At 36.3% G+C, this 72,089-nt stretch overlaps 1 protein-coding gene across 1 annotated transcript; it reads right to left on the bottom strand.

Moving 5' to 3' along the window:
• Positions 1-13,376: 13,376 nt before the first annotated feature.
• On the bottom strand, positions 13,377-67,119 carry LOC131876760 (uncharacterized). Its single transcript, XM_059222236.1, has 4 exons — positions 66,396-67,119; positions 65,876-66,088; positions 40,655-40,875; positions 13,377-13,385 (listed from the first exon to the last, which is right to left on the bottom strand). The coding sequence occupies exons 1-4, from the start codon at positions 67,117-67,119 to the stop codon at positions 13,377-13,379; spliced, it is 1,167 nt and encodes a 388-aa protein (XP_059078219.1).
• Positions 67,120-72,089: the final 4,970 nt, after the last annotated feature.

Below are 72,089 nucleotides of genomic sequence, written 5' to 3'. Positions count from 1 at the left end.
ACAAGGATGAAGCTGGAAACCACACTCAATTGACACTTTGACAACCTTTGTCATTGATGCCAAAGGGGGAGTAGTGGTAATGAGAAAAATAATCAGCAATTGACTCATCAGCTCAGGGGGAGCACATATTTTTTTGGTACACAATTTTTGGTAAGACAATTCTGGCAGATTCTTTTTGGATGACACTTTTTGGATTTTTCTCATGAGTGTTGCCATCAATGCCAAATGGGGAGATTGTTGGCAAATGCACACTCCAATGAGATATTGTAGGTGATTGAAGGTTTTGTCATTGATGGCAACCTTGCAATCATATGATACTGACAAGACAATTTACCAGCACCAGCAATGACAGACTTTACACCGGCACATAGAACACTGGCAGTAAAAGGAAGTATACCAGCACCCAGGCCGACAGGAATTTTGTTTATAATATATTTTGTAATTAATTATAAAATCATTGTAAGTCGACTTGGCAAGTTGAAAAATGACTCATATATGTATGAGATCATTATAGAACATTTTGTAAGTAAGAAGATAGGCGAAATAAGGCAGACCTAATATGCGAATTATAGGTTAAGGGTTTATGTATGAAGCAGAGCTAAAGCCGGTACTAGATCTGGCATAGTAGATGCTATTTTGAAGCAGTACAAGACATTGGATTTGCATTATCCATTTTGTAAGTCATTGAGACTTCCCATTTTGTAATTGAGCAGTGAACTCTAGGCACTTGACCTTCCTGCATGTGCAAGCCCCTATTGTAAGAGTAATATTCACTTTTTGGCCAGTAAGTGAATATTGTGGGTCACAAATCCCATCGAGGTTTTTCCCACACCGGGTTTCCTCGTTAAACAACTGTGTTATGGTGTGCTTTTCATGTGGTTGTTGTTATCTTTGTTTATTGCATTACTTTTTGTTTACCGGTATATAGTATTGATATGCTTTACATGTTTTAAGTTAAGAAAATTATATAACCGGTTCGATACTGATTCACCCCCCCCCCCTTCTCAATATCTTTGGGAATCCTAACAAGGGCATTATATTTCATTTTCTTTTGAAGAAATTTGGCTGAATCTACAGGTGCACTAAAACTAGATTGTGACGTAGAAGCCATGATCAAATGATAAGTAAGAATTTCGGAAAATACCTTCACAAACTAGAATTTAGGTTTTCCAATGTCGCGCACAAAATACCACTTCGATTGCAAGTTCACTGCTTAGAGTTCTTCACTGATTTCTTGAAGATGGTTGCAAGATTTCACACAAGATTTTGTCAACTGCTAGACAAATCACTCTGGTTGCTCTTCTCTTGAAAAATTCTTCTTTTGAAAATAGATAAGTGAAAATGACGATGAAACCCCTTTTAAACAAACTCTCACCTACCATAATAAATGCATCACCGTTAGGGCACAAACCCTAATTTTGCCTTTTACCACTTCAAGTCTTATACCGACTGACAGGTAACATATACTGGTTAAGGTCTTCACCAATATAAACTAGGGGTTTGAAATATTTCACCGATATGTTCCCCCTAAGCTTTTCTGAAGCTCAGTTTGTTGATTTAGAGACTTCTACACTAGGTGCAGAAACTGGTTCATCCTGTGACACTTCTTCTGATTTCTTTTTCCAAGTTTTATTTATTTCCGTTTGAACGGTTTCAACATCAATCTTCCCTTTTGGAGTGATCGGTATATCATCCGATAGGTTCTTTCTCAGTCTGCAAGTTCTGGCAATGTTTCCCGTTTTGTTGCAATGATAGCATACCATTCCATGTGTTCTCCATGGTTTGTTATTCATACTTCCATTCTTTCTTCTGCATGTTGTAGCAGTGTGACCGCTACCACAACAGATCAAACACGTTGCTCTCCAACTAGTAGTCGCTTGATAACCACCTGACCAATGGTCATAGGTATTGTACCGGTTGGGATTCTGGTTCACATGAAGTTCTAGAATAACTCCTTGAGTCCTTGGAGGATATCTCCTAGTGTTGTGCAAAACTAACCTGCATTCAAATGCTCTGTGCCCAAACTTGTTGCATGCATAATAGTTTTCATTGAATCTATTAGATCTAGGCATATTGTTTTGAAAATAAGGAAAATTGTTATAAGCCTTGCTTCTACATACATTGGCAATATGTCCTTCTTTGAGACAATTAAAGAAAACATGTTTAAATTTTTGCTTACCTTTATCCTTGGATGTCAGTTGCTTCTTTGATGCTTCAGCTTTTGTTCCAGAGGTCTCACCTTCCTCATATCTAGAGAAACCAAGTCCAGTGGTATTCATTACTAGTTTTGTCGATTCTAGCTTTTGCTCTAGCTTAGTAGTACTCTGATTAAATTTGGCAAGTATCTCCTTTGACTCAGTAAGTTCCTTAGAAATATCATAATTGGATTCCATCAAGGTTGCATTCTCAGAAATAGCCATGTTTAGTTCACCTTGCATTTCTTCTTTTTCCACTTTACTCTCTTGGAGATGAGCAGTAAGGGTACTGATTTCTTGCTTCAGCTTGGAGATCTCATGATCTTGATCTTTTACTAAATCTTCACCTTTCCTTATGTTCTCAAGCACTTGACACATTCTGATAGTTAGTCCTTCCAATTCGTTTCTCAGATTGGCTTTAGATTCATTCAGTTTTTCAACTTCTTCAACTAAAGCATCCATGTCAGCTTCATCAAAAGAGCTATTTTTAGTAAGTTTCATCAGTTTTTTAGCATGCTTTCTTCTTTTGGCCAAAGAGGCTTTATACTTGACTTTGAGTTCATCATAGGCTCTCTCAGTCTGAGTGAGACGATAAGTTCGTTCTATCACACTGTGTTCCCCCATATCTCCTTCCAAGTGGTTAAACTTATAGAAAGGTTGGCTCTGATACCAATTGATGAATAATAAGAGGGGGGGTGAATTAGTATACCAAAAAATACTTTAAACAAACTTTTAAACAATTTAGCAGATAACCGGTACAACAGATTCACTAATAAATCGGTTAAGATAAATGCAAACCAAATAGCAAATAAAGCATTCACTCACAAGAGAACAATCACCATAACACAAGATATTTGATGTAGAAACCCAAATGGGAAAAAACCATGGTGAGCAAAAACTTACAAGTAACTATTTGTAGAATAGAAACCAAATCAGTTAAGGTCATACAATGTTCTTCACCAGAATAGATCCTGTTAGGAGTCTAGATCTCTGTTAGGAGATAAGTCTTGTTAAAGACTACCTTGTTAAAGGATTTCAGATCCACAGTTGTGAACCACCTTGTTAGGGGATTTACAAAGGCTTTGTTGGGCCTAACCGGTTAAGGGTTTCAGACTTGTCAAAGATATTAGTAATCAACAAGTGAATGATCTAGATAATAGCACAGTATGCTTGGTTAGATCCTTGACAACTCATTGTTAATTCATTTCAACATTACTTTAGTCTTCAATATCTCCACACTCTATCTCTTCACACAGACCTAATCTTCTCTTCAATGATCGCACATAACCTTTTCTATCACACATGCAAACCCTAAACATGATGTCCTTATAAAAGAATCCGATTTCATGTCGATCCAATAGAATTAGACTATAAGTTCCTAGGTTTAGTGCATCTAGACAAATTTGGTAACCCAGCACAAAATTACCACGAAAGTGTCGGTGGATGATAACTCATCACACATTACAAAAATACTGGTTGGTAACTCATCACGGAGTAATACTGGTTAATACAATATATCAATTACGGTTTGTCAAAAATGAAGACTGGTAGATCATAGTGTTCTGATCAAAAGTTAACTACCACTTGGTTCCTTCATACTGCTTGAGCTCCTCGTACCACTTGGGGTCTTCATACCGCTTGCAGTCTTCATACAATGTGTGACCGGTAAACCATTTTCTGCAAAACACCGATAGTCTAAAGACTATACATTCAATAATACACAATATCGGTTGGAGCAATTATCGGTTGAGCATAACTCATACATCAAGAAAGTGTGTGTCCATCAATGACAATCAAAACATCATCAAAATGCCAACACATGGAAGCGTGATAATCTTCTATTCCTATTTTTGTTGCAAACCTAACTGTCGTGGAGGTCAAGGACTGCCTGAGGCCAATTTTCAAGTGGTATCGAACTGTGGCTACCCTGGAAGATTTGGTTGGAGCATTTTTTCGCATTCCGGAGGGAGTTGTGTATCTAGAGGATGTTAGGGCATATATTCATTGTCATATCAAGGACTTGGTAACTTCATAGATCAAGGGAATGTATATGAGTGAGGTAATGGGAGAATCTGGAAAGATCAAACTGACATATAAACATATTGAGGAACTAGGGTTTGCAAACATTCTGGATATTCTGGAGTTTGAGGATGAGATGATTAGATATGTACTAAGCAAAGTACATGGGGAATTCATATGGATGGACAGACCTTACAAAATCACCAGGAAATCCATCCAAGCAATCACTGATTTGTTATCGGTAGGGAAATATCCAGATAAGAAAGTTTCAAATGATTTCATAAGGAAGATCACTAGTGCTACATCTGACAAGAGATCTATGAAAGTGAGCACTATCACGGACACCAACATCAAATTTGGTAGCATTATTATCGGATATAAGGTAACTCAGTCAAACCAATTGAATTATGTTTCCAGTTCTTGCATTTTGGCTGCATATAAAATGATGAGAGATAATGTAAAGTTAAATCTATGCGGTTGGATGCTTGATGAGTTGTTAATCAACTTAGGAAAGATTAAGGGTGAGAAAAAGGGCACTTTCTCATATGGGAGCTTGTTAGTCTACTTGATGCTACATTTTTTGAATGATTCACCTAGTTTCGGCAAGAGGCGATGGGTTTTTTACATTCTGGTAGGAAGACAATTGAAGCAGTCAATTGCTACATTAGGAAGTCAAAGAGATGATAAGATATGGGGTTATTTTAAGGCATTTCAAAATATATGAGGTCTAGGATAAGGGTACCTAAACATATAGTAAAAAAAATACTCTACCATTTGCTTCATGGTAAAGAAGGATGAGACTCTCATGGAAGTAGTTAAGCCCTGGAAGATCTAGATTCAAGAAACGGGCTATGAGGTAGAAGCACAGATTTTTGAAGCCTATGCTAAAATGTTAATTGATGCATCAATTGATGAGGTAGAGAATCCTTGTGGAACTGCACTTTAGAAGACTGTAGAGGTTGGAACAAAGTTCAACCGAAAGAAAAGGGAGAAACAAGAAGGAAAAGCAAGTAAATTTGTACAGAAGGTCTCAAAGGACATAAAGGCACTAATTGATGCTATCCCGGAGAAAGATAGAAAGAGGAAGGATCTAGAAGTTCATATTGAACCTGTTACTACAAAATCTGAATCAGTGGATGGCACTCCGTTAGCATTTAAGAGGGTTGTTAGCAAGAAACTAGAAGAAACAAAGGTGGAAGCAAAGAAGCAACCAGTTAGAAAGGTCACAATCAAGCTACCAGCACATAAACAAGCATCTAAAGCTATACCTATAGCTACATCTGGTACTACCAAGAGGAAGAAGAAGAGTGATATTGACTTAGCACTTGAAATTGGTAATGTAACTATCATACCACCTAAAACTTGTGCAGAAATTGTAGATGAAATTACAAAAGATGCCATGTTGAAGAATGTTATATTTTATTATAAAAACTTAGAGGATGATGAATAGAGAGAGGTAGAAGAAGCAGTCCTACTATACTCAGATATCTATAAGAAAACCTTAATAGAGAGAAAATCAAATACTGACTGAGTTATATAACATGTTATATGCTAGAAGATTATCTACTATGCAAGAGGATAAACACATTAAAATACAAGAACTATTAGCTATCTGTGTTACTATAACTCTAGATGAAATGGATAAGACAATTGAGGTGGCAAACAAAAAATTCTTTAATAGCAAACATAGGATAACTATTATGATGCTAGGGAGAGTGAATGAAGTAATAAAGAAAACTTAGAAAGCATAGATTAAATTTTTGGGAGAACACAGGAGATTCTTTACTTCACGAGAAACCAAGACAAATACTGTAGATACCCTAGTTGAAAGAAAAGGAAATGGGATTATGGGTACTTCACCCTCAGTTTTGAAAAATATTAAGATAGTGGAAATTGAGCCACCGGTCAATACAAATGTATAGACAAATACTGAGATACCGGTTAATACTAAGAATGAACAAGATAACATTGTACAGGATACTAATATTGAGGACAATTATCCTCTAGATACAAATGTACAGGTTGAAGATACAATTCCTGCAGAGGAATCAACAGTTACACAGACTGCACGAAGTAGAGAAGCCATCGGTGCAGATGAGGAGGTTATAAAGGATAAAGCATCAAAGGAGAAAATAAGGGAATCTAGCAGGGAAGCAATTGTTGGCTCATCATTATTGTCAATTGACACTTCTCAAGTAGAAAAGAAAACCATCACAGAGATGAGTCCCACTGAATTGATGATGATCCCTGCTCAAAAATTGATGAAGGAGGGAACCACAGACAAGGGGATTGTAGATCAATCAATCATTGTTCTACATAGATTGGTCTCGGAGTGTAAGATTGAAAATGAAGTGAGCCCTTCCAACAAGCTTAAGCTAATCACCAAGCACATATCAAAAGACTTTCAATCCTTACAGCAAATCTCTAACTGGAAAGCACTAGAAATATTTACTCAGGCTAAGAGAGCTTCTTTTGATTAGATAATTGAGACAGAGAAGAAAAAGATTGAGGAAAAGCTAATCATAATAGAAAATTCTTTGAAACAATATACAAATATATATAGGGTATGTTGCAATACCAAAATACTTACAACAAATGTAGATAAAAAGATAAAAGAGATTCAGGAAAATATTTCAAGTATTGCTAACTCTTTTGATTGACTAATTTCATTGACAACATCAATTGAAGGTCAAATTTTGATTTTGGAGAACCAAATTTCTGCTCTTGAAAAGAAAAGAGATAAAATAATTCGAAGAGCCAGAAGTCTAAGAGGCTTGGTGAGTCCAAGGTTGGATTCACTCTGTGTACATAAGAAAGAATGCATGGATATGGTGGGAAAGCCTACACTGGCAGATGTAAATGAAAAAGAATCTTTTGCACATTTATTGAGTGGTCTTGTATCTATTTCTGGCATATTCAAAATCGGTTGGGATACTTATATGGAGTTATTGGAGAAATCTTATCTAGAAATTTTGAAATTGGTCAAGCTCTGGTAAGACATTCTTGGAGGTATTCAGTGTACAGTTCTTATTCTTTGATATTCTTTTTACAATTTTTTGGGCATTGATGTCAAAGGGGGAGTAGTATAGACGTGAAAAAGAATAAAAAATTTGTAGGATTTTGCCAAGATCAAGGGCACAATGAAAAGCATAAAAAGAGAGACAATAGAATGATAAGAACAAACTGTATTCTCATCAATATGCAAATGATCAACTGGATTAACCAATACAATGAATATAGGCTTTCTTATATAGGCAAGGCCATATGGATGTACGAGCACACAATTATGACATGTGGCTCAATGAGAACCAAGGGTAGGTAAGAAATACTAGGGGTAGGTAGGAGAAATAATATAATATTCCACAAGAGGTGGATGACCCATCGAATGTGGAGTGTAACAGCAAAATAAGACCACAAAAGGTGGAATTTCTCCTACAAGCTCTATCCCTATGTGCACACTTCTCTAAGTGTCTCAAATCCAAACTATGAAGAGATGCATTATCCTAAGTTAACTTAAGTAAAGTATAATAATATCCAAAATGAATATTTATTTACACCAACACCCCCCCTTAAGTGCAACTTAGGGGAATGAAGACTCAAGTCAACAATGCAAGATGGGTCCCAGCTACTAGGCCATGATAGGTACCCATGTACAATATGCAAATGCAAGCAAAACCATGCAATGCAATCTCTCACAAACAAAGAAAAGGAGAAAACCCAGTGGGAAAAAACTCCCCCCCAAAAGAGAGATGAAAGTACAAAAGACTCTCAAAGAAGAAGGACAAAACCTCAAAGAGGAAAAAGTCCCCCCCATAAGAGAGGAAGGAGAAGTTAGCTGACCCCCCCTAATGACACATCCCGCACCCCCAAGAGAGCTCGCAATTGCTGGAACTTACTCTCGGTGAAAGGTTTGGTGAATATGTCAGCAACCTGCTCCGCTGTAGGACAATACTGCAAATCAATGACCTACTCCTGAATGAGCTCTCGGATATAGTGCATATGAATCTCGATGTGTTTGGTCCGCTGGTGCTGGACTGGGTTCTTCAAGATTGCAATAGCACTCTGATTGTCGCAATGTAGAGCTGTCGGCCGTGGAGTGGTGAATCCAAACTTTGTGAGAATCTGCTGGAGCAAAATGGTCTCAGTCGCTGCATTAACAGCACCTCGATACTCTGCCTCAGTCGAAGAGAGAGCAATAGCATGTTGCTTCTTGCTCTACCAACAAATGGGACCTGAACCAAGGTGAAAACTGTAACCAGAGGTAGACTTACGATCATCAAGATCGCCAGCCCAATCGGAGTCTGTGTAACCAACCAAGCGAAGTCATGTGCCTGCTACATAGTGAATCCCATAGTGATGTGTACCTTGGATGTAATGAAGGATGCGTTTGGCGGCTTTCCAATGAAGCTCATGTGGTTCCTGCATGAAGCGGGAAACCATGCCAACTGCAAATGAAATATCAGGGTGTGTATGGGTCAAGTAGATGAGACTACCCACAAGCTGACAATACAAAGTGGCATCAATTGGTGGAGAAGAACACTGAGCCTCAAGCTTGACTCCTGAATGAAAGGGAGTTGGGGCAAGCTTACAATCAGCCATATGAAAGCGTGCAAGTAGATCAAGAGCATACTTGGGCTGCGATAGTGTAATCCCGGAAGGTGACTATGAAATCTCTATCCCGAGAAAGTAGTGCAAAAGACCCAAGTCAGTCATAGCAAATATGTCATGCAAAGCATATTTGACCCTGCTAATGATGGATGTAGTACTCCCTGTAATGATCAAATCATCAACATAGAGCACAAGTATCAAGTGAGAGTCATCTTGTCGCAAAATGTAGACATTCGGATCGGAATGACACCTGGTGAACCCTGCGGAGAGAAGAAAGGAATCCATCTTGGCGTACCAAGCCCTGGGGGCCTGCTTAAGGCCATAGAGAGATTTCTTTAGTCTGCAAACCAAAGAAGTATCCTGGATGAAACCCTGTGGCTGCTCCATATAAATCTCCTCATCAAGATCTCCATGAAGAAAAGCACTCTTCACATCCATCTGATGTATAGCCCAACCATGAGCTACAGCAATAGCAAGTGTCAAACGAATGGAGTTCATCTTGGCTACGGGTGCAAAGGTCTCAGTATAGTCAATGTCTGCAACCTGAGAGAAACCTTTCGCAACAAGCTGAGCCTTATATTTATTCACACTACCATCCGCTGCAAACTTGGTCCAATAGATCCACTTACATCAAACCATCTTTCTCCCCTTAGGGAGATGGACTAAATCCCATGTGTTGTTCCTCATCAAGGAAATATACTCTTCCTCCATAGCTTGGTCCAACTCAGGAACCCCTGATGCTTCCCTAAATGTCTGTGGATCGGAAGCAGTAGCAATGAATGCATGTGGTAGATCCTGATGCTATGATCGAGTTCTCCGTGTATCTGAAGGATCCCCAACAAGAGAACCCGCGGACTCAAGTCTCTATCGAGCCCAACGAGGTCTAGGTGGAGGTGGAGAACGAGGCTCCTCAACTGCAAGTGGACCCTGCGGAGGTGTAACCCTGCGAGTCGAAGTTGAAGGAGTCTTATCATCTGAATCACTAACATCACTATCAATAATGGAGGAAGGTGGAGGAGGTAGAGAAGCTAAGCTAGGAGAGCTTTCCTCAAAGTGAACACTCCTCTCAATGAACACCTCATGTGTCTCAGGATCCATCAATCTATATGCCTTAACACCCTCAGGATATCCAACAAATATGCAAGGTCGACTCTGTGGTTCCAATGCCTTGCGTTTCTGTGGAGGTATGTGAGCCCATGCTGGACACCCAAAGACTTTGAAATGTCCCACAATCAGTTTCCTACCAGCTCAAGCTTCAAAAGGAGTAATACCTTGTAAAGCTTTATGAGGAACTCGATTCTGGATGTGTGTGGCACAACTAATAGCCTCAGCCCAAAAAGCGGGATCAAGAGAACGTGCATGAATCATACAGCTAGCCATTTCTTTGAGAGTTCTATTCTTGCGTTCTGCAACTCCATTCTGTTGTGGAGTGTATGCTACAGAATGTTGAAGATCAATCCCCTCAAATGTACAAAAATCCTCAACTCTCTTGTTCACATATTCCCTTCCATTATCTGTACGAAGAATCTTCACCACTTTCCCGGATTGCTTCTCCACACGAGTCTTGAAGTCCTAAAATTTGTCAAATACTTCACTCTTATGAATAAGAAAGTAGACCCAAGTGAAGCGGGAGTAGACATCAATGAAGGTGAGGACATAGCGAGCCTTACTAAATGAAGGTGCTGGAAATGGACCTGCTACATCGCTATGAACAAGTTGAAGAGCTTCCAAAGCTCTCCAAGCTTTCCCTTTATCAAAGTTCTCCTCGGGATGCTTGCCCATGGAACAACCTGAACATACACCCTCTGAAAAACTGATTCGAGGTAGACCAGTGAGCATGTCTTTAATGCTGAGCTGCTGAAGATAGCGGTAGTTGAGGTGACCAAACCACTCATGCCATAGCTTACTTTCTAATTTTGAATGAGTAAGCAAGGCCCTAGAAGGTGAACTTGGCACAAAGTGGGAGAATGAATAAAGCATTGAGTTGTCATTGACTTGTCCCACTGCTACCAAGGCATCATCATCAAGTTCTTTTACCACAACTGAATCTGGTGTAAACTCAACCTTTTTCCCATTTCCATAGTGAGTGATTTGGTAGATAGAGAGAAGGTTGGTAGACAAGTTAGGAACATAGAGAACATTCTCAAATATTCCATCATCCATGTCAACTAAACCTTTCCCTTCAACCTCTACTTGTGTATCATCACCTATGTAAATGCGAGGTACTTTAGATGGCTTCAATGAAGAAAACTGCTCCTTTGTAGAACCCATGTGATATGAAGCACCTGAGTCAAGTATCCATTGTTGTGAAGAACCTATTGTAGCCACAAATGCTTGCCCTTTTCCCTTAGAATGTGAGGAAGAGGAAGGAGATGAATCCTTGTTTTTGTAGGCGGATGGCAAGTTGATGTTGTTTTTCTTAAGAAGATTAGTTAACTCATCAACTTGTTTTGTGTGGCATCGATGCTCATCATGACCATACTTCTTGCAATATCACAAGTTGGTTTATCCTTCTTAGGTGGTGTCCCCTTCTTGGAAGAGGATGAAAAATCACCTTGTGATGGAGAGGATGATTGTCCTTTTTCCTGTTGTGGCTTAGACTTGGATTGCTTCTTCTTCTTGTTGGAATCTTTGCCTTGACTTCCTTGATTCCCTTGATTAGCCACCAAAGCCTTGGACTTTGAAGACTTGAGAAGTCCCATGTTCAACAACTTAGATTGTTCCAATATCAACATTTTTGTGAAAGCATCAAATGAAGGCATAACATAGGAACTCCCCACTGTCAAACGATGAGTTTGGAAGCTAGACACAAATGCTGCATATTCTGGTTCAAGCTTGTCCAACAAGTTGAATATCAACTGAGCATCCTTTTTGTCAATTCCACAATCCTTAAGCTTTGCTCTTAGCTCATTTGCTTTGGTGACATAACATTGGATTGTATCAAAACTCTTGGGATCCAAGTTGGTGAGCTCATTGTCAATCTTATAACCTCTGATTTCATCAACTTGACCATACAATTTCTGAAACATATCCCAAGCATCTTTGATTGTAGTAAACTTTTCAATATGAAAGATGAGATCATCTGATACATACTTGTGCAAAGTTCCAAGAGCCATGCAATTCTTAGTGAGCCATTCTAATTGAGCATTAGGATCATCCTTAGGATTAGGTGGTGCTACTATTGTTCCATCTATGTAATGCGTGAGACCCTTTTCCATTAATTTACTCCATACTTTAATTTTCCATGATGCATAATTATGTGGAGTTAAAGGTGAAAATTTATGAGGACTCATTGCAACAAAAATGAAAGAGCACAAAGAGAGGCACAATCACACAAGACACCCCCCCAAATTCACTCAATCAAAGAACCCCCCCAAAAGTGATGATTTGGCACTTTATACTTAGTGCGTATACAATGGGCCACTTGCAAAAAATGGCAAAGTGGGATTCTGATTTCAATTTTACAACTACCTCAAGAAGGCCAAAAGATACTCAAACTAATAATGCAAGAGATCTAAACTAAGATCCAAGTACTTTACAAGTACCTAATAGGCCAAAGAAGATCAATATCTGAAAGTACAACTTCCACTCAAAATCTCTGAAATCTTATCATAGATTATGAAAGTAGACAAAAAAACATGCACTTTCAAAACAAACAGCACCTGAAAAGGAGGTCGTATGAGCTCAAACGAGGCCTTTGAAGTTGCAGAATTGGGGATTGGACAGGTACAGCTGAGAGAATCCAAAAATTCTGAAAAATCTATATACCAAAATCAGAAAATAACCACACCACTGTGAAGATCACAAAATTTTAGCCCATTTCAAAAAAATTGCACCAAAAAAGGAGCAAAAATGAGCAAGATATGGCCTTTCAAAGTTGAACTGCAAAACTGAAAAGCTCAATGAAGAGGGGGTCAAAAAATTTCAAAAATCTGCTGATGTGGCGCTGACGTCAGCAAATGACGGGCTTAAATTTGACACCCGTCTGGCCATCACAAAAATGTCATCCCCCCTGCATGGCATCCGTACCGTATGGATAGGCTGATGTGGCAAATATGCTGACTGTGCATATGGATGTTGACCGCGGGCCACTGGCCGCTTGCCATGTGGCGGGCGCGGCTCCGTCAGTTTAAATAACTGTCAGCGATGGCGCTGGCACTGGCGGCGGGGTCCGGAGGTCCCAGCAGCACCGCAAAGATGGGCGGCGCGGGAGTTGTGCGGGCGCTGGAGCTGGGCTACCGGAGCTGGGTGGCGCAGCGAGTGGTGGCCTCCGGATGGTGGAGCTGGAACGGTGCAGCGACTGGGCGGCGCGGCAAGTGGTGGTCGCTGGGGCCGGAGCTTCCAGTGGTCGGTGGTCATGGGGCTGCCAGTGGTCGATGGTCACAGGGCTTGCGGTGGCCACCAAAGCCTGTGCGGGTCTGACAAGCCTGTAGGAAAGGTACGGCGGGCAGGGGGTCTGCGGACCCCCAAAAACCAAAAAAAAAAAAATTCTTTTTTTTTTTCAAAAAAACTTTTCAGATATATTTTTTAATTTTTTTTTTTTTCAAAAAAAATTTACAAAAGCTGGAAAAGATTTTCAAAGAAAAAAAAAAAAAAAAAAAAATTTATATATATCCGAAAATTCTGTACCATACCGCCCAAATTGGGCAAAAGATTCCTCCACCCCCAAAAATGGTTGAATTTATACTCGATTTTTATGGAAACAGCCTCCCAGATTCAACCGTGATGTCCAAATCACTATACGACCCCCGCCCCCCCCCCCCCCCCCCCCCCCCCCAAAAAAAAAAAAAAAAAAAAAAAAAAAAAGATCCCCAAATCCGAAAATTGAAGCCTCCAAAATGTCTCCAAAGGACTAATCAATGAAGCCATATAGGCTCTAATACCATGTAGGATTTTGCCAAGATCAAGGGCACAATGAAAAGCATAAAAAGAGAGACAATAGAATGATAAGAACAAACTGTATTCTCATCAATATGCAAATGATCAACTGGATTAACCAATACAATGAATATAGGCCTGCTTATATAGGCAAGGCCATATGGATGTACGAGCACACAATTATGACATGTGGCTCAATGAGAAACAAGGGTAGGTAAGAAATACTAGGGGTAGGTAGGAGAAATAATATAATATTCCACAAGAGGTGGATGACCCACTGAATGTGGAGTGTAACAGCAAAATAAGACCACAAAAGGTGGAATTTCTCCTACAAGCTCTATCTCTATGTGCACACTTCCCTAAGTGTCTCAAATCCAAACTACGAAGAGATGCATTATCCTAAGTTAACTTAAGTAAAGTGTAATAATATCCAAAATGAATATTTATTTACACCAACAAATTTGCATACATTAGGGGGAGTTATAGTTTTTGGAGTTTTGGAGATATGGAATATTTTGCATATTCAGCTCAGGGGGAGCAGGGCAGGATGAAACCATGACCATTTTTCACATGAGTGTTGACATCAATGCCAAAGGGGGAGATTGTTGGCAATTGACACTCTATTGGTTGGTTTCACTATGTTGTCATTCATGGCAACATGAATTTGTGTTTTAGCTTCATGTTTTTATTCTATGGTATACCGGCAGGCACTTCACAGATTCATTACCGGCACCGGCAGGACAGAAGAATTTCTTTGGTCACCAAAAATGCAGGTCGACATGGTATAGTAAAGGTCATCGGTATTGGACGCCGACATATCTTAGATCTGGCATCGGCAATTTCTTTTAATGTTTATACATTTATGTTATTTGGCAGACATGTAATCTAATATTGTATATATCTTTGTAAGCCGACATGAGGCATAAAAGTTGTATAGGGTATATAGGTCATTTTAATTAGATCATTATGTGTGTATGATGGATATGAAAATGTAATATGATGCGAAATTACTCGGAGAGATTATGTATATGAGGAATTTATTGTAAGGGTTATTTTGGTAAAGGGGTTTAGCGTTTATAACCGAAACAGACAAAGCTTAAACCGGAACTGTATTTTGGCATAGAAGATGCTATCTTAGTAGTTCACACTTCTCCAGATTGTTGTCTGGAATTGTATGTAGTCAGTGAGGCTCCTATTGTGATTAAGCAGTGTGCTCTAGGTTGTAAGCCTTCTTGCAAATGCAGGGCCATCATATTTTGTAATATCTCTTCATATGGCCAGTGGATTGATATTGTGGGTCACAAATCCCACCATGATTTTTCCTCTTTGAGGTTTTCCACATACAGATTTGTGAGTTAGATTTCTCATTTATGTGTTTATCTTATTGGTTTTTTTACTTCTTTCAATTCTATATTTACCAGTATACCGGTTGGTGTATGAATGTCTTGTTAAGGCTAAAATCTACTATTCTAGTATAACACTGATTCACCCCCCCTCTCAGTGTTATTGGTTTCCAACAAACACATGCTACTACATATGTCGACTTAACATCCTTGATCATAAAAACAATCACCAAAGTCGTTTTGTTTAATCCGCATAAGGATTTATCATGCTAGTCAGCCATATTGCACTGTCAAACCAAAACATGATACACAAAATCTTCTAACTTGTACATCAATCATCACCGAAGGATAAAATTCTAGAATAAGTTACTCAAGACATCTATCAAACTTACCTTCGATCCACAACACAAAATATTAACCCAAAACAAAATGCCAAACAAAATACAAAACACTGTCAAACGCTCTGTTCTAAGCTTGTCAGACTTAAACCAATCTTCAATCTGACTTACGGTATGAGAAAATCATTCACTATGGATGGGCACACTGACTTGGGTTGCCATCAATGACAACACTAGATAACTTGTGCAGTGTCTCTTTCCAACAATCTCCCCCTTTGGCATTGATGGCAACACTTAGTGAAAATGACTAAGTGTTGGAATCAATACCACATATGTGCACACTTCAAAACTCAAAAACTCAAGGATGAATTTTAGATTTTTCAGTGCCCTACACTCCCTCTTTGACATCAATGGAAAAGGCAGGGATCTACTGTTGAACACAGAATACCACTGAGAGGGGGGTGAATCATTGGTTCCTAAAGCATTCCTCTTACCAATCTAAGTTTAGACAATCAACTATTTTACTTAACCACTAAACAGTCATACCAGTAATGCAAGAGAGAAAAACAAAGACACAATTCACACACAAGAAATTCACAACACAAGATTTATCAGGAAAACCCAATATGGGAAAAACCTCGGTGAGAAGAGTTGTTGGAGACTACTACTCCAATCTAGCCTCATAGGTAAAACACTGACTTACAAAGATTTTGGGCACCAACCCAAGGAGCACCAACCCCTGCACCAAGCTTCAATTGGCGATGTATATTGATATATTGTTTGAATACAATTGAGGCTTCTTGCTGCAAATAAATTCTACAACTCTAGAATCAAATAACTCTATGTTTTTTTTCTTTCCCTTTAAAACACAATCTCTCAACACACTGTGTCACACTAGGATGTTGCCTGCCCTGCCAGACTATGATACTGCCGGTAGAATCCTCTCACCGGTTTGCTTGCTCACTCACATTGCAACTTGCTCAAAACACCTTCAAAAGTTTTTTTTCTCCCCCGTCTCTCTCCCTTCTCTTCACTGCTTAATCTTCACAACATCAACAAATCTTTATGTCCAGAGCTCTCTTCACTTATCTAGTGATTTCCCGCCAAAATGCAATTCAAAAACCTAAGCGATTGAGGTTTCTTTTTTCCAACACAATCTTCATGGAATCCAATCCCGCCTATCTTGGATCAATCACCTATCCTTGAAGACTGCTCCTGCACACGGTTTCCATTATCCAATGCACATTTTCCTTGAAGTGGCAATCACGTATCAAATCTTCTATCATGAATCTAGACAACACATAAAGTGTTCCAGAAGTTTCTTTTATGAGAGCATCTTGAATTAGATTTCCTTTGTGTTGATTTAGGCACCAACTGCCCCCTGATTTTCCTCTATCATTTCTTCTTCCTCGAGCTGCAATCAATCAGATGCAATCTCTTGATTTGTGGTTCCTTCATTAATGGCGATTATCTTTTTCATCAACCTTGTCGATGAAGCTTCACCAACCACAACACACTTGCCACCTCAGCTCCACATGGCATCACACCAATCAAGACATGGCCTACCAACACACAATTGGTCTGGCAAACACATATCAGTAAGACCCTTTACCAGTAGAGTGTTCTTCTTCTATTAACTGGTAGAGCATCTAGTACCGGTTGCACATCTTCACCTCCAGTGGTGTGAGACAACTTTTAACATTCTGCCTCTTCATCATAAACAAGCAACCATCCTTCACACCGGTTTGTACTTTTATCCTTTATGCTCAATCTCCTCTAGTTGACATCAATGACAACTTAGTGCCAAAATGCCAACAATCTCCCCCTTTGGCATTGATGTCTTCTCACAGTCCACTCCATACCGGTACATTTCTCCCCCTTTGACACAATGACAAAGGGTACTTGTGCACTCCCCCTTTGACCACTATCAGCTCCCCCTAAGCTATATAAGTCCTTCCTAAGAAGATGACACAACTCCCAACTTGTGTCAGAGATACTCAAAAGTACTGACCGGTAATAGTTTGGTGAAAATGTTTGCTACTTGTTCAATAGTGGGAACATAATCCATTCTTACCTCTATCCTTCAACCTTCTCTCTAAGGAAGTGATATTTGATTGCAATGTGTTTTGTCATGGAATGCATGTCCAAATTCTTTTCTATGTTGATTGCACTCGAATTGTCACACCGGATGAGAATAGGATCACTAATGTCCACTTGTATATCTTTTAGAGTCCGCTTCATCCAAAGCACTTGAGAGCAGCATGTAGCAGCAGCAATGTACTCAGCTTCAACAGTAGAGAGGGAGATTGAATCCTACTTCTTGCTATGCCAAGAGACCAACCGGTCACCCAGAAAGAATGCACAACTGCATGTGCTCTTTCTATCATCAATGCATCCTGCCCAACCAGCATCAGTGTATGCTTCCAAGATAAAATCTCCCTATTTAGGATACCACAAACCATAGCTGAGTGTTCCCTGTAGCTACCTTAAAATTTTGCTAACAACATTCATGTGTGACTGCTTTGGTGCATCTTGAAATCTGGCCACGATGCATACTGCCTGAACTATATCTGGTCTTGAAGCAGTTAGATACAGCAGAATGCCTATCATGGATCTATACAAAGTCTGATCCACCACCAGTGATTCATCATTCTTACTCAATTGGTTGCCGATCATCATGGGAGTACTTACCAGTTTGCAATCTTCCAGTTGGAATTTCTTCAGCATTTCCTTTGCATACTTGACTTGTGAGATAAAGATTCTTTTATCTTTCTATAATATCTGCAAGCCAAGGAAGTAAGTCAATTCACCAAGCATTGACATCTCAAATTTTGACTGCATCTGATCAGCAAACTTTTTAAAGAGAGTATCCTTGTTTCCTCCAAAGATGATGTCATCTACATACACAACCACAATAATCATGTGATTCCCATCTTTCCTTATGTATAAATTGTTGTCTGCACTTCCCTTTTTGAATCCTTGCTCCTTTAGATATTGATCTAATCTTGAGTACCATGCTCTAGGAGCTTGCTTCAAATCATACAAAGCCTTCTTTAACCAACACACAAATGTCTCATCATCATGAAGCAGAAATCCTTCTTGTTGCTCCATGTATACTTCTTCTTCCAAATTTCCATTTAGAAAAGCAGATTTTACATCCATTTGGTATACCTTATAGACCTTGTAGGAAGAGTAAGCTAGAAACATCTTAATTGCTTCTAATCTAGCCACCAGTGCAAATATTTCTTCAAAGTCAATCCCCTCTACTTGAGAGTATCCTTTGCACACTAGTCTAGCTTTATGCCTTACAATCTTACCATATTCATTCATTTGTTCCGATAGACCCACTTTGTGCCAATGATGTTCTTGTCTTCTGGTCTAGGGGCTAATTACCAAGTCTTGTTCTTCTCAATCTAGTGTTATTCTTCTTCCATGGCATCCATCCATTCTTGTCTCTTTCTAGACTCATTGAAGGTTTTGGGTTCAACTTCAGTCATGAGGCATAGGTTGATTTGTTCATCATTCCAGGCAAGTCTTCTTCTATTTTGCACACCATCATTCTTATTTCCCAAAATTTGTTCTTCTAGGTGATTCAGTTGTACATACTGGTTGGGAACTTTCTAGGATGCTACCTCTAGTTCAGTTTTTGTCTAAGCTTCATAATATTCATCGCCAGAGTCATCATATCGGTTAACCTGTGATTGAGATCCTTTGTGCATATCTTCATCAACTCTTACATGCACACTTTCAACAACTCTTCTTAGTCTTTTATTGCAGCATTTGTAGGCTTTGTTGTTAGATGAGTAACCAAGGAAGATCCCTTCATCACTCCTAGAGTCAAAACTTCCCAAACTATCCATATCTTTCTTAATGAAGCACTTGCTTCCAAATACTTTGAAATATTTGACTAGTGGCTTCCAGTCATACCATAACTCATAAGGTGTCATCTTGTTGTTTGTTATTAATTGAACCTGGTTCAAGGTATATGCAGAAGTATGTACAACTTCTTTCCAATAAGTATCCGGCAGACTGGCGTCATTCAACATGGTTCTGGCCATCTCCTTGACTGTCTTGTTCTTCCTTTCTACCACACCATTTTGTTGTGGTGTTCTAGGAGCAGAATATTTCCTTCTAATTCCATGCTTTTCACAATAATCTTCAAATTTATTTGATGTGAACTCTCCACCCCTGTCTGATCTTAGGCATTTTAATCTGTACCCACTTTCCTTTTCCACCATCTTTCGAAAGATCTTGAATCTTTCAAATGCTTGTGATTTATCTTGCAGAAAGGTGACCCATGTCATCTTTGAGTAGTCATCAATGAAGAGCATAAAGTATCTTTCACTGGCAAGTGCTCTTGTTCTAGTTGGACCACATAGATCTGTATGCACAATTTCAAGTGGCTTTGAAGTGTTGTGCTCCTTTGTCCTGAAACTTACTTTTGTTTGCTTACCTTTCACACATTCATCACAAAATGTGTTTACCGGTTTGACGATGAGTGGAATATTCCTCACACACCCCTTTTGCTTACTGCAACTAAGTTATCAAAATTTATGTGGCCTAATCTTCTATGTCGTAGCCAACTTTCATGTACCTGTCCTAACATACATTGGGACTCATAGCATTCCTTCCGATTATAAACATTTCCATCAGTTCTCTTTCGTTCTGCCACAACTTTACCTGTATTGTCTTTCTTTATCTGGCAACCGGTTGAGTCAAAGGTGAATTTGTAACCTTTGTCACACATCTGACTCACACTCAGCAGATTATGTTTGAGGCTTTCCACATAATATACATCATGTGCCTTCATTTTTTCATCAATGCTTAGTATTCCTTTTCCCTTTATTTTGATGAAGGAATTGTCTCCAAACCTTATTGATCCACCATTCCAATCTTCAAGTATAATGAATTTCCTTTTCTCACTAGTCATATGGTTTTAGCAACCACTATCTACTACCCATAGATTTTTCCTTTCAGCATGCAAGGTAGTCTACACTATCAGACTCGATTCTACCTTTTCCTTATCTTTCTCAACCCAAGCTGGTTTGATTTCCTTCTTCTTGTCAGATGCTATATTCAGCTCAGGTTCCGTTACTGGTTCATGATCTGGATTTTTCTTCATTTGCTTGATCTTCTTTTTTTTCCATAAATTTTCTATGTGTCCAAATTCTTGACAGTTATAGCATTTTATATTTTCATTAAAGGGAACATCCTTAAAATTAGTGTAGGGTACCAGTTTGTTCTTCTTACAATCAAAACTCTTATGTCCATATCCATTGCACTGATAGCAGACAACATTCATATCCTGGAGTGCACTAAATTAATTTCTACTTTCATAATTCATAGAAGTCTTATTGTTTAATGTACAATCAGCTATTATGTGCCCAAATTTATTACACCGGTAACAATAACCATGAAAGTCTAATTCATACTGGTTGGGTTGTCTTGGTCCTAAATGGAACTGCCTCATTGGGTGTCTTCCATTCATGTTGTTGAATCTAGTGAATCCTTCTCGGTTAATTCTAGCATTCCTCTTTGGGTCTACATATTTATGCATGAAATGTGGCCTCCGGTTCATTTCTGCTTACCGGTTTGGATGTTGATTTCCAACAGCATTTGCATATGTCTTTTTGTCGATATCCTTGCCTATAGTGAATGTCTTCTTTTCTTCACCTTCAATTGAAGAGGTGAACATTATCTCTTTGTTAGATTTACCTTTGTGGGTTGAACCTTGAGAAACTTCAAAGCCTAAGCCTCTGGTGTCTTTGGATTGCTTTTGTTTGCTCAACATCTTATCCAAACCCTCAATGATGCCTTCACACTTACTTCTTATTTTTATTTCTTCCTTGCTTTCTTCAAGCTCCTTTCTAAGCTTTATTATTCTGCTTCCATCTCTTCGTGCTCCTTTTCTTTCTTTGTTAGATCAAGGACTGTAGCTTTAGTGATCCTCTTAGTTTCTTCCAGTTGCAGCTTCAAGTCAAATATGATTTGACCGGACTCTTCCAGAGACTGCTTCAAGAGATCTTGTTCACCTACTGCAACAAGCTTAATCCTCTTGAGTTCTCTTCTTGTTTTACTCAATTCTTCAAGAGCACTAATAAGTTCACTCTCCAAATCCACTTCAACCTCAACATCCTCTTCTTCCTCATCTTCATCAATAGGTCTGTCAAGTGCCATGAAAAGATTTACTTTTCTATCGTTCTCATGGTCATCATCTTCTGATGGATCTTCATCATTTGTTGCGTCATCCTTAATGGTATATAGGTTGTTTTGGTTCTGGCAGCCTTTTCTTCCCTGCCCGTAGTCATTCCTTTCTCTATCTTTGCCGACAAATCTTCTAAACTCTCTCGACTCATCTCCATCGACTTCTTTGTGAGGACAACTTGTAGTGAAGTGTCCTGCTTTCCCACAATTGAAGCATTTAAGTGGTAGCTTTCCTCTTTTGAGCTTCCTGACAAAGTTTGCTACTTTAGCATCAAAGTCTTCACTAGATTCTTTATGAGTAATAGCTTCTTTTCCCTTTTTGGTGATGTTGAATGCTACCCCTTTCCTTGTGTAAGTCTCACCGATTGTTCTCATCTCATAAGCTGTCAGGGAGCCAAATAGTTCATCCATTGTAAAAGTCTTCAGATCCTTGGCTTCTTCTATGGCTAACACCTTAGTATCATATTTGGGAGTAATATATCTAAGTATATTTTGGACAAGAATCTCATCTGCGATCTCCTCTCCAAGTCCTCTAATAGTATTCACAGTTTCATCAAATATGTGAAGACAGTCTACAATCTTTTCATCATCTTTCATTTTGATGCTTTCAAGTTGGTTCCTTAGTGTTTATAGCTTGGCTTCCTTGACCTTTTCATCTCTCAAACAACCTCTACAATTTGTCCCATGTCTCCTTTGCTAAAACACAATGCATGACTTTGACAAATTCATTATCGGATAGTCCACTCAAAATGGCATGTTTTGCCTTTGCATTATTCTCATACTCCTTTTTTGCCTCTGGATCAATGGGAGGAATATTATGAATGGCATACCCATTCTTGACTGACATCCACACATCAAAACCAGAAGATCAAATATAGGTCTCCATTCTTCTGCTTTAGAAGGAATACTTGCATCCATCAAAAATGGGGACTTTTGAGGAAGAAGACTCACTTCTTGCCATTGTGCTCAAAGTCCAAAATCTACCCAAGGTTTAAAGATAACTGGGAACTTGGCTCTAATACCAATTGTTGAACATAGAATACCACTGAGAGGGGGGGTGAGTCAGTGGTTCCTAAATCATTCCTCTTACCGATCTAAGTTCATACAATCAACTATTTTACTTAACCTCTAAATAGTCATACCGGTAATGCAAGAGAGAGAAACAAAGAGAAAATTCACACACAAGAAATTCACAACACCAGATTTATGAGGAAAACCCAATATGGGAAAAAAACTTGGTGAGAAGAGTTGTTGGAGACTACTACTCCAATCCAGCCTCACAGGTAAAACACTGACTTACAAAGATTTTGGGCACCAACCCAAGGAGCACCAACCCTTGCACCAAGCTTCAACTTGGCGATGTATATTGATATACTATTTGAATACAATTGATGCTTCTTGTTGCAAATGAATTCTGCAACTCTAGAATCAAATAACTCTTTGTTGTCTTTCTCTCCCTTTCACATACAGTCTCTCAACACACTATGTCACACTAGGTTGTTGCTTTCCCTGCCAGACTATGATACTGCCAGTAGAATCCTCTCACCAGTTTGCTTGCTCACTCACACTACAACTTGCTCAGAACACCTTCAAAAAAAAAAATCTCCCCCTCTCTCTCCCTTCTCTTCACTGCTTAATCTTCATAGCATCAACAACCCTTTCTGTTTGGAGCTCTCTTCATTTATCCAATGATTTCCCACCAAAATACAATTCAAAAACCTGAGCAATTAGGGTTTCTTTTTTCTGACATAATCTTCATGGAATCCAATCCCACCTATCTTGGATCAATCACATGTCCTTGAAGACTTCTCCTGCACACGGTTTCCATTATCCAATGCATGTTTTCCTCGAAGTGGCAATCACATATCAGATCTTCTATCATGAAGTCACACGACACATAAAGTGTTCCAGAAGTTTCTTTTATGAGAGCATCCTGAATTAGATTTCCTTTGCCTTGATTTAGGCACCAACTGCCCCCTGATCTTCCTCTGTCATTTCTTCTTCCTCGAGCCACAATCAGTCACATGCAATCCCTTGATTTGCGGTTCCTTAATTAATGGCGATTATCTATTTCATCAACCCTGTCAATGAAGCTTCACCAACCACAACACACTTGCCACCTCAGCTCCACATGGCATCACACTGATCAAGACATGGCCTACCAACACGCAGTCGGTTCGGCAAACACATATCGGTAAGACCCTTTACCAGTAGAGTGTTATTGTTCTATTAACCGGTATAGCATCTGGTATCGGTTGCACATCTTCACCTCCATTGGTGTGAGACAGCTTTTAACATTTTGCCTCTTCATCATAAACAAGAAACCATCCTTTAGACCGGTTTGTACTCTTATCCTTTATGCTCAATCTCCACTGGTTGACATCAATGACAACTTAGTGCCAAAATGTCAACATCCACATGCCAAAATTAATACAAAAACTCTATATACAACAACATATGTACAAATAGACATCTCTAACTTACATAAACTTTAGTACATATGCAAAAATGTTCTTAAATAGTGTCAGATCATTGTCCCAACCTTTCTTGAGGCACTCCAAAACTGAGATTTGTCCACAAAAGAGAAATGCTTGCATCTATCGTCTGAAGATCTATCCAATCATGGGTGACCATGGCATTTTGAGCTTCATTTAAAGAACTAAACATTGTTTCCAACTTAGGAGAAATTAGACTTTGAAGCTCACCAACTCTACCAACAATTTTATTCTCTGTTAATGTGTTTCCCCACTTTAGACATAGTACTTGTATGAAGCTCAAAGTTAATATCATGAAAAAAATATCTCTAATAGTTCATTTTCAGAATTTCATAAGTTCTTTATGTTGAGGTCTCATTATACTAATAGGAGGAACATCAAAATTCATGATGTTTTCAAAGTTTGTGTTACTTACCATACTTGCCATTGAAATTTCTAATTTTGAGCCTTTAAATGTAACAAAATTATTAAAAATCAGAACTTATGAAATTCTGAAAACAAACTATTAGAGATATTTTTGTCATGATATTAAATTCGAGATTCATAAAAGTACTATGTCTAAAGTGGGGATAGCATCGAGGATAAAATTTTTGGTAGAGTTGGTGAGCTTCAAAGTCTAATTATAACAACACAATGAACACATAGTAAGCACACTCAAAAAATGAGGTGCTTATTGTTGTTTTTAGATAAAACTGGAAGAATGGTAAGGTTCTTGTTGGTACCCAGATGAAGAAGGTAGATGAAGATGTCATTGTTGAAGATACGGGTATGGTTAAAGAATGTATTAAATTTTATGGAGATTGAAGTGTAAAATAATTAAGACTCACTTTATAAAAACAACAGTAAGCACCTCATTTTTTGAGTGTTCTTACTGTGTGTTCATTGTGTTGTTATAATTAGACATGGAAGCTCACCAACTCTACCAACAATTGTATTCTTATCATGCATCGAGATCTTAATCTTAACAAGTAAAGATATAACTTGACCTTCTTGACTAGCCACAAAAACAATCAAGGGATCAAATGACTGAGAAATACTTTCCAATTGCTTCTCATTCTCCTTTATCTATTTCTGAATATCTTCAACAAATTTGGAAAATGATAAACAAGATTTATATACTACACCACCTTCAGATAGGGCATTCTAAATGCTCTTTGCAGAGGTGTCCAGTGAAATCCTATCATTGGAAATCATCTTCTTCAACTCACAAAATCTTTTATCATAATATTCATTTCGGACCTTAATCTCAACTGAATTTTTAAGAAACTCAAAATGAGTACTTACAGAGTTGATTAAGCTCTTCAGCTGTCCAGAGGGAGAATCAGATGTGTCCTTCCAAAATGTAGGCATTTATTTCTCTAGGAAACTAGATGCAGGACCTAGCAGCTCACTGTCTTCCATGTGATATTTTAGAATCTCCTCTCTTTTTTTGGCCTATACAAAAGATGCAAACTTCAATTTCTAGATTGGAGAGAGTGTGGACAAATTGATAGGCCCTTGAGTCAAGTCTGTATCATCCAAGTCTAGCCTATCTTGCTCTAAGAATTCCTTCACTACCCTTGCAGTGTCTCTTGCTTCAACTTTGATTTCAATCTTGTTCTCCTCAGTCACCTTCTCTGCTTCTTCTTCTATCACCTTCACTATCTACATTTGTTTGGTCTAGAGGATTAGTATCCTCAACTGTTGTTAGACAATTCAAATAACTAGAAGACAACTGACAAGGAGGGTGGGGTGAATCAATTGTCACAGATTATCGGAACCATTAGAAATTAAAACTTTAATACTGGAATGCTTAAACCAATTAAGCATAAACAGTAATCACAAAATAAATATCATCCACATGACACAAATATTTATACGTGAAAAACCCGATAAAGGGAAAAACCACAGTTGGAAGCCTACTCACAGTTAGATAATACTTCTGCACTAAGTAAGTGAATTACAATTGAGGGGTCTACACTTGCAGGAAGGCCAACAACCTAAAGCACATTGCTCATCACAAAAGGACTCTCACTGACTACATAGAAATCCAGACTACAATCGGGAGAAGTGTTTGAACTGCAAAGATAACATCTCCTATGATGAGTATAGTTTTGGTTAAGCTCAATACCAGAGGACTAAATCCTCTTACATAAACCCAATTTGATCTCCAATGATCGAACAAATCCTCTGCCTGAATTATATTTACATTATTCGCAATTACATATCCATTTCCCATACCTATATCTCTACCATATGATCTACAATGAGATCTTACATCATATATATACAAACCCTTGACCATAAACAATTAGGTTGGCCACCAGACAATAAACCAATTACATAATTACAACCATGTCAGCCTTAGATTAAACAAATAATATCTAACACATAAGACATCCTGGAAACACAACGAGAGGTCCAATACACATGTTACATTAAACCGGTCCATAACCTAGATCAACCGGGACCCTGATGGATATCATTGGCATATGATGAACTGGTATGTTGATATGACAATAATGTATGTTGTCATTGATGTCAATAAGTTTCAGTGAACCGGTAGTGGGGTTTCACTAAGTGTGATTACCGGTTGGTAGTCTCAGCTCTATGGTTATCGGTTTGGCGATCCAGCTTGTGTGATGAACCGATGATACTCTGTGATCGAGGTGCCACATTAGCTTTGTACGCATGAAGGATTGAGGCATAAGAAGATCGACCGTGTTTGAAGTCTACCTTGGGAATGATCATTCTTCTTAGTGGCATAAGAAGAAAGCGTGATGGGTAATCAATTCCCATGAGCGGTGATGAATGAACGATGTAGATTGACTTGCGATCTGTTTGAAATTGTAATGCTCTATGCAATATGTTTGGATGGTCAGGATGGGACCGCCTGTGTTGTAAACCTAAGATTCTTAGGGTTTAGGGTTTATGCTACCGACCTATCTGTTACCTATAAGGTTGATGATGTTTGTATTGAAAAGTTGTTGGCAAATGTTGTGTGTGTATCTGAGTGAAGAGATACTTGATACTTGCCAGACCAATGAGAGGGAAACTGCAAAGTGTGATTGCAGTGTAGAGGATATGAAAAGGATCTGCCTTGGCATATAGTGCTATTATCAAATCAAAGTTTTTACCTGTGGTCTTCTAATCATTTCAACAGATGGAAAATCCATTTACCGGGTAGCTTTAACAGGCTTATTGTAAAACCCATAACCAGGTGACTCAAAATCATTGAGTTCTTTAAATCCTCTAGCGAGGTAACCTTTAACAGGGTTCCAACATTTAATAGGGTATATAGCCATCCCTTAACCGAGTGATCTCTAACAGGATCGAGTCCTAGCAGAACCTTATTGTAAAGTCTCTAACCGGACTAGGCTCCTAACAGGGCGAGTTTCAAGAGAGTTCAAAACAAGCTTGTGGGTATTCATCCCCACCGTGGTTTTTCCCATTTGGGTTTCCACATGAAAAATTTGTGTGTTATGTGTTATACATTTTTCATGTGATGCTTATGAATTATTTGATTGAAAGACTATGCATGTAGAATGTACAAGTTATGGTATTTCTAGTATACCACATGCATACATTTATGGGTGAAATTGAAGTCGAGTATTGGTCATATTTGAAGTGTTCAAACTTATCAGTTTATGGTGTTTGGTGTCTTACTGTATTTAACCAGTATTGTCATGGTTAAATTTTCAGTAATAACGACAACTAGTTGGTATTGTTTTAGCTAAATAAGTTGCAAAGAAAGTTTTATCTGTACTGATTCACCCCCCCCCCCCCCTCTCAATACCGGTTGGGGTATCTGTTGTTCATCATTATCCATCAGACCCAATATAGGTCCATACGCTAAAGTAATGATCTCCATCTGCCAAGTCACGAACATGATCACCAGCAATATTTTGAAATTCAACCAGAAGCTGCACCAACACCACTTATACAATTCATCAAAGATCTTCATAAAAAGCTCTACAAGTGAAACCCTCACCGCAACCAACAGCCAAGCTTCTAAGCAAACAGGATAACATCCAATCACAAGACCAAAATCAACTTACTGAATATGAACATGAGTATCATGAACAAGCCCATTCCATAACCAAACTATACCGGATCCTACCGGATGATGTCGGATTCAAACCAACCAGAAACCACTCAACCTACTGGGACCAGAATGGTGCTAATAAAACATCCAAACAGCTAGTGTTGACATCAATGACAAAACATCAATGCAACACATAATCAATTCTACCAAATGACCAACAATCTCCCCCTTCAGTATTGATGACAACACTAAATGTGAAAAACATCTAAGTACCAAGAAATGTCAAACAAGTCTCCCCAATGGAAGATAGACAACAATCTCCTACTCAAAGATATAGCAATGAAGTTCTGAAACAAAGAAAAAACTCCCCCTATGAATAATATCTATGTAAAGCTCTAAATTATACATATATCTCTCCCCCTGATGTATACAACTCCTTAAGTTTTCTTTCTCACATCAATATCTCTCCCCCTTTGACATCAATGCCAGAAATCTGACAAAAATACCAAAGAAAAAACACAAACCATTGAATGACAAAGCTAACTACTCCCCCTGAGCAGTAGCATCCCCACATCAGTACCGGAATCAATAGTATCTTTGATAGTGCATACCAGACTGATTCCAAACCGCATCAATCAAGTCTCTACCGAAGGGGTAGAAACTCCCAATCTGTCTCTTAGGTACTCAAATGATTCTTTAGGCAAAGGTTTAGTGAAAATATCTGCAATTTTCTCTTTAGTGTTCACATAAACCAGTCTAACTTCATTTGCTTCCACTTTTTATTTCAAATATTGTAGTTGATAGATATGTGCTTTGTCTTAGAATGAAATACCAGATTATTTGATATATCAATAGCAATAGAGCAATCATAGTGAATAACTATCGGTGCAATACAATCCACCTTTATATCCTTCAACATTTAATTCATCCATAAAACCTATGTACAGTTAGTAGAAGCAACAACATACTCAGCTTCAACAATAGATAAAGAAGTACATGATTGTTTCTTGTTGATCCATGAAACCAACTTTTTCCAAGAAAGAAAGCTCCATCGGAAGTACTTTTTTGGTCATCAACATCTCCAGCCCAATCAACATTTGTATATGCACATAAAGTAAAGTCATCATCCTTAGGATACTACAAACCATATTCTGATGTACCTTGCAAGTATCTAAAAATCCTTTTCACCGCACTCTCATGATTTTCTCTACGATCACTCTGAAATCTTGAAACAATACAATTGACATTCATTATGTCAGGCCTAGTCTAAGTCAAATAAAGTAGACCTCCAATCATAGATTTGTATCTTGTAGGATTTATCGGTGCACAAACATCTTTCCTTGTCAATTTCTCACTTGTAACCATAGGAGTCCTTATCGGTTTACAATCTCTCATACCAAATTTCTTCAACAATTCCCTAGCATACTTAGTTTGACAGATGAAAATACCTTTGTCAGTCTAAGTAATTTGCAAACCTAAGAAAAATTCCATCTCACCAATCATAGACATTTCAAATTCTTTCTCCATATTCTTAGAAAATTTCATGCATAATTGGTCTAGGGGCACCCCTTCAACATGATCATTCAGGCTCAGAGGAGGAAGGATAAGACCTTAAAAATGTCTTAGGATGTTTTCCTTGTGTTTCAATCATGCATTTTGTGTTTGTAATAAAGGACCCCATCTTGTGAGCCAAACTCCTATTTTGGCATCTTGATAAGCCAATTAGGAATTTTGGACAAAAGGGGAATAAGTATTCTTAGGATATGTTTGTTCTAGTGGTTTTAGTTTTTTTATGTGCTTCTAGGGTGTTTAGAGGTGTTAGTCTTGACCCAAGTCATTCGGGTGCAAGAAATGACATTTTTGACAACTTGGTAAAAAGTTGTCATGAGCAACTTTTGTGCAAGTTTTGAATTCTTGTTGGTCTAACTCCTTCAACGGCTCTAACCTCTTGTTTCTAGTTGGGAGCAGTTGTAGAGGGGTATAAACACCTTGAGGACACAATTCCAAAAGAGAGATTGTATGGAGAAAGATTTTATGATTGCAAACAATAAGAAATCCGGAGTTTTTCCTGCAAATGTGAAGCTTTAGCACGGGGTACGGAGTTGTACAAATTGGGACCAATCCCCAATGTTTTTATTTTGTTAATGCAGTGAGTTACTAGTGGTTTGGTCTTGATTTGAGGTCTTGAACATTTTTTTTGCTCCATATATCCAAGTTTTGTTGTAGGTACCCGGAAAACCAGGGTTTACCTAGGGTTTTGTCTTTCCATGGCCATAACTTGCAACCTATCCATATAAACTTCATCGCAGTGGGTAGAATTCAAATGTGGCCTATGTACTCTATGATTCCAAAATCATTTTGCAGGAGGAGCAAGGGAGATATGTGTTTGATCAGGTCCTAGGTAGACATCTCTATGTGGCTACCTAGCCCTTAGACTGCAATAGTTACCCTAGAAGACAATTGGCGATGATTCTAGGTGTGTAACCCTAGAATCTATAATGGTTTATGGTTCCCCACATTCTCATGGGGTTTTGGTTTTAAGGTGTGTCCATTTTGATATATTTTCTTCACAAATGGAGGCCTAATTAGCCCTTTAGGACAGTTGGTCATCACCAGGTTCAGACGTTTTCTTGTCAGATCTTGACCTCTCCTTTTGGTGGATTGTGTAAGACCATAAAGGGTATCTAAATCAGTGATTTTTTTCCAAGGTGTTTGGAAAAGTTTGGACTTAAGGTCCCATTACCCGTCTCTAAGGGCTACAAGCAAATAGGCCTAATTGTGAAGTTGTCATAGGGAATTGGGTTAAATCCTTGAAACTAGTGTTTGGTCTGGTCCATGTGAGTATTGTATGATCCAAAATAGGTTTTGTGAAGGTTGGGAACCTTAGGAGGCTTCATGGTGCATAATGGAGCAAGTTACCCAATTTGAGTAGTATGAACGTTGGAGTGAAATGAGAAGTTGGAACTAAGATTGTAGAGCCTTGCCTTATAGGATCCTATTAGTGTTTTGAGGGGTCAGTGTCATACATCCTGAAGTGTTTGTCAAGATACAAGGAGGGCTCTGCATCAATAACTCATCTTCACCTCCAAAAATAATGTCATCAACAAATACTTCAATAATCGGTATATCATCATCAATGATCTTATAATATAAATTAATGTCAGCATTACCCTTAGTAAAACCAAGATTCAAAATATATTTATCCAACCTTGCATACCAGGCTCTAGGTGCTTGTTTCAATCCATATAAAATGTTCCTTAACTTGCAAACCATGTTTGTATCATGTAGTACCCTTCCTCATTTGAACTTATTAGACTCATATTTTATTATTGGTTGTTTTCAGTGGATACATTACCATGATATATTATTCAGATTTTTATAACATTATGCTTTATCTGGAGATGAGATGTATAATTTATTTACAGTATTTCAGTACTTGTGATTTATGGTATTTTATGGATTATTGCTATGTACTGACATTTTACTTTATTTATGCAATGTGGAAATATATGTTGTGTGTCTACAAGTGTATTGGATGCAAGGGGACGATTTTCCTTCACTCATTTCGGTGAGACAGGGAACATTGTGATTCTCCTTCATCAGTGTGTATGCCATGTTTTTTATATTGTATATATATGCATGTATGGTTCGGTGATGCAGGATATTGCAGGTACAAGTACCAGGTAGGTACGGGGTATCATCTCCACCTAGCTTCACAGGTCTGAGCGAGCCTTATATTTTCTGATGGAAGTGGAGGAGATAGTAGTTGACCCTATTTTACTCAGTTACACTTGTGTGAGTGTCGTCAGTTGGTCGTCTTGTTAGTTAGTTCGGCCTTCGTATTTTGTCGTCTGATCTTTTTATGAGTATTTGCTTGAGGTTTGTTCTGTTATGTGTGTTTTAGTGCATTTAATTAATTAATTAATTAAGTTTATTGAATTATCTCATAATTGTATTGTTTATGCATTGAGATTATAAATTTAGTGAATTAAAAGAAATTATTAAATTAAGTTGCAAGCTGCATGATATTAGAAATATATTTTATTTAAATTTTAGTGGAAAAATAAATTAGATTAATTATATTTATTGTTTCCTAGAATTTTAAATAAATAAAAGGATAAATAAATAAATAAAAGAATAAATAAATAAATAAATAAAAGAATAAATAAATAAATAAATAAGAGAATAAAAGATTAAATAAATAAATGAATAAAATAATTAATTAGAATTAAAATATTGTTTTAATTATTTATTTAGAAAAAGAATTAATTGGAAATAAAGTATCGTTTTAATTCTTTATTTAGAAAGTTAATTAATTTGCATGAGAAAAGAAAAGAAAGAATAATGATTTTTAATTATTGCATGTTAGTTTATCTTTTGTTATAAAATTAGAAAATAAAATAAAATTATTTTTATTCTAAATTTAGGTTTTTGAGAAAAAACTATTGAACCTAGAACTTTAGTTTAAATAGGGGAATAAAGAAATTTATTGGAAGCTTATTAAAAAGATTAGGGCTCTTCTGCAGATTTCTTCTAGGAAAGCTATACCAGGTTGGATGACTTATTTGATTGTGGGTTTTTAGAAAATATTTCTATTTTTTCTCTGAATGGTGTGTGTGTAAATTATTTGTCAGATCCAAAACTCTCTTCTGGTTAATTCAGGTTTTGATTTAAAATTCTTACCTGATATTAATTTTCTAGTTAATGGGAGTAATTTAATTTTGAGAAAATTAGGGAAATTATTATGAAAAAATTAGGGAAATTATTATGAAAAAAATTATTCTCTCTTGTTGATTTGTTCTGATAGTCCTTTAAATAAATCTCTATGAAATTAGTTGATTTATTTAGAAATAAATTTAATTGTGAATTAAATTTATTGGTTTATCTAGTTTAAAGAAAAAGTAATTGGAATAAAATTTTGTGAATGAATTTTATTGAGTTGGGAATTTTATTTCTATGTAAATTCTGTCAAAGGGGTTTTAATGAATTTGGAAATTATTTACATGTTTTAAAAAATAATAATACTAATACTAAAATAATAATAAAAAATAAATAAATAAATAATAATAATAATAAAAATATATTATAACATATTAAATTTAAAGTGGGTTTTAAAATGTTTAATTGTTTTATTAAATATTATTTAATATATTTGATTATTATATGTTAATTATTAATTATTAATTAATATATATTTTAAATATATGTTAATCATGATTATATATATATATATATACTTAATTCGTTAATATTGTGTATTATTAAATTATTAATTGTTTATATTTTTTGGGATAAATAAATATATAATAATTAATATTTAATTTTGGTATCTGTTTTATGAAGGAAGTGTCTTTTTGAGAAAAAGATAAAATATTATTTTATTTGGAAAATTGTTGAAATGAAATATATTTATTAAATTGATAATTTTTAAATAATATTTTATTCAGGAATATATTATACAATATGCTATTGGAATTATTGGAAATTTAATAATGTATCATTTGGAAAATTAGTAAGTTAATGAGATTTTCATTTAGTAAAATAAATGGTTGGTTTATATTTTTCCTCTATATTGAGACATAGACAAATGGACTATTTCAATTGTGGTATTGTATTCTCCTCGTTATGGTGATTTTTCTGTTAATGTATTTTGAAAACTTAGATCATTTTGAAAACTTGATCGACTTTTATTGTTTAAACCAATAGGAAAGAAGATTGTCATTTTTTGGCTATTGCCTACGCAAGTTTATTTTCTATATTCGCATTTGTTTAAAGTAATGGCAAGGCCTTGATATGTTTGTTTGGACCCTGTCGTTTGGTTGATTTGGGGTAGTTGTCTATGTCTTCGGTTTCTAGTTTGGTTGTTGCCTTGTGATGGTGTTTTAACTGGTCTTGTCCTTTATGCGGGTGTCAAGTGGTGATTTGTGGTTGGCCATAGCGGGTTAGGTCTCTAGTTAGAGTACTGTCAGGCAATGGACCTTGTATTAGCTTTTGGTATGTTCAGTTGGATCCGTTTCTTTGTAGGGATCATTTATGTAATTATTGACCGATGTGGTCGGTTGTTTATTGGTATGATTTGTCTCGATGGCAGGAATGTAAATGATGTGGAACTTATGTACCCTAAACTTATTTAATTATTAGAGGGGTCTTGCAGTTGAGCAAACCCGGAGATGTAGCCCTCTAGGGGTGAACTCCGAGATCATTTTGGTGTTATGTGTTGCTTTTGTTCTTATATTTCATGTTTTAGTGTTAGCATGTATGGATAGCATTTTGATAGAATGTGTAAGTGGTTTAGATGAAATTAATTGTAAATGCATGTATGCAGTCGTCTTTTAAATGTCGTAAATTGGATCATGAAAGAATGTAGATTAGAATAATGGAATATATTTAGTTATTGTTAAGGAAATCAAGTATGCATGGAAAGATCTCGTTGGTTTATGGTGAAATTCAAGTGTGTTATTAAATTGAATGCATGATTCAAATTTTAAAAAGTATGAACGTAAGGTATGAATAAATTTTAATGGATAAACTTTGTCTTGTGATCTATATTTTGTCTTACTGAAAGAAATTATCCTTGTTTAAGAATTATCTCGTTATTAAGACAATCGACTTAGTGGATTGGTTAGCGTGAGTTAAGTTAATTGTGTAATTAAGTAATCACGTTGGGAAACTCTTTAGGTGTTAGTTGATGTCTTCTGCTATGTAATTTGAGCTTGGATATCTTGTTGTATCTTAATGTTGTGTTTAACATTTTAAAAAAAAAATTATTGCACTCTATTCTTGTGTTTTAGCTTAATCCCTTCGGGGTTTCCTAGCGGGGCATTACATTTGTTATCAGAGCCCAAGTTTCAACATTGGGTACTCTGAGTTTGTAGTGTGTCTTTCAGTTGACCATCTTGCTTAGGTCATAAATGTTTGTATCTCTCTTGTCTTATCCTTGCCGTAAGTTTAAACCGTTTTCTCTATACAGTGGTAGGTCATGGCTAGGAAAGCTAGGGGAAGATGCAACGAAGATGAGAGAGTTGTATTCTTATTTGTTTTAGGCTTCCAGGAGTAAGCCTAGTTTGGGGGGGGAGAATGTAGTACCCTTCCTCGTTTGAACTTATTAGACTCATTTTATTATTGGTTGTTTTCAGTGGATACATCACCATGATATATTATTCACATTTTTATAACATTATGCTTTATCTGGAGATGAGATGTATAATTTATTTGTAGTATTTCAGTACTTGTGATTTATGGCATTTTATGGATTATTGCTATGTATTGACATTTTACTTTATTTATGCAATGTGAAAATATATGTTGTGGATCTGCGAATGTATTGGATGCAAGGGGACGATTTTCCTTCTCTCATTTCGGTGAGACAAGGAATGTCGCGATTCTCCTTCATCGGTGTGTATGTCGTGTTTTTTATATTGTATATATATGCATGTGTGGTTCGATGATGCAGGATATTGCAGGTACAAGTACTGGGTAGGTACGGGGTATCGTCTCCACCTGGCTTCACAGGTCTGAGTGAGCCTTATATTTTTCGATGGAAGTGGAGGAGATAGTAGTTGACCCTATTTTACTCAGTTACACTCGTGCGAGTGTCGTCAGTTGGTCGTCTTGTTAGTTAGTTCGGCCTTCGTATTTTGTCGTTTGATCTTTTTATGAGTATTTGCTTGAGGTTTGTTCTATTATGTGTGTTTTAGTGGATTTAATTAATTAATTAATTAAGTTTATCGAATTATCTCATAATTGTATTGTTTATGCATTGAGATTATAAATTTAGTTAATTAAAAGAAATTATTAAACTAAGTTGCAAGCTGCATGATATTAGAAATATATTTTATTTAAATTTTAGTGGAAAAATAAATTAGATTAATTATATTTATTGTTTCCTAGAATTTTAAATAAATAAATAAATAAAAAGATACATAAATAAATAAATAAAAGAATAAATAAATAAAAGAATAAAAGAATAAATAAATAAATGAATAAAATAATTAATTAGAATTAAAATATTGTTTTAATTCTTTATTTAGAAAAAGAATTAATTGGAAATAAAGTATTGTTTTAATTCTCTATTTAGAAAGTTAATTAATTTGCATGAGAAAAGAAAAGAAAGAATAATGATTTTTAATTATTGCATGTTAGCTTATCTTTTGTTATAAAATTAGAAAATAAAATAAAATTACTTTTATTCTAAATTTAGGTTTTTGAGAAAAAGCTATTGAACCTAGAATTTTAGTTTAAATAGGGGAATAGGTCTTTATTTTAGACACACAGGAAACAAGTCAGGAATTTAACTGAAGAAATTTATTGGAAGCTTATTAAAAAAATTAGGGCTCTTCTACAGATTTCTTCCAGGAAAGCTATACCAGGTTGGATGACTTATTTGATTATGGGTTTTTAGAAAATATTTCTATTTTTTCTCTAAATGGTGTGTGTGTAAATTATTTGTCAGATCCAAAACTCTCTTCTGGTTAATTCAGGTTTTGATTTAAAATTCTTACCTGATGTTAATTTTCTAGTTAATGGGAGTAATTTAATTTTGAGAAAATTAGGGAAATTATTATGAAAAAAATTATTCTCTCTTGTTGATTTGTTCTGATAGTCCTTTAAATAAATCTCTGTGAAATTAGTTGATTTTTTTAGAAATAAATTTAATTGTGAATTAAATTTATTGGTTTATCTAGTTTAAAGAAAAAGTAATTGGAATAAAATTTTGTAAATGAATTTTATTGAGTTGGGAATTTTATTTCTATGTAAATTCTGTCAAAGGGGTTTTAATCAATTTGGAAATTATTTACATGTTTTAAAAAAAAATTAAAATAATAAAAAAAATAATAAAAATAAATAAATAATAATAATAATAATATATTATAACATATTAAATTTAAAGTGGGTTTTAAAATGTTTAATTGTTTTATTAAATATTATTTAATATATTTGATTATTATATGTTAATTATTAATTATTAATTAATATATATTTTAAATATATGTTAATCATGATAATATATATATATATATATATATATATATATATATATATATATTAATACTTAATTCGTTCATATTGTGTATTATTAAATTATTAATTGTTTATATTTTTTGGGATAAATAAATATATAATAATTAATATTTAATTTTGGTATCTGTTTTATTGAGGAAGTATCTTTTTGGGAAAAAAATAAAATATTATTTTATTTGGAAAATTGTTGAAATGAAATATATTTATTAAATTGATAATTTTTAAATAATATTTTATTCAGGAATATATTATACGATATGCTATTGGAATTATTGGAAATTTAATAATGTATCGTTTGGAAAATTGATAAGTTAATGAGATTTTCATTTAGTAAAATAAATGGTTAGTTTATATGTTTCCTCTATATTGAGACATAGACAAATGGACTATTGCAATTGTGGTATTGTATTCTCCTCGTTATGGTGATTTTTTTGTTAATGTATTTTGAAAACTTATATCATTTAGAAAACTTGATCGACTTTTATTGTTTAAACCAATAGGAAAGAAAATTGTCATTTTTTTGTTATTGCCTATGCAAGTTTATTTTCTGTATTCGCTTTTGTTTAAAGTAATGGCAAGGCCTTGATATGTTTATTTGGACCCTGTCGTTTGGTTGATTTGGGGTAGTTGTTTATGTCTTCGGTTTCTAGTTTGGTTGTTGCCTTGTGATGGTGTTTTAATTGGTCTTGTCCTTTATGCGGGTGTCAAGTGGTGATTTGTGGTTGGCCATAGTGGGTCAGGTCTCTAGTTAGAGTACTGTCGGGCAATGGACCTTGTATTAGCTTTTGGTATGTTCAGTTGGATCCATTTCTTTGTAGGGATCTAATTATTCTTCCATAGCTTTCAACCAATATTCATCTTTACATGCCTCAATTAATGATACCAATCATTGTAGAATTTTCTGATACTGCTGGAGTAACTAGTTCAACACTCTGTTCCGATAAAGGTGCTACCGGTTCAGATATAATCATTTCCACTGTCAGTTCCTTCTCATAAACTTTGAGTTGACCTTTATTCAGCTCATCGACTTTGACATTAGCACTCTCCACAATTCTCTGCAATCTCTTGTTATAACATCTATATACCTTGATTTCATTAGAATAACCAATAAATATGCCTTCATCACATCTAGGATCAAATTTTCCAATGATATCATCTCTTCTGATATAACATTTACTACCAAAGATTCTGAAATACTTAATTGTAGGTGTATTACCAAACCATAATTCATAAGGTGTCTTACTAGTTTCTCTTTTGATATGTACTTTGTTGAATGTATAAACCATTGTGCTTACAAGTTCTCTCTAGTAGATATGATGTAGACTAGCTTCCATCATCATTGTGCTAGCAGCATCCAAGATAGTTATGTTTTTCCTTTCCACAACTCCATTCTACTAAGGTGTCCAGGGAGTAGAAAATTATCTTAGTATACCATGCTTCTCACAAAAATTATTAAACTCACCGGATGTGAATTCTCCATCATGATATGACCTCAAACATTTAATCTTCAATCCCATCTCGTTTTCCACTTTAGCCTTAAAGATTTTATCAAATGCCTTAGATTTTTCTTATAGAAAAGTAACCCACTGTTAGGATTCCCAAAGATACTGAGAGGGGGGGGTGAATCAATATCTGACTAGTGATAGAATTTTCTTAACTTATAATATGAAAAGCAATTCAAAACTGTGTACCGGTAAACCAGAATTAATGTAGTAAAGAAGAACAATAAACACAACATGAAAGACACACCATAACACAATATTTTAACGAGGAAACCCAGTGCGGGAAAAACCTCGGTGGGATTTGTGACCCACAATATTCGCTTACTGGCCAATAAGAGAATATTACTGTTACAATAGGGGCCTACACATGCAGGAAGGCCAAGTGCCTAGAGCTCACTACTCAGTTACAAAAGAAGTCTCACTGACTTAAAAAAATGGATTATACAAATCCAATGTCATGTACTGCTTCAGATCAGCATCTACTATGCCAGATTCAGTAATGGTTTAAGCTCTGCAATAATCATAAACCCTTATCCAAAATCTGCTTTACAATTCGCATATTAGGTTTGCAATAATCCTTCCATCTATGTATCTCCTAAATGATCTACAAGATCTCATACTTATATGATTCTTATTACAATCCACCATGTCGGCTTACAAAATGAATTTACAATTAAATACAAAATACAATTAAACAAGATTCCTATCGGCCATTGTGTCAAAAATCTTTCTTTTCGGTGTCGGTGCCTGCCGGTATCACATGATTGTAAGGTTGCCATCAATGACAATATCTTCAATTACCTACAATTTCTCATTGGAGTGTGCATTTGCCAACAATCTCCCCCTTTGGCATTGATGGCAACACTCATGGGAAAAATCCAAAAAGTGTCCAAAACTGATGTCCAAAAAGAATTTGCCAAAATTGTCTTACCAAAACTATGTTATCAAAATCTATGCTCCCCCTAAGCTGATGATGTCTTTCTTCTGATCATTTTTCTCATCTCCAGTACTCCCCCTTTGACATCAATGACAAAGGTTGTCATTCACTGTCAGTGGAGTGTGGTTCCTGCCTACATCCTTGTAACCGGTGGGTTACAATTTGATAGATGTCTGCCAATGCAAAATTGTGACTGTCGTTGAATCTCTCGTTGTCCTTTAATGTTGCTTCCGTTCTCTGAATTGTACTGGTGAGTATGTGCATTTTCTCTTCCGATGTGTTAAGTCCGAGAACCAGAACCTCAGAAATTTCTTTTCTCAAAGAAATGAGGTAATCTAGTTTAGGACCTAGTTTGCATTTTAAATCCTTTGCCTTACGCTTTATCTTTTCTTTATCTTTTTCTAACTTCTCAATTTTCTCCTCAAGATCTGCAATGTTCTTTTCAATTTCCAAAAATGAATATGATGTTCCTATTAAATTGTCAGCAATATTGTTGATTTCTTCTTGAGCGTTGTTGATCTCCGAATCTATGTCCTCTGTCAAAATATCAGTTTTGCAGGTATCTTTGTATAATTTCTCGAAATCTAAAATTGTTTCTCCTAGTTTTGGTAATAAGGTTTCCATTTGTTCCTTATTCTTCTTCACTATTTCCTCAAAGAATTTTTCTTTCTCCTTATTCATTTTCTCTTTGAATGTGTCTTCATTTATTTGGTCCAATGTAATTAGATTGTCAGTTATATATTTAGACAATGTGTCTAATTGGCTCAAAGAATCTTCATTATCTATGTTACACTTTGGAGTTATCATTTTCAAAATTGCTAGTGTCATCTATAGCCTTGTAAGCTTGTGCATTACACTCTGTTATTTTCTTTATTGAGTCCAAGAGTACCTTTGTCACATTTGTAGGCCAGAATTCAGTCATTGATGTGTCGAATGACTGTCCAACTGTCTTCACAATTTGTAGTCTGACAGTTGTAGTGATAGCTTTGTTTTCCTCTTTCTAAGGAGGATCTGTTTGAGTTTGCATTTCCACTACCAAAGGTTTGGGCTTTTCAAATGAAGATGGCACTATCTCTATTTGAACCTGTACCTGAACCTTTTTCTGTTCATGTTTCTCAACCTGTGCCTCTAACTGTTTCTTTGCTTTTGTCCCTGTCTTTTTCACTGTGCTCTTGTCTGCCGATTTTTCTAATTGTTTCTCAGTGTTATCTACTAGTGTTTCTGATGCTTTACCAATGGTATCCACTGTCAGTTTCTCTTTGTTCAGCTCTATGTTGTCTACTGTCTCTGACTCAATTGGTTTTTCAGTTTCTGTAGTTGTCAGTGGCTCAGTAGATGCAACAGTATGCACATTTGTGGTCTCTATCTTTCCAGTGTCCAAGGATCATTTGATTCTTCATTTTGTTGTTGTTCCCCAATTCCAATGTTCCCAACTTCAACATTTTCAATCGGTGGCTCTGTTGCCACATCTGTCTTCCTAGTTGATTCTTTATCTACCACAATATTTACCTCTTGAGTGCCAATGTTCATGGTATACAAAATTTCAGACTCAGGATTTGTATCCTCATGAGGAGTCTCCATACTCTCTGTTGTCAGTTGTGTGCCAACGGATTCTACCGGTGGAGTATCAGAAAGAGGTGGGGGCAAGTTATCAATTATCTTTAGGCTTGGAGGTCCACCTACCTTACCTTTCCCCTTATCCTTGTCCTTTTGGTAGACTCTGATGGTCTTAGGTCTTTTAAATTCTTCTTGTTTCTCTTTTTCAACAAAGAATATATCCCATTGATCTGTGATTTCTTCAGTGATTTCATTCACTCTGCCTGCCATTAGTGCTACATGTCAGTGACCGGTTGAAAATATTGTTCGGTTGGCATCACTGATTAATTCATCTATCTCTTTAGTGGAGTTCACTGGGTGAACAAGTAATTTTTCTATTTTTATCTTTTTGTCTAATTCAGCGATAGCTACCCTTCTAGCTTCTAGTCTTCTATATAAATCATTGGGTATGTCATCAATAATTTCCATCAGAAATTTCTTGTAAATGACTAAGTGAAAAATTACACTATTCTCTATGCTCTCTTTATCATCATTGGAAAGTGTGTTATACAGCTTGCTAATATTTTTCAATTTTAAATCCTTAGTGATTTCATTTAGAAGTGTGTCTAGTGGAGCAATAGCCTGTTTTACATTCTTTTTCTTTGGAGTTAACTTCTTAGTTGGAGACCTAAATGCCTGTTGCTTTTATCTTGTTCTTCTAGGTGTAGGAGAGGGTGTCGGTGAGGGTTTCCTTTTCCTTTCTACTTTTTTAAATACAGTTGGTATATCACTTTCAGATGAAGTTGCAACTATTGAAAGATGAGCTTCTGGTTGAAGTCCTTCTAACTCACTTTCCTTGATACCAGTTTTCTTCAATACATCTTCTTTTATTTCTTTAGCCTGTCTTGTTCCCTTCCTCACTATCTATTCAGTTTTCTTGACTCTTTTATGAGATTGGATACTACTCTCAATTGTTTCAGCATTGCCAAACACTTTCTCAGATGGTTCCTTTGGTGCTTCAAGGAGGGCTTTTGCATAAGTCTCAATTATGTTATCATATGTCTCATATCCCATCTCTATTACCCAAATAGTTCTAGGGACAACTGCCTCCATCCAGATTTCATCTTTCTTGATTACAAAGCATATCTCTTTTTGATATTTATCAATGATTGCTTGAGATATCCTTACTATTGTCTTCATTCTAGCCTTAAGTGCTTGAAAATGTTCATATATATGTTTCTCTCTGTCATCTCCCATGTATTTTAGTATATCCAACAATTGTTTTCCTACGGATATATCAAAGCCAAAGTCTTTCCTACCAATACCGAGTACTTCCTTGGTAATGTATAGCATTAAACACACAAGCAGATTTCCAAATCTAAAAGTTCCCTTTTTATCACCTTTGATTTTTTTCAGGTTGTCTATCAATTCATCTTTAAGTCATTCACACACACCAATTCTTGCATTATCATTTACCATGTCATATGCACTTTTAATACATAGGCTGGATACTGAGTTTAACCTATTTGCATGTGTGGCCTTATAGCTAAGAATCATACTGACAAATGTAACATTGATGTCCTTCACATCATTTACTCTTAGGGATCTTTTGTCAACTATTGCACCGGTTAAGTTTGTCACAGTGTCATTAGAAACTTTCTTAGTTATGTAAGGCCTGCTACCGGTGGAAGGTAAGCCTGTTACTACCCTAGCTGCCTCTTTAGTGATCTTATGGATGGAATCCAACCAAAAGAATTCGTCAGGGACTTTGCTTAGGACTATTCTTATCACATCTTCGGGAAATTTAGGGATGTTAAGAATATCCACAAAACCTAGGGTTTCCACTACCTTGTGTTCCAGTTTGATAATACCATTTGCATCACAGATTACAGTCCTATACATATTCTTGATTTCATCATCTCCTAGTTCCTCAATATGACAATGTATATACATTCCAAGATCCCCTGCATAAACTACTCCCTCAGGTATTTTCGAGAATGCTCCTAGGGTATCATCTTTCTTCGCAATTTCGGGAATCATTTTGAATACAGGTCTGGGGTGCTTGATAACCTCAATCACAATAGGGTTTGCAATAAATTCAGATGCAGATGAAGAAGCCATAGTTATAAATACCTCAATCTGCCTTTAGGATGATTTGCTTGAATGAACTCCTTCACTTTTCGCTAAGGATGCCTTCGCTCAGGATTTTCGTACTCTCAGAGATTTGAATGCTCGGTGAATGAAAAAAGAGCCAAAACACTTGCTTTATAATGTTATTTTCTCCAACTACCACATTTAATGTCTGTCGGTTAAGTCAAAACTTAACTCATCTGTCAGTAAAGAAGTAATTCAACTTATCACCATCAATTGAGGGTATATTAGCATGTTTTTCAATTTGTTGCCAAACCCCCAAAGGATTTTTCTTCAGTTAGATGAAGAGTCTCTTGTCGATGGAGTGATCCTCTGTTTTGTCGGTGAAGGAGTATTCCCATCAACATTCTGATCTAACTTTCTAATCCATTGTTTTGAGAATTCTTGCTTTACCTTTTCAACTTTTTGTTTACCTTTCAAGCTGGGTTCTTTGTTGTTTGCCGGTGATGCCTTACTTCTACAAAATTTTGCAATATGTCCAATCATGTTGCAAGCATAACAAGTCACATTATTTTTCTGAATAGCTTTCCCATATCCTATGTCGGTATGTGTTCTGCATTGATTAGATAGATGTCCAAATCTTCCACAAACATAACATCTTACATTCATTCTGCAATTTTCTGAATTGTGAAAAACTTTGTTGCATTTAGAACAGTGACTGGTGGATATATTAGTGTTATGATAATTTCAAGATCTACACTGATTTTCTCTATGACCATACTTGTTACAGTTAAAGCATTTCCCATTAAATTTGTAAGCATTAGGTTGTCTTACCGGTTTGTTGTGACCATGATTGTTTGCAGTACCAGAGCTTTCACCAATTTCAAAGCCAAGGCCATTTGTATCACCATTAGGTTTTTGATTCTTCAGCATGTCATCAAGTTCCTCTGAACTTTTCTTGAATTTCTCCTTGTGTTGATTTGTAGTAGTCAACTCATTTTCCAAGTAATCTTTTTGTCTCATGAGTTCAGTTTTGTCATGTTCTAAGTGAATTAGATTTGTCTTTAACATATCATTCTCATGACTGAGTCTTAGATTTTCATTTGCAGCATCATTGAGTCTTCTAACCAAGTCCTCTTCATTCTTCATTGTACTATTTTCTTGTCTCAGCTTGTTTACCAGATCATTAATAGTTTCCTTTTCATCATCATTATTCTGCACCTTTTCACAAAGTTCTCTTCTATTATTCCTTGCAATAGTGAGATTTTCTTGAAGTCCTCGAATGATATCTTGTGCAGCCTTCAGATCATCTTCAAGTTTGATATTCTTCACTTTTTCTACATCATAGTCTGAAAGAGTTGTTTCCAATTGCTTTCTCAAGTTTTCCATCTCTACCGATGTCAGGATCTTCCTCAAGTTGTTAGGCTTTTGAAAATAGAGGACTAGGCTCTGATACCAATTTTTAGGATTCCCAAAGATACTAAGAGGGGGGTGAATCGGTATCTAACTGGTGATAGAATTTTCTTAACTTATAATATGAAAAGCAATTCAAAACTGTGTACTGGTAAACAAGAGTTAAGGCAGTAAATAAGAACAATAAACACAACATGAAAGACACACCATAACACAATATTTTAACGAGGAAACCTGGTGTGGGAAAAACCTCAGTGGGATTTATGACCCACAATATTCGCTTACTAACCAATAAGAGAATATTGCTGTTACAATAGGGTCTGCACATGCAGGAACGCCAAGTGCCTAGAGCTCACTGCTCAGTTACAAAAGAAGTCTTACTGACTTACAAAAATGGATTATACAAATCCAATGTCATGTACTGCTTCAGATCAGCATCAGCTATGCCAGATTCAGTACCGGTTTAAGCTCTGCAATAATCCTTCCATCTATGTGTCTCCTAAATGATCTACAAGATCTCATACTTATATGAGTCTCATTACAATCCGCCATGTCGGCTTACAAAAGGATTTTACAATTAATTACAAAAGGATTTTACAATTAAATACAAAATACAATTAAACAAGATTCATGTCGGCCATGGTGTTGGTAATCTTTCTTTTCGATGTTGATGAACTATATGTCGGTGTAGAGTCTGTTGGTGTCTGTCGGTATCATATGATTGTAAGGTTGCCATCAATGGCAATACCTTCAATCACCTTCAATTTCTCTATCACCTTGAAAACTTTTAACTCTAGCAGGGCCACACAAATAAGTATGAATAAGATCAAGAACATCATTAAATTTATCTTGTATACTCCTAAAATAGGTTCTAACCTATTTACCCATTCGACGTTCTTTACATACAAGATTATAGGGCTTCATAATCTTAGGTATATCCCTAACTTCCTTAGTTGAATTGATCTTTACAATGAAATAAAAATTCACATGACACGGCCTTTTATGCCATAACCAACTCTCATAAATTTGTTTAATCAAACATGTCTTCTCACTTGAGTTCAAATGAAATATATTACCTTTTGTCTATGTATCGGTTGCAATCTTCAAACCAGATCTATTAATGATTTTCCATTTTCCATCCTTGAACTGTAATTGAAATCCCTTATCCACCAATTTTCCTATGTTAGGATTCCCACAAATACTAAGAGCGGGGGGTGAATCAGTATCTAACCAGTGATAAGATTTTCTTAAGTTAAAACATGCAGAACATAAAATAACAGTATACCGGTATGCAAGAATTAATGCAATAAACAGAATCAGAAACATCCACATGAAAAGAACATCATAACACAAGATGTTTAACAAGGAAACCCGGTGTGGGAAAAACCTCGGTGGGATTTGTGACCCACAATATTCACTCACTGGCCAATAAGAGAATATTACTTACAATAGGGGCCTGCACATGCAGGAAGGCCAACTGCCTAGAGCTCACTGCTCAATGAGAAGTCACACTGACTTACAATAAGGATTATACTAATCCAATAACTTGCACTGCTTTACAATAGCATCTCCAATGCCAGATTCAGTACCGGTTCTTGCTCTATTCTTTACATATACCCTTGACCTATAATTCGCACATTAGGTCTGCCTAATAATTTTCTTTATGCTCGCTACATTACCTTTTTAAATGTCTACAATGATCTCCTTTATATACAAGAGTCATTTTACAATTTGCCAAGTCGACTTACAATAATAAACAAAATATTACATATCAAAAATCCTATCGGCCTCTATGCCGGTATACATCTTTTCTTCTATGTCGGTGCCAGTGCCGGTGTAGAGTGATCTTGTTGATGTCGGTGCACTGTCTTGCCTGTATAATGCTTTGCTGGTATGATGTCTTGTCGATGCCATAGGATTGCAAGGTTGTCATCAATGACAAAACCTTCAATCACATACAATGTCTCATTGGAGTGTCCATATGCCAACAATCTCCCCCTTTGGCATTGATGGCAACACTCATGAGAAATTTCAAAAAGTGTCCAAAATGTGTAACCAAAAATTTTCCAAAAAATGTTTACCAAAAATATGAAGGGCTCCCCCTGAGCATATGATTCATGTCTTTGAACTTTCTCATCCTACTACTCCCCCTTTGGCATCAATGACAAAGGTTGTCAAGATGTTAGTAGAGTTTGTAGTTACATCTGTCCATATCCTCAACCCTATAGTTGGGTAGTTATTATTTGAAAAAGATCACCCAAAATTAAGTTTATACTATCCATAAACTTTTTGCTATCTTTTATTGCTGTTTCAGTCCTCTTCACAGTACCGGTGAGATGCTGCAAATGTTCTATCGGTGTTTTGCTTCCCTATGCTAATGCCTCTGAGATTTCCTTCCGCAAAGATGCTAGATAGTCCAATCTTGGACTCAGTTTAGATCTCAAGTGTTTTGCCTTGTTTATTATTCTTTCTTTCTCTCTCTCCTGTTTGAGCAATTCTTCCTCAAAATTTGCTAACTTCTCTTCAAAAACAGATAATGAATCCAGTGAGTTGACAAAATTGTCTGCAAGCTTATTTATCTCATTCTGTGTCTTGCTTATTTTCTTGTCAATATCTACAGTCAAGAAGTTTGTTTTACATGTATCTTTATACAGATTTTTATACTCTTTCAACAAACTACATAGTTCCGGTAGAAGTGTGTCAAAGTCTCTGTTACACTTCTTTATTTCTTCATCAAAGAATTTCCGTTTCTCCTTTTCTACCATGTCCTTTACTGATTCTTCCTTTATTTTCTCAATATTTTTAGAAATGTATTTACATAATGTATCTAATTGTCCTAAAGAATCTTTATTATCTATATTACAATTAGAAGCAACTAACTTCAAAAATGGTATTGAATCATCTATTGCTTTATAAGCCTGTGAACTGCAGTCAATTATTTTCTTAATAGAATCTAATAATACCTCAGTCACATTAGTTGACTTGAATGTTGATGATGATCCAAAAGTCTGAGTGCCGGTGGAAATAACCATGCTTGTATTGACCTCTGGTAGGTCAATTTGTGTTTGCATTTCTTTTAGCACTGGTTTCCCTGCTTACCGGTGGCACTGTTTCCTTGTGAGCCTGTTCCGGAGCCTTTAGCTCTATTGGTTTCTCTGTTTGTGCCTTGATTCCATCTTTTTCCCTGTATCCTCTGCCGGTTTCTCTGTATCTCCTGTTACCGGAGGCTCTTTATCCATATCTGACTTTTCAGTTGTATCTTTATCAACTATTATGTTGAACTTTTGGGTATCAATATTTACAGTGTATAGGACTTCAAGATTTGGATTGCTATCCTCTACATCCATACTTTCTGCTGCCGGTTGGTCTTCAATGGTTGTAATTTTCACAGGTGGAGGTAGGTTGTCTTTAACCTTTATGCTTGGAGGTCCACCAACTTTGCATTTCCCTTTGTCCCTATCCTTCTGATATACTTTAATAGGCTTAGGGTTCTTGTATTCTTCTTGTTTTTCCTTTTCAACTAGGAATATGTCCCAACCATCTTCTGTTTCTTCTGTTACTTCAGTAACTCTTCTTGCCATCAGTGAAATATGTCGATGTGCAGTAGAGAATACTGTCCAGTTTGCCTGAGCAATCAAATCATCAATTTCCTTTGGAGAGTTTACCAGATATACAGCAAGTAGTTTTTCTATTTTTATTTTCTTGTCTAATTCAATCACTCCTTGCCTTCTGGCCTCAAGTCTTTTGTACAAATCATCAGGAATTTCATTGATTACTTCCATCAAAAACTTTTTGTACATGTCCATATGCAGTATTACACTTTCCTTAACTTGCCATTTCTCATCAGCAGATAGAGTGTCATAAATTTTCTCTATGTTTTTCAATTTTCTTTCCTTTGTGATCTCATTTAGCAATATGTCTAGGGGTGCCAAGTCAGTTTTTGTCTTTTTCTTTTTCTTAGGGGTTAGCTTCTTCTTAGGTGTGACCTTTCTAACCGAAAATCTCACAGCTTGTTGCTTCTGCCTTGTCCTTCTAGGTGAAGGAGTGGTTGCTGGTGAGGGATCTCTTTTCCTAACAACTCTTTTAAAAGTTGTTGGCATGTCACCTTCCGAAGAGGTACCTACCGGTGATAGATGAGCTTTAGGTTGTGGGGCTGCCAACTCATCTTCTGTTATGTCGGTTTTGTTTAATACATCTTCCTTAATGGCCTTTGCTTGTCTGGATCCTTTCCTCACAAATGCCTCTACCTTCTTTACTCTTTTTTTAGACTGTATTTGGCTTTCTATGGTTTCAGCACTACCAAATACTTCTTCCTTAGGTTCTTTGGGGGCTTTTAGAAGTGCTTTAGCATAAGTTTCAACTATGTGGTCATTTGTCTCATAGCCCATTTCGGTTACCCAGATTGTCCTTGGGATGACTGCTTCCATCCATATTTCATCTTTCTTAATAACAAAGCATATATCATCTTTGTATTTGTCTACAATTTTCTGAGATAACCTTATTCTTTTCTTCATTTTTGTCTTTAATGCTTGGAAAAAGTCATGAATGTTGTTCTCCTTGTTCTCACCCATGGTATTAAACAATTTTGTCAATTGCTTTCCTACCGGTATGTCATATCCTAGTTCTTTATATCCTATACCGGGAAACTGTTTTGTTATATGAAGCATTAGGCATACTAACAGATTTCCAAATCTGAAAGTTCCTTTCTTATCCTTCTTTATCTTTCCAAGGTTGTCTATCAGTTCATCTTTTAACCATTCACAGATGTCAATTTTTGCATTGTCTGTTACCATATCATAAGCACTCTTAATGCATAAACTTGAAACTGAGTTAAGTCTATTAGCATGAGTGGCTTTGTAACCTAATATCATACTTATGAATCTCACATTGATATCTTTTACATCGTTAACCCTTAGAGATCTCTTATCGAATGTTGCACCTGTTAGGTCTATGACTAAATCATTGGAAATAGTCTTGTTTTTGTCTGGCCTCTTACCGGTGGTCGGTAACCCTGTGACAGCTTTTACCACTCCCTTGGTGATCTTATGAATTGCATCTAGCCAGAAAAATTCTCCATGAACTCTGCTTAACACTATCCTAATCACATCCTTAGGAAATTCAGGAATGCTAAGGATTTCTGTGAATCCTAGGGTTTCAATAATCTTGTGTTCAACTTTAACATTGTCGGTATCATCACATATCTCGATTTTATACATGGTTTTGATTTCCTCATCTTCTAACTCTTCAATGTTGCAGTGGATGTACATTCTAGGGTCTTCAGCATATACAACACCTTTAGGAATTTGAGAAAATGCACCTAAGGTATCATCCTTTTTTGCTAGCTCGGGGACTAATTGAACTACGGGCCTAGGTCTTTTAATTACTTCCACAACAGTAGGGTTTGCTATGTATTCAATTGCAAAGGTGGATGCCATGATTAAATACCTTTTTCTGTCTTGGATGGATGAATGCTTGGAGTGTGCTTGCTTCTTGCTCGAAATGCCTTAGCTCGGAATCTTCGCGCTCTCTAAAAGTTTGAAATCACGGTGAAATGAAATGGAGCCAAAACCTTATTTTTATAATGTCTTTTCGCCATCTACCACATTAATTGCATGTCGGTTAAGTATTCACTTAACATTGTTTGCCGGTAATAAGTAATTTTCAACTTCTTATCTCTAACCGAGGGAATAATAGCATATGTGTCATTAGATTGCCAAACCCTCAAGGAAATTTTCTTCAATTAGATGAAGAACTTCCTACCAGTGGAGCACTGCTCTGTCCTGCTGGTGAAACATCACTCTGTCATGTCGGTGAAGCATTTGTTGGTTCTATCGGTGGAGGAGTATTCCCAATATTTAGATCAGCTTTTCTAATCCATTGCTTTGAGAATTCTTGCTTAACCTCTTCAACTTTTTCTTTACCTTTCAAGCTAGCACTTTTGTTGTCTACCGGTGTACCTTTACTTCTACAAAATTTAGCAATATGCCCAATCTTGTTACATGCATAACAAGTTACATTATTTTTCTGAATAGCTTTCCCATAACCTATGCCGGTTTGTGTTCTGCATTGATTAGATAAATGTCCAAATCTTCCACAAACATAACATCTCACATTCATTCTATAGTTTTCAGAGTTATGACCAACTTTGTTGCATTTGGAACATTGACCGGTGGGTGTATTGATATTCTGATAATTCCTAGATCTACATTCATTTGCCCTATGACCATACTTATTATAGTTAAAGCATTTTCCATTGAATTTATAAGCATTAGGTGGTCTTACCGGTTTGTTGTGATCCTGAGTATTTGCAGTACCGGAGCTTTCACCAACTTCAAAGCCAATTCCAGAAGTGTCACCTTTAAGTTTTTGATTCTTCAATAAGGTACCAAGTTCTTCTGAGCTTTTCTTGAATTTTTCTTTATGTTGATTTGCAGTTTCCAATTCCCTTTCCAAGATTTTTTTTTGTCTCATCAGTTCATTTGAGTCATTTTGAGTATGCATCAGATCTGTCTTCAACATGTCATTTTCATAGCTAAGTCTTGTGTTCTCATTTACTGCATCACTTAGTCTTCTGGTCAATTCTTCTTCATTCTTCTTTCTATCCTCAATCTCTTTGCAAAATTTCATAGTCATATCCTGCATTTCATTTTTTGTTGTCATGATCTCTTGTTTCAGCTTGCTTATCAGGTCATTAAGTGATTCATTTTCATCATTCTCATTTTGCAATTTTTCACAAAGTTCTCTTCTTTTATTTCTTGCAATAGTAAGATTTTCTTGAAGTGCCTGAATGATATCCTGAGCTGCTCTTAAATCATCTTCTAATTTGATATTTTTCAACTTCTCTGCATCATAGTCTGTAAGAGCTCCTTCAAGTTGCTTCATCAGATTTTCCATCTTTACCGGTGTCAAGATCTTCCTCAAGCTGTTAGGCTTCTGAAAATAGAGGACCAAGCTCTGATACCAATTGTTAGGATTCCCACAGATACTGAGAGGGGGGGGGGGGGGGGTGAATCAATATCTAACCGGTGATAAGATTTTCTTAAGTTAAAACATGCAGAACATAAAATAACAGTATACCGGTATGCAAGAATTAATGCAATAAACAGAATCAGAAACATCCACATGAAAAGAACACCATAATACAAGATGTTTAACGAGGAAACCCGGTGTGGGAAAAACCTCGGTGGGATTTGTGACCCACAATATTCACTCACTGGCCAATAAGAGAATATTACTTACAATAGGGGCTGTACATGCAAGAAGGCCAACTGCCTAGAGCTCACTGCTCAATGAGAAGTCACACTAACTTACAATAAGGATTATACTAGTCCAATAACTTGTACTGCTTTACAATAGCATCTCCAATGTCAGATTCAGTACTAGTTCTTGCTCTATTCTTTACATATACCCTTGACCTATAATTCGCACATTAGGTCTGCCTAATAATTTTCTTTATTTTTGCTACATTACCTTTTTAAATGTCTACAATGATCTCCTTTATATACAAGAGTCATTTTACAATTTGCCAAGTCGGCTTACAATAATAAACAAAATATTACATATCAAAAATCTTGTCGGCCTCTATGTCGGTATACATCTTTTCTTCTATGCTGGTGTCGATGCCGATGTAGAGTGATCTTGTTGATGTCAGTGCATTGTCTTGCCTATATAATGCTTTGCCGGTATGATGTCTTGCCGATGGCATAGGATTGCAAGGTTGGCATCAATGATAAAACCTTCAATCACATACAATGTCTCATTAGAGTGTCCATATGCCAACATCCTACACTCAAAAGATTATGCCTTAAACCTTAAACATAATAAATATTGTTAGTATTGTTCTTACCATCCAATGATATAGTTCCTTTTCCTTTTCTCATAAATGTTGTCGTTTCCAAATCTAACTAGAGTGCCATCAAATTCTTACAAAGATAGAAACTTCCATTTATCTCCAATCATATGATGCTAACAACCACTATCAATTACCCATTCATCCTTGTCTTCAATATTAGCAGCAAGTGCCTTCTCTTCAAGTACATTTTCTTCCAGTGTTGGCACATCTTCCTTGATAGCCAGGAACACCCATTCCTTCCCATTGTCAGAACCACTAGTAGAGTCTTCTACCAGTTCATCATCAAAATCGGCAATACCTTCCTCATTCACTATGTAGCATGATTTGTCTTTATTTTTCTTGTACTTATACTTGTTCTGATATCCAAGGTTAGGCTTAAAAGATTGTCTAACTCTTTCTTCAAATCTTGAATTCCTTTCAGGACATCTAGATGCAAAATGACCAATCTTATTACATGCAAAACAATTAAAAGGTGTTTTTTCTTCATACTTACTTTCTACCAGTCTTTTAGGTACTCTTCTAGCAAATAGAGCTTCAAGTTGCTCAAACTCATCATCTTCTCTCTTCATATCTTCCAATTCCTTTGCATATAAAGCTTTCCAATATTGCTTACCGATTGCAGATGTAGATGCATGAAAAGCAGGTTCAGTCTTCACAGCTCCAGAAGGTCCAAATTCTTCAAGCTCAAAAACAGATAGTTTCCCAACCAAGGTATCTATGTTGATAGATGTATTATCCATTGTTCTCAACTCATTAATAGCACTAGCCTTCATTTTGTAAGCTAATGGTAGGCCTCTCGGAACTTTAGAAACAATTTCATCTTCACTCAGAGTTCCACCACAATATTGAATTCCCATAACAATCTCATTTACCCTTTCCATGAATGCAGTAATCCTTTCATCTTCTTCCATATTTAGGTTTTCATATCTCACCCGATAACTATCAAGTTTAGAAATATTCACTGTAGGGTCACCTTCATTAAGAGTCTCCAACTTATCCCATATAGCCTTTCCAGATGATTTATCGGTTAAACCCATTATTTGTTGTTCAGAAAGTGCACATAAGAGGGCTTCTCTTGCTCTACAATCATTCTCAAGCTCCTTATCCAGGCTTGCCAGAGGAGGATTTCAAGATGTTGGATTATAAAGTGTGACACCATTCTATGTGATCTCCCAAATCTCCTTGCCAAGTCATCTTAGATGAGTCCATACGAATCTTCCATACTATGTAATTTGTTCCATCAAGCCTAGGAATATCTCTCCGAAAGATAGCTCCAGATGAACTGGATGAACTTGAATTGTTAGTCACCATAAGATCTTCCTTAAGTGCTTAAGCTTTTTGCAGAGAGGACCAAAGCTCTCATGCCAATTGTTAGACAATTCAAATAATCGGAAGACAACTGAGATGGGGATGAGGGTGAATAAGTTGTCATAGATTACCAGAACCATTAGCAATTAAAACTTTAATACCAAAATGCTTAAACCAAATACTGGTATAGCAGTTAAACCAATTAAGCATAAACAATAATCACAGAATAAATACTATCCACATGACACCAAGATTTATATGTGGAAAACTCGGTAAAGGGAAAAACCATGGTGGGAAGCTACCCACAGTCTAATAATATTTCTGGAGGAATTATGTGAATTATAATTGAGGGGCCTGCACTTGCAGGAAGACCAATAGCCTACAGCACACTTCTCACCACAAAAGATGTCTCATTGATTGAACTGCAAAAAAAACATCTCCTATGCCTGAGTACAGTTCTGGTTAAGCTCAATACAGGAGGACTAAGTCCTCTTACATAAACCCAATTCGATATCCAATGATCGACCAAATCCTCTGCTTGAATGACATTACATTATTCATAGATTACATATCCATTTCCCATACCTATATCTCTACCATATGATCTACAATGAGATCTTGCATTATATATATACAAACCATCGACCATAAACAATTAGGTCAGCCACCAGATAATAAACCAATTATATAATTACAAACCATGTCGGCTTTAGACCAAACAAGTAATATCCAACACATAAGATATCCCAGAAAGACATCGAGAGGTCCAATCCACATGTTACATTAAACCAGTTCATAACCTAGATCAACTAGGACCCAATATAGGTCCATACGCTAAAGCAATGGTCTCCATCTATCAAGTCTCGAACATGATCACCAACAGCATCCCAAAATTCCACCAGAAGCTACACCAACACCACTTATGCAATTCATCAAAATCTCTGCCAGTGAAACCCTTGTTGGAACCAAAAGCCAAGGTTCTAAGAAAACATGATAACATCCGATCACCACACCAAAATAAACTTACTAAATATGAACATGAGTATCATGAAAAATCCAATTTTATAACCAAACTATACTAGAGCCTACCGGATGATGTCGGATTCAAACCAACTAGAAACCACTCAGCTTACTAGGACCAGAAGGGTGCCAGTAAAGTATCCAAACAGCTAGTGTTGACATCAATGACAAAACATCAATGCAATAAATAATCAATTCCACCAAATGGCCAACAACTGCATCCTGCACTATTTTATTCATTACTTTTATTCATCTCTTCTCCGAAATAGAGGAAATGTTGGCAGGAACAATGAAGGAAGACTGAGAGTGGGGGGTGAATCAACCTTCACCAGATCTATAAACTTAACCACAAATATTGATCCCATAAACTACAGTAACAACAAATATAAGCATATTGAAAGCACAACACACAACACCAATATTTTGATGTGGAAAACTCGGTTAATGGAAAAACCACTATAGGAACCCACCCACAATAAGATAATGCTTTATAGTAGTATGTGAAAATATTACAATGGGGAGTGCACATTCAAGCACACTTCCTAGAGATCACTGCTCAAAAGATAATGACCCAAAAGGCCAAAACCCTCAAGGAATTTTCATTGACTTACAACAAGATTAAGACTACAATCCGGAAGAAATGAACTAAAAGAATACAATCTCCAAATGCTTGATTACAATTCCAATTAAGAACAATTATCTGCTTAGCGACATCAATCTCTCCTCAATCACAACATTGAAAGATGAATCATTGAATTGCACATACACTACTCTCTGATAATGCAGACACAACCTCTATACCTAAATTACATGACTATATCACCTATATATACAAATCATCAATGTTGATAACAAGGTCGACTAAACCCTCAATTCACAATTACAAAATTACATCACATGATACAAAGATCGACCATCGAACCAATATAATAATTTACATAACATAACATGGATCTAATTAAAATTCCCAAATGCTCAACTCCACCGGAAATCATGCCAAGAACAACCGTAACACGCTACACCACTAGAAATACTGCATAAGACGAAGAACATCACTAGTTCATGAAAACCACCAACAACTCACAACGATCAATGAAGATCATCAAAAAAAATAGGACACAACTAGGAAATACCAACAAGAACATTAGAATCATTAAAAATAGCTGCACCAAAACCACTTATCAAATCTTCATCTGTCAACGTATGAAAGCTCAAGAACACAACCAATCAGCAACTGTCACGAAGAAAGATAACTTGCAGAGCACCAAATCATGATCCATCTGAAATGAAGATACCAAGACCATTCCAAAGAATCTCCAAAAATCTCAGCTCAAGATCTGATCACATCATAATATACCAAAGGAAATACCAAGCTCTGCAAAGCACCAAAACTACATAACAAAACTACAAAACCGGATCACAAGATTTTCCCAATATGCAAATACCAGGGCAAATCATAGGACTATGTTGACATCAATGACAACAACATGTCCTAGCAACAACAATGTCCAATAATGTCCAACAATCTCCCCCTTTGGCATTGATGGCAACATATGAATGTGAAAAACAGTCAATGGAAAGAAAGAAGATATCTTTAGCAATCTCCCCCTAAGATCAAGACAGATAAAGTAGTTTTCCACATGATCTCTCTCCCCCTTTGACACCAATGCCAAATATATCTAACTAGAAAACCAAACTCTCTCAAAAGAGAAACATGAATCTCAGGAATCTCAGGAATTTCTCCCTAAACACAGACTACTCCACCAAAGGAGCAACACCAACTCACCAATCTAGATAAAAAGATAAGGCTCTAAATTCCACGAGATTGATGCAACTCAATGCATCAAATTCTCAACAAGAGGGGTAGATGCCCCTAACTTGTCTCTCAAATAGACAAATGTATCTGCAGGGAAAGGCTTAGTGAAAATATCAGTTATTTGCTCCTTTGTAGATACATACTCCAACTTCACTTTTTTCTTCATTGACTTTCTCTCTCAAGTAATGATATTTGATTGGCACATGCTTAGTCTTTGAATGTTGCACCAGATTCTTTGACATGTTAATAGCATTGCAATTATCACAGTATATAATAGTAGGCTCATCATAGATAATTTTGATATCTTTCAACATTTTCTTCATCCAAACTACCTGAGTGCAATTACAAGCAGCAACAATGTAATCAGCTTCAGCAGTAGATAAGGATATTGAATCTTGTTTCTTACTAACCCATGAAACTAGTTTCTTACCCAAAATGAATGCTCCATTGACAGTGATCTTCTGGTCATCAACATCACCAACCCAATCAGCATCAATGTAATCACATAACATGAAATCATCATTCCTCAGATACCACAAACCATAATTCATAGTTCCCTTCAGGTATCTCAATATCCTATTCACAATAGTGACATGACTCTCTTTCAGATCGGCTTGATATCTAGCATCCATACACACAAAATTCATAATGTTCGGTCTAGTCTGAGTAAGATATAGCAGTCCACCAACCATAGATCTATACAAACTCTAATTAGCTTTCAGAGATTCATCATTCTTAGACAATTTACAGCCAGTCACCATAGGAATTCCAACCAGTTTGGAGTCATCTAACCCACACGTCTTTAGTAATTCCTTCACATACTTAGTTTGAGATATAAATATACCTTTTCTAGTTTGTGAAATCTGTAAACCTAAGAATAATTTCATTTCACCAATCATAGACATCTCAAATTCTTTCTACATATCATCGACAAACTTCATGCTCAAGTCATCATCTCCTCCAAAGATAATATCATCAACAAAAACTTCAACAATCAAGATGTTATCATTCTCTATCTTAAAGTACAGATTATTGTCAGCAACACCTTTATTAAACCCCAATTTTAATAAATACTTATCTAGTCTAGCATACCAGGCTCTAGTGACTCGCTTTAATCCACAAAGAGATTTCTTCAGTTTACATACCATGTCTCCATCATCTGATAATGAAAATCCATCAAGTTGTTCAATATAGACTTCTTCCTCAATATCACCATTCAAAGAGGCATATTTGACATCCATCTGATGTACCTTGAAATCTTTATAAGCATCATATGCCAGAAGCAGTCTAAGAACTTCAAGTATGGCCACTAGAGAAAAAGTCTCCTCATAATCAATTTCTTCTTTATGAGAATATCCTTTGCAAACCAATCTAGCTTTATTTTTGACAACTTCATTGGCTTCATTCAATTTATTCCTGAATACTCATTTAGTACTTATAACATTCTTATCCTTAGGTCTAGGCACAAGCTCCCATGTGTTATTCTTTTAAATATGACCTAATTCTTCTTCCATATCTCTCATCCAATTTTCATCTTTGCAAGCTTTAACAGCAACTAACCTTCTAGTCATCACACCTTTATTTTTATCACCAATAATCTATTTTTCAATATGATTCAATCTTACATACCTTGGACTCTTTTGATTGTTCTGATTTTTAGGTTCCTACACTTCTTCACCAGTAGCAGCAACATCTGGGTTAATTGTCTCTACCAGATCAATCTGCTTAGGTTCTTCAGTCTAAATAGGGGCTAAAGCAACATGTTGTCTATCATCATATCCACATGCTCTGATCTCTTTCCCAAGATTCTCATCCACCTTTATATTTTCACTTTCCACTATCTTCCTTAGTGTTTTATTGTAGCACAGGTAGGCTTTTCTCTTTGTTGAATATCCCAATAAAATTCCTTCATCACTTCTAGCATCAAACTTCCTTATATCCTCATCTCTCTTGATATAACATTTTCTACCAAATACTCTGAAATATCTTACAATAGGAACATGACCAAACCATAGCTCATAAGGGGTCTTACCAATATCACCTTTAATACCAACTCTGTTGAATTTGTAAATAGAAGTGCTAATAGCTTCTTTGCAATAGATTTTCAGAATATTTCTTTCAATCAGCATCCAAGATGGTTTTGTTCTTCCTTTCAACAACTCCATTTTGCTGAGAGGTTCTAGGAGAAAATTATTGTCTTCTAGATCCATGCTTCTCATAGAATGAATTGCATTCACCAAAAAAAAATTCTCCACCTTTGTCAAATCTCATATATTTCACCTTCATTCAAGATTTAGTTTCCACTTTTGCTTTGAATATCTTGAACCTTTCCAATGCTTCTGATTTCTCCTTCAAAAAGACAACCCACATCATCCTAGAATAATCATCAATTAGCAATATGAAATATCCATCACCCCGCACACTTCTAAAATTTATAGGTCCACATAGGTCAGTATGCACAAGATCTAGCAATCCATCAGATGTATACAATTTTCTCTTGAAAGAAATTCTTGTTTGCTTACCCAACTGACATTCTTTACATACTGGATTAGTAGGTTTAACAATCTTAGGCAGATCTCTAACAACTTATGTAGAACTGATCTTAATTATTGAATCAAAATTCACATGACAAATTCTCCTATGCCACAACCAACTCTCATCAATCTAAGCAATCAAACAAATTTTCTCACCGACATTCAAATGAAAAATGCTACCTTTAGTCTTAATTCTAGATGCAATCTCTATACTAGAGGCATTTAGGTTCTTCCATTTTCCATTCTTCAATTGTAGATCACAACCTTTATCAACCATCTATCCAACACTCAAAAGATTATTCTTCAAACCTTCAACATATAAGGCATCATTAGTATTATGCTTACCATCAAAAGAAATAGAACCTCTCCCATAGATCACACAGGCTTCGTCATCTCCAAATATAACTATTCCACCATCATATCTTTCCATATTCGCAATTTTTTTTTTATCACTGGTCATAGGATGTGAACAACCACTATCAATCACCCATTCATCTTTCTCTTCAACTTTCACAGCTAAAGCTTTCTCCTCAATAGTACAACTAATAGAATCAATGGGTACAGGTCCATCTTCCTTAATGGAAAGAAATACAACTTTATCTCCTTCATATTCATCATCTGTAACACCTTCATCAACAACATAATAGCAGTTCTTCTGATTTCTATACTTTTGGTTAGGGTTTTAAGGCTTGTGATACTTCTCATGCTTCTCATATGTATCATTCCTATCATGCATATCATACTTAGCCATTCTCTTCGAGCATCTAGAAGAAAAATGTCCTATCTTATTGCAAGAGAACCATTTCAAAGGCAATTTTCCATCATACTTATCGGCTCCTTTAGGCAAACTCCAGGGAAACAATGCTTCAAACTCATCTATCTCTTTTTCTTTCTCTTCCATCTCTCTTCTCACTCTTTCATATCTAGATATTATGCACTCATTAGGATCATACTTTTTCTTTCCAGATACAAATGTTGAAGCTCTAAATGTTGTCTCAGACTTTCCATGTGACTCTCCAAACTCGTTCATCTCAAAAGCAACAATCTTTCCAACCAGCATATCTCTTGTCACTGTAGTCACACTCTGGATCTTATCAATAGTAGCAACCTTATATTTATAAGGAGGCAAAGATCTCAGTACCTTAGCAACTATTTCATCTTCTTCAAGGGTTCCACCAGTACATCTGATACCTAGGACCAGATCATACACCTTAGCCATGAAATAATGTATGTTCCCATCATCTCTAATGTTCAACATCTCATACTTTCCTTTCAAACTCTGTAACTTAGCAACTTTCACTTGTTTGCCACCTTTATATAGGATTTCAAGCTTCTCCAAGATCTAATGCATGGTTTGAAGTCTCAGTACATTTGTCATCACAAAATTAGTTATGGCACTAAGAAATGCTTCCTTCACTCTAATATTATGTTCAACTTCCTTGATCTCATCAGCAGTAACCGGTCCATTCAGAGGAGTAGAATAGGAATCCTTTGTAATCCTCCAATAATCTTCTCAAAGACATTTCAAGTGGACTTCCATCTAGTTCTTCCATATAGCATAGTTACTCCCATCAAATCTCAGACTGTCCTTCTTAAATATAACACTTATAGATGCCATCCTAGATCTCCTCAAATGGTTAAGCTTCTTTTGGAGAATCTATCTCTGATACAAATTGTTGGCAGCAACAATGAAGGAAGACTAAGAGGGTGGTTGAATCAGTCTTCACCAGATCTACAAACTTAACACAAATACTAATATGATAAACTATAGTAACAACAAATATAAGCAAATTGAAAACACAACACAGAACACCAAGATTTTGATGTGGAAAACCTGGTTAAGGGAAAAACCATAGTGGGAACCTACCCATAATAAGATGATACTCTGCAGTAGTATGTGAAAATATTACAATGGGGAATGCACATGCATTTAGGCACACTATCTAGAGCTCACTGCTCAAAAGATAATGACCCAGAAGGATACCACCCTCAGGGAAGTCTCATTGACTTACAATAAGATTCAAACTACAATCCAGAAGAAATGAACTAAAAGAATAGCATCTCCAAATGCTTGATTACATTTCCGGTTAAACACAGTTATCTGCTCAACAAATAACCTCTCCTCAGTCACAACAGTGAAAGATGAATCACTTGATCGCATATACACTACTCTCTGATAATGCAGACACAACCTCTATACCTAAATTACATGACTATATCACCTGTATATACAAATCATCAACCTTGACAACAAGGTTGGCTAAACCCTCAACTCACAATTATAAAATTACATCACACAATACAAAGATCGACCACTAGACCGATTTAATGATTTAAATGACATAAAATAGACCTAATTAAAATTCTCAAATGCTTGACTCCACGGAAAATCACACCAAGAACAACCGCAACATGCTACACCACCAGAAATACCACATAACATGAAGAACATCATCGGTTCATGAAAACCACCAATAAATCGCACAACGGTCAATGTGAATCATAAAAACAAATAGGAAACAACTAGGAAACACCAACAAGAACATTAGAATCATCAGAAACAGTTGCATCAACACCACTTATAGAATCTTCATCTGTCAACTTCTAAAAGCTCAAGAACACAACCAATCAACAACTTTCATGAAGAAAGATAACTTGTAGAGCACCAATTCATGATCCATCTAAAAAAAAGATACACAAGACCATTCCAAACAATCTCCCAAAATATCAGCTCAAGATATGATCACACTGGAATATATCGGAGGAAATAATGAGCTCTACAAAGCACCAAAACTACAAAACCAGATCATAAGATCTTCCCAATATGCAATCTCCGGAGCAAATCATGGGACTATGCTGGCATCAATGACAACAATATATCCTAGCAGCAGAAATGTCCAACAATCTCTAACAAGAAACAATGACCTCAACTTGTTCAACATCCATAATGGATGTATCACCACCACCACGTTGCTCTTCTCCCAAGACAACATCAAATCTATGTTTTTCAAGAATTACCTTCAATATCTTCTCTGTCTCTTTCACCACTTAATCTATCTCCCCAATCATAAGCTTATTCACCCTTGTTTTACTTATGAATTCCCTTTTTGCTTCCTTAAATACTTGTTTCATTTCTTCAACTGATATAACAGGGCATAAACATATCAACACTTTATGTCTAAGTCTCTCCTCCTCAGTGTTGGCATTAACCCTCGTCATCTCTAAGAGATTATATAGGCCTTTTGGAATCTTAGACATGGTTTCTATAAGTTCCCTATTGAATGTATTCAATTATTTTATTGTGGCTTCTTCCAATATTCTCTTCTCGGCTTCATCAAATTTATCATAAAACTCAAAACGTAGCTTTAAGTTACCTTCTACAGTGATGGTTTTTTCTACATCATCAACATACATACCAGATGTATCTTTCTTCTTTCTTACTTGCCTTCTCTTCACCAAATGGTTTGGCTTTAGAGACTCTTGTTGCTTTGGTGCCCTTTGTCTTGATTTCCTTTACAACTTCATCAAACTCTATTTCCTCATCATCTTCAACTATTACATATTCTCTTTAACTTTGGCCTTCTTTCTCTTTCCTTCCTTGTTGGATGATTTGACTTGTGATTTCTCAGTGTTGGCTGGCTTAGTTGAACCGGAGGAGGGTGAAGAGCTTCTGGTTTTCCTTGGCTTGTTAGGAGAGGCTCCAAGAATAGTAGATCTTTCTTTGGTGGATTTCTTCTCTTCAACTTGTTGTGATCTCTTCTTGGCCTCCCTCATAGCTTCTTTGGAAATGCAATACTCTCCACATACTTCTCAACTTTGTTTTTGACCTTCCAGACTATCTCAAGTCTCTTAAATTGATAATGCAATTGCAGGTCTTTCGCTACAAATGTGCCAAATCTCTCCTCTGAGGTATGTATTGGTTTTATCAAGAGATTTTAAGCATACATCTCAAGTATTTGATTATCTACCTCATACCCCATAGGCATGATCCAAACTTCCCTTGGCTCTACTGCTTCCATCAAACACTGATCAATATCAACAACGAAGCATATTGTCTCTTGGTACTTCTCAACAATTGATTTAGGGATCCTTTCCCTAGCCTGCATCATGCCCTATAAATTCTTGAAATATCCCCAAAGAGATGTTCTCTAGGCCTTACTATCACCAATGTTGTATAAAAGTTATCTGATTTGAACTGCCACTAGCTTGTCATTTTCCTATTGAACATTACTAACTCCCAGAACCTCATTCATGAAGTAAAAGAATAAACACAAGATCAAAGTACCATACTTGAATGTATTCTTCCTATCCTTCTTTATCAAAGTCACATTATCCATTAGCTGGCTCCGTAGTAGCTCACACAGATCATACTCTTTGTTCTCCTTAATCATCTGGTAGACTGCATAGATTGTAGTACTGGATTTCTCCTAGCTGGAGTGATAGATCTTGTAACTAATAACCATAGAGGAGAACTTCACATCTAGCTCAATTATATCATTTATTGTCATAGCCCTCTTATCAAATTTTGAACCGGTTGCATCAGTGACAAGTTGATTCTTAATAAACCTCAGCGCAGGCAAACCACCAAATAAGATCAAACTAGTTACAATCCTGATTACATCCTTTGTGATCTTGAATGGCTTGTTTAACCACATGAATTCATCAATAATTTGGCTCAGCACATACTGAACCCTTTCATTTTGTTCAAACATGAGAAAATTGACAATTTGGGCAAAGTTTTTCTCCCCCAACACCTTATATTCTGGCTTAATCCTAAAATTCTCTCCTAATAATTGATTAGGATACAGATTTCACAACTGTGAGCCTCTTAGATCCTCAATATTTGCATGTGCTGGAATCCAAGAACACTGGGGGGGCGGGGGGGGGGGGAAGGGGAGGTGAATCAGTGTTCTACAGGTATAATCAATTTTAACCTTATTAACAATGCAGTTCAGTAACCGGTAAACATGAAAGAATATAATTGCAAATAGAAATGAAACAACCACAAGAGCATATACCACAACATAGATATTTATACGCGGAAAACCTCAAAGAGGAAATACCACGATGGGATTAGTGACCGACAATATCTATCCACTGGCCAAATTAATAAATATTACAATAGGTGCCTGCACATGTAGGAAAGCCAACAACCTAGAACATACTGCTCATCACAAAAGGATCCTCACTGACTACAAACACCATATATGGAGTTACAAACAAAATTATGAACTCTGAGAGTGCATCTGCTATGTTGGATGAATTTCGTTTAAAGCACAGTTTGTATCGGTTTATACTATGTCCTTCCTTACTAGTATCTTGATTCGCTTCCCAAACCTCTAAACCAATATCCAAGACTAACTACAAAATATTAAATTCGCATTCTATCAACCAAGATTTCTCGCACAACATCACATCACTATAATCCATTACCTTCTCTTGCATTACCAAAATAACCTAACCAGACTGAGTTAAATACCCTTCCCAAATACAATAATAAATGCCTTATGTCGACTTACAATGATATTACAATTTATTTTCATTTCGGCCTAAGAAAAAATAAATTCATTAAACTTCATGACCGGTGCCTTTGATCGTTGTCATGTAGACCTGTCAAATCAATCTCCCATGTTGGCCTCATCTACTGTTTCCTAGTTTACCAGTTTCCCCTTCCTGCCAGTGTCGGTTGACTTGAATGTCGATTACCAAACAATGTATACCGGTGAGTACCGGTTAAGTGACCAACCCAAAATGGTGTGTTGCCATCAATGACAACACAACTAAGTCGGATGAGTGTCAATTGCCAACAACATGAATATATGCCCTAATGTATTTGACATGAAGAACACCATACAGAACTAAAGAAAACACACCTAGTGGATCATCCTCTATAGATTTGAATGAGTGCTTTTTTAATTTGAGGTGATATATCTTGGTAATATCAACAACCAATGGAGTATCTGTTTTCAAAAATTTCAAATTCACAACATTCATAGAAAAATACCTTTTTTGTTGGATTAGGGTTTGCGATAGAAATCTTCTCGTAGTTTTGATCTCTAGGAAATATTCTTGCAGAGCGATTTTAACTTCTTTCTCTTTGAGTGCAAAGCAACAAATGAGAAGGTTAAGTTACCTTTTATCATTCACACACTTCAGTTTTTGATGCAATAAATGAGCTTGCTCTAAACCTTTCAGATACCTTTATTCCATCCACAACTTTAAATATTTATCCACGGATCTACGACATCAACACAAATTCTTTTAGAGATTATTTCAATCAATTGAAATATCCCAATACAACTTCTATTAGCCTACTAGATTTAGGCACCAACCGCTAGCAGGGGAAATAGGATTTTCTTGAGAACTCCCCCTAGGCAAGAGGCCTTAAGTTAATTCTCGGATGAATTTCCAGCACTAGATTCAGGTGTGGACCCATTCCCTATATCAAGATCACTTTTCTTTACCAATGTCTTCTTCATTTGATTCTTGTTCTCATCCACTTTCCCTTTACCTTTATCATCTTTGGGTCAAAGGCATTATAATAGGTGGTTAAGCATACATTTTCATCTAACCTCGTCACTTGAAATAATCTATGCATTGCTTTTTAGAACCTTGCATTAAAATCTCTGACAGCCTCATTATCAAATTTTCTGATATTATTAAATTCATTGAGCATGAAGCTCACATTTGTCTTCTCCCCATATTGCTCTTGAAAGCAATTCATGAATTCTTCCAAAGAACCTATGCTGTCCATAGGTAACCCTCTGTACCAATCCTGGGCATCTTCAACTAGAGATTGCACAAACAATTTCATGATCACATTCTCATTTGCAATCTCATAATCATTAATCATATCACCCAAAAGATTCAGACGCTCATCTGCACTTATGGCATTGTTTCCAGCAAATTTATGAAGTTTGTCTCTCATTTCAATAGGGACATGATTTGGATAACCTGGAATCCCATCAAAGAAAAGTTGTCTATACAATTCCACATTGATGGGTCTTCTCTCGAACTAGTTACCAGCACAATTATTCCCAGCACTCATTCTTGAACTTGGATCACCAACTCGAGAAACTTGGTTATTTTGGTTGGGGGGTTGTACAAGAGGTATTTGATTTACTGGAGCAACATTAAAAGAAAAGGTAGGGTTATTTTGGTTAACAGGGGCATATCGGTTCAGAGGTAGAATAGTATTTATGGGCATGGTTGGTTGAGTTTTTCCGTACAGAGTGTGAAGTATGTTGAGGTATAGGTTTACTCTGATCTGTTGAAGGGAAAGTTATAGGAGGGGCTTTTAGGTAGTCAATTTTTCTTCTGACTTCGGCATTAGTTGCTTCTAATTCAAATTTCTCTAATTCCCTCTGCAAATTTTCCTTCTCTTTTCTCATCTTCTCTATTTCAACTTCATGCAAGGACATTCCATGAGGTACCCTTCCACTTCTTGATATTACATCTGCAATTTTGGAACCAGCTCCAGTCTCTACAACATTATGTTTCCCCTTGTCGGCACATATTTTGGTAGGTTGTGGATCACTGTGAACCTCCCTATTAGTTTGTGCAACAACTTTGGGTGCAGAACTAATTTTGGCAGTCAAATTCTCTCTAATGACAGGGCCCTCTTCTTTACTTTTAGGCTCTTCTTGAGTGAATAACTCAAGGTCTACAATTTGTCTCAACAACCTATCTCTCTCAATAAGTTTTGTCTTAGTTTCATTTTCCTTCTCCATCTCCTTTTGTTTTCTTAAGGAGATTAACTGATAGACTCTTTTATTGAGAGCCTCGATTTCCAGGGAAACTTCATCAGGGTCTGGAAAAATTTCCTCTGAATCGAATATATTAACATGATCAATATCAATCAAACTCATGTTCCTATCTACAGTTCGAGGCAAAGAATCTACCCTAACATTGAAGTTATTCCTATCTATCTCTCCCAGAGATGCCAGTATCAAACAATCTTTGATGAAAAGTCTAAATATCCTCATTATTACCAAACAAACCCGTATGAAAACCCATAATGTCTTGTTCAAACTCATGAGATGATGTATTAGAATTTGCATATACTAGTCATCTAGAGGACTTACCCATATGGTTGCCTTTCTGTCTCCATGAATCATTAACCGGTTCATGTATAGTCATTTCTCTCTAGCCTTTCCGGACCAGTCCAAGCAATCATCCCTACAACTTCTCTTGAGGATTCTTTTTCATGTAGGTCCTAGTGTTCCTTCCTCTCTGCATTATGTGAACTTCCTTGAAGCGTGATTTGTTCAAGAGCACTGGTTTTCTTTCTTTTTCTAGAGTCACCACCCAATTACTTGGGAATTTAAAAAAATTTAAGCACAATAACTCACTCGCAGGAGACTACGGAATGAGAACACTACTCTCAGAGAAAGATTTGAACAATGCAATGATGGACAAAGAGTGTTACAGGGACACGGGTAAATGCAGATTTGGTAACCTTTCACGGAGATCACGGGATATTAGATTTGAACAATTTTATGCAATATGAGCATTGATCTGCATTATAAGACTTATATTATGACTCTCCCCAGCAAAGTCGCCAATTCTTGTTGCTCTCAATTTATGATTACTTTGTTTTCTCTCTAAAATCGTTTGCCTCTGTTCACAAAAGAAGAGAACAACAAGATTAGGAAACAAGACAACAATTAACAAGGTTTACAAGGAAACCTCCTACACTTCAAGCTTGACAAAGCTTAGGCGTGTATACCTACTTGTGACTAATTTCTCACAATTTAGTAGATGATTTATAGAAAACCAATGCAAATTTCTGCAAACCTTTTCACTTTAGCGCGACCAAACATAAATGAAAGATTTATTTTCATTGTAAAGGATCAGAAAGAATGTCACGAACACTGAAAACTTAAACCAGTGCCTTATCTGGGCCTCAGAGTCATCAAAATCAAGTTAAAATTTGACAATAGAATTCACATACATATCACCACTTTGATCTACTGAATCTATGTATGCCTAACATATATGAACTCTCAACCTATGCTAGACTCGGTCATCAAATTCATGTAAATTTACTGATTATCAATGAAGATGAATTAAGTATATTTAATTCTTCTCCTTGAGGAAAAGACCTAAAACATTCCCATCATTTGCCTTGCAAAACATCTAACTAAACAATCCTTGATCATCTAATCAAAATAATAACCAACACACAAAGACATTGAGCTCAAAAAATTTCTGATTGTATATTATTATTCTCTCATCAAAATTTTACATAGACACAAGAATGACTCCAAATGCCAAAACAAAAGCCTAGATATATTTTGCCAAAACTTCGATACAAAATTTTTGCGATCCTTTTCTAGGTAGTCCTGGTATCCATTTATAAAAATTGGATGCAACAAGCTACGAACTTCCCTAGAAGAATATTCCTCTATCCTAACAACAATTCCCCCCAAAAGTTACATTGATTACAAAAATACGATTGAAGTACGAGCATAACTGATTAGTTGTCCAACTGGAAAATGGCCAATTGACTTCTCAATATTTGCAAATAAGGTGCCAGGTTTCTTTAATTCCTCAAAATTCCAATTACCCAAAAAATTTGTTGCAAGAACTAACTGCTTTAGGTTGCTTGTAAACTACCACATGTTGGAGCATTGGTGTTAGGATTAATGATAGTCCCAAAGATACTAAGATGGGGGTGTGAATCAGTATCTAACCAGTTAGGAGAATATTTGACCTTATTAAATATTTTGCATTCCAAAATAGTGTACTCGTAAACAAGAATTAATGCAGTAAATAGGAACAGTAAAGACCACATAGAAAACACACCATAACACAAGATGTTTAATGAGGAAACCCGGTGTGGAAAAAACCTCGGTGGGATTTGTGACCCACAATATTCACTCACTGGCCAATGAATGGATATTACTTACAAGAGGGGCCTGCACATGCAGGAAGGCCAACTGCCTAGAGCTCACTACTCAATCTACAAAATGGAAGTCTCACTGACTTACAAATGGATTATGAGAATCCAATATAATGTACTGCTACAATTCAGCATCTTCTATGCCAGGCTCAGTACCAGTTTAAGCTCATACTATAACCATAAATGATTTACAAGATATCATACATATATGAGTCTATTTCAATATACCATGTCGTCTTTACAAAAGATATTTACAATTAAATACAATAAAAAAAAGTGTGTTCCTGTCGGCTGGGGTGTTGGTATACATTGTTGTCGTTGTCAGTGAAGTGTCTGTCGGTGTCGGTGCCTACTGGTGTCTTTACCACATGAATGTCTAGTGGTTGCCTGAAGGTTGCTAATAGGTAGCAAGGTTTCCATCAATGACAATACCATTATTTCTCACTAGAGTGTAGAATGCCAACAATCTCCCCCTTTGGCATTGATGGCAACACTCATGAGAAAAATCAAAAATCTGTTCCAAAAATGAAGTCCAAAAATTTACCAAAAATGTGTGCTCCCCCTGAGCAAATGATCTCCTCTGATTAGCCATTTTTCTCTGTCCACTACTCCCCCCTTTGACATCAATGACAAAGGTTGTCAAAAATTGTCAAATGAGTGCAGAATTTCACCTTGAACTTTGTAACCGATTGGTTACAATCTGGAATATGTCAACTAAAACTAAGTTTAGGCTCTGTATAAATATGTTGTTGTCCTTCATGGTTGCCTTGGTTCTTTGGATTGTACCGGTGAGATGATGCATATCCTCCTCCGGTGACTTTTCACCTTGAATTAATGCCTCAGAGATCTCTTTCCTCAGAGAGATAAGGTTGTCTAATTTAGGACTAAGTTTATGCTTAAGCTCTCTAGCTTTTGCCTTGATCCTTTCTTTCTCTTTCTCTAATTTTTCCAATTTTCCTTCAAATCCTTCTATCTCTTGTTCAATAACTAATATAGGTTCAAATGAATCAATGATATTATCAGCTATATCATCTATCTCCTTTTGGACTTTGCTTATTTCCTTATCAATGTTCACTGTTAAGAGATTTGTCTTGCATGTATCTCTGTACAGTTCCTTATACTCCAAAATTCTTTTATTCAGTGCCGGTAAAAGTGTGTTAATGTGTTCCATGCACTTCTTTATTGATTCCTCAAAGAAATTTTCTTTTTCCTTTTCCATTTTCTCCTTGAATGTTTCCTCATTTATTTGATCAATTGTCAGTATATTTCTAGCAATATATTTAGACAATGTGTCTAACTGTCCTAAAGAATCCTTTACTTGATCTAAATTACATTTTGGTGCAATCATCTTAAGAATAGGAATAGTGTCATCAATTGCCTTATAGGCCAATGCATTACAATCTGGTATCTTCTTTATTGAGTCCAAAAGTACTTCAGTCACATTTGTAGGTCTGAATTCTCTCAGTGAAGTACCAGATGTCTAACCAACTGCCTTTACTATCTCAGTGCTTGCGGTACTAGCAGCCAATTTTCTTGTCTCAACCTTAGGTGGATTAGTCTGAGTTTGCATTTCAACTAGAAATGGTTTGGGCTTCTTAGTGATTACCATTTGTACTGTCTCAATGTGTACCTATGTATCTATCGGTTTCTCTGTTGGTTTCTCTATATTATCTACTATCGGTATCTCGGTGTTATCCACTACTGGTATCTCTGTCTTTGTCAGTTTTACTATGGCAGCATCTACATTACCAGTATTTGTTCCATTGTCCAAAGATTTCTTTGTATGTATTGTTTGCTTTGTTTACTCTTCTTGTATTCCAACCTCAATATTTTCTACCGGTTGCTCAAAGTTTTCAGTGTTAGCAACATTATTTTTCACCTCAGTGCTATCCTTGTCCACTACTATGTTCACTTCCTGAGTATCAATGTTCATTGTATATAAAATTTCTGACTCGGGGTTAGTTTCCTCATGTGTTGTGTCAGCATTTTCAGTAGCCGATATGTTATCAGTCTGTACCGGTGTAGTAACCAAAGGTGGTGGTAGGTTGTCAGTTACTTTTATGTTTGGTAATCCACCATATTTACTTTTTCCTTTGTCTCTGTCCTTTTGATAAACCTTGAATTTTTTCTTAGGTCTGTTCAACTCTTCCTGTTTTTCCTTCTCTACAAAAAAGATGTCCCACTTGTCTGTTGTTTCCTCTGCAATTTCATTGACTCTACCAGCCATTAGGCTCACATGCCGGTGTCCACTTGCAAAAACTGATCTGTTAGCTTCACTAATAATTTCATCAATTTCCTCTACAGAGTTAACTAGATGAACAGCTAGAAATTTTTCAATCTTGAGTTTCTTGTCTAGCTTCATAACTGCAATCCTCTTAGCATCTAACCTTCTATACAATTCATTAGGCAAATCATCTACAACTTCTATTAACACTTTCTTGTAAATGTCAAGATATAGAATAATGTTATTCTCAATAATTTCATTTTGTGCATTAGTGAATGTATTATACAATTTGCTAACATTTGCCAAGTTGCCTTCATAAGTGATTTCACTCAATAAGTTATCCAAAGGTGGTATAACATGTTGTTTCTTCTTAGGTGTCAACTTCTTTGCCGATGGTCTTACTACCTGTTGCTTTTGCCTTGGTGTTCTTGTTTTCTTGGGTGGAGGAGAGGGTACCGGTAAAGGTTTTCTCTTCCTATCAACTCTCTTAAACTCAACAGGTATCTCACTGTCAGATTATGTACCAACTGGTGAGATATGTGCCTCCAGTTGTAATCCTTCTAGGTCACTTTCCTTTATTCTGGTTATGTTCGTGACATTTTCTTTTATTTCCTTTACTTGTTTAGATGCACTCCTAATGTACTTTTCTCTTTTCTTCCTTTGTTTCAGTGTTTGTACATCACTCTCAATTGATTCTGCACTACCAAACACCTTTTCTTCTGGTTCTCTAGGTGCCTCTAACAAGCTTTAGCATAAGTTTCAATGATATTTACATCTGCCTCATACCCCATTTCAGTTATCCATACAGTTCTAGGAAGAACTGCCTC

The sequence above is a fragment of the Cryptomeria japonica genome, chromosome 6, assembly GCF_030272615.1.
Source record: "Cryptomeria japonica chromosome 6, Sugi_1.0, whole genome shotgun sequence".
Classification (NCBI taxonomy): domain Eukaryota; kingdom Viridiplantae; phylum Streptophyta; class Pinopsida; order Cupressales; family Cupressaceae; genus Cryptomeria; species Cryptomeria japonica.
This window is presented reverse-complemented; position numbering and strand designations above follow the sequence as displayed.

Coding starts and splice junctions, on each gene's coding strand:
- LOC131876760 (XM_059222236.1), bottom strand. CDS start 67,119: ATGAGGATATTTAGACTTTTCATCAAAGATTGTTTGATACTGGCATCT. Junction 66,089..66,395: donor TTTCCCTTCAACAGATCAGA/GTAAACCTATAC, acceptor ATGGGATTCCAG/GTTATCCAAATCATGTCCCT. Junction 40,876..65,875: donor GTTACCTATGGACAGCATAG/GTTCTTTGGAAG, acceptor TGACAACTACAG/AAACTGAAAAACCAATTGAG.